Below are 60,995 nucleotides of genomic sequence, written 5' to 3'. Positions count from 1 at the left end.
CAACCCAGTGCAGGCCTGGCCCAAACCTCTCTTTGTATGAAAATCCAATTCCATTTTAATAGTGGGTTTGGGGAAAAAAAAGCACAGTTTGAAGGATAAAGTTGTTAAATGTGCCGTTCTTCCTGCTCCTCACCTGGAGCAGCCGTGGGATTGCCCCTACCTACGTCCGGGGGTGGGGCGCTGGGTGCCCCGCGTGATGTTAAGATCATCACTCGGGGACAGAGGGTGTGGGGCCCAGGGAGGCCAAAGTAACCCTCAGTTTAACAAGGAGTGCCCTGGGGGACCTGAGCATTATTTCTCTGGGCCTTACTTCATCTTTCAGAGGGGCTGTGCCGCCCCCGGGCCTCCCCTGGCACGCTCACCCCTCACAAGAGACCAGCTGCGTGACGGCGGCTCAACTCTTCTGGGTCAGGCGTGCGGGGCGGGTGAGCTGGACGGGCGGCCTGCCCATCTGATGGCACCTGTGCCCCGGGTGGCAGCACCGCCGGCACCCCACACCCACCTCCGGCCCGGCCCCCTCCTGGCCCCATTCCTAGACCTGGTTTCGCCTCTGTCCCTCGGCCCAGCCCCAGTCCTCCCTGGGTCCCACCTGCACTGCGCAGGAGGAAGAGGAGGGCACCGCGCCCTCCTCAGCTGGACGCTCCGCGGGCACACTCCCCGCTCCCTCAGAGCGGCTGCCACATCCCTGGAGGCAGTTCTGGGCGGGGGTGAAGGCAGACGTGGGGCAGGAGAGACGATGTCCCCACGGGCTCCCCACGCCTTCCACTTCTGAGGAGAGGGGGACACAGCCCGTTCCCACCTCCTCTGCCCTCAGAGTCTATAACCTCTTGTGCTAGAGAGGAACACGGCTGGAAAGGACAGTATTTCAAAAAAACGTTTATTGTCCAACGGCCTCAAGGGTAAGGCCCTTCCTTCCCAGGACTGCCCGGTCCAGCTCAGCAGGTGGGCCGAGCTGCCCCAGCAGACACCCACCTGCTCTCGGCTCTGGGCCCCCACGTGCTCAGTACGATGTCACCCTCTTCCCGGCTGGAAGGAGCTGCTGGCCCCACAGCAGGTGCAGAGCAGGCGGCACTGATTTAAGAGTCAGACGTTTTGATGGGCTCTGTGGGGCATTTGCTAGCATGTGTCTTTTTGGACAACTGTGCTCTAAAACAAATCATAGTATTGAGATGGAATGAAAGCCAGGAACAGGAACCCCGCTTCAGTTCCAAAATTTCTGAGTAGACTGTAGATTCAGGGTGATGAGTTATCTCCTCTCGGGGCTGAAACCGGTGGACAGCGTGGGGTCTGCTGCCCTCCTGTGGCAGAGGAGGGATAAAGCGCTGTCGCTCCCCTTCAGAGGCCACCTTGCGCCTACGTTTGCTGGACAGTGAGGGAGCCGCTGGGCAAGGTGAGGGGCAGGAGGGACCCACAGCGGGTCTCCATGTGCGGGACCCTGGGCTGGTGGAGTGACTGCTCACAGAACCGAGGTCCGAGGGCAGCAGCACGCACCGTGGCTCTCACGGCAGGGCTGGGGACCCTTCCCTAACTGGGCTGCTCGAGCAAAGGGGGCAGGCGGCCCGAGCTGAGCCCCAGCGGCCCTTGGTGACTAGGGCCACTTCCCTTGTGAACAGGAACGAGCAGTGCAAAACCAGGCCTCGCTCCCCGCTCCTTCCTTCTTCTTTCTCCACTCAGTGATGGTTCCTTCCGCAAAAGTCTCTCCCTTCCCCACCCCTAATGCAGTCCTGCTCTATGTCCTGTTAGGGACTAAACTGTGTCCCCTCAGCATCCCTATGTTGAAGCCCTAACCCCTGGGGACTTGGAGACAGGGCCTTTGAAGAGGTGAAAATGAGGCTGTGAGGTGGCCCTGATGCCAGCTCACTGGTGTTCTTAGAAGAGGAGGACACTTGGCCACAGACACGTATAAAGAACAAGCCGTGTGCAAGCCAAGGAGGGCGGCCTCAGGAAGAGCCACCCTGCGGGCACCCGGGCTGGAGCCTCCCTCCCCCGCAATGCCTGTAGCGTGAGCCACCGCCTGTGCGGCCTCCGTGAACACACACACCTGCTAACAGAGTACTTATTTCTAAAGGACCGCGGCTGCAGCTGAGGCTTTCAAGGACATAATCACATGGACTCCCTCCTGGGCCTGCCCACAGGTTCTCTATCTGTCCAGAGGATCCGGAGATAAACACTGAGCAGTTGTCCTTCGTTTTCATTTAATCTTCACAGTGACCTATTTTGTAGATGACAAAATTCTCAAAAGTGAACCTGTCCAGAGTCACCCAGGTTGTAGGGAGAAGCAGGATTCAAACTCTATTCTGCCTCCACGTGCCATCTCTCTCTCAGGCTCAGAGCAGCCGACACGGGTGCAGGGAGGGTCAGCGGACAGGGGCTCGGACCGCATGACTGTCTGGCGCAAAGGACGGCAAACGGCGAGACGACTGATCCGTAAGCCCCGCTGATTCCTGCAAAGGTAGTTTGGCTTCTTGCTTAACCCATCCTGAGGAAACTGTTCCTCTGAAAACTCTCCAATATTCTCCAGGCGGCAGGTCACCTTATCACATCCACGCACCCCCCTTACGCTGAAAGGTCTCTTTAACGAGTTTACCTGTCTGCACTGACAGACCAAGGGAGCTCGTGCACATTCTGGTCTTTGTCAACAGTGACTCCTAACCACAGTGTTATTCTTTCAAAATACATTTTATTAGCAGCACATGGAATTTAAAGTGAAGCAGTTTCTTTCCAGAGAGAAGGTAAGCCCTGACAGGCTAAAATATTGAGCAGATACGTCACAGCAAAAATACCATTTCCAGTGTAAAGAGGTTAATAGGAATATTCTCCATCAAGGAAATGACTGTCTTCACCATGCTGACCACACTGGACACCCAGTGCAGCTGGGGGAACCCACAGCACCGGACAGTCGTGGATGCCATTAAGACAGGGTCATCTCTACACTGACTGGCCCTTCCCTGTCGTAGGAGAGGTGAAGAGATCACGAGCCCCATCGCTCACTATGAGGACCCGGGGGTCTGGGAGGCGGAGGCTGGCCGGGGGAAAACACAAGGTAAGCAGGCTTGTGTGTGAGCCCGAGAAAACCCTCAGACTTGGAGGGGCTCTGGAGTCTCCATGACGACCCTTCATCAGCAGATTAGAGCCAGGGGTTACCAGAGGGTCATTTTAAAGCGTCTGGAAACACGTCTATATTAGTAAGTCAGAGAAGATCTGCACTTTCTTTAAAAAATCAGTTTCTCTCTCAGAGATGCTTTTACCTAATATTCTGACTCAGAATGAGCTCTGTGACATTCACCTGCAATGTTCAACGTTCCATTAGCTCTGCTGCCCCTTCACCACCTCCCTGCTTCGTCCCTGCACTGGGTCCTGCCCCAGAGCACCGCTCTCCTTAGGACTCCCCACACCCTTGCGCCTACAGCCTCTGTCTCAGCTGCGGGTCCCCCAATTCCAAAAGGCACTCCCTGCACCGAGGCCATTTCTGTCCTGTTAAGATCATGCTGTTTCTGCTTTCTAACCTCAGACTATGGGGACTGTTTGTGAAGAAGGCATCCTCACCAATCCTATTTTGATCTTAACGTGGGCATGTCGCGTATCACTTCGGAACCCGCCCCCAACCAAACACTGATCAAGGCAACAAAACGAGTGACAGACTGCAGAATTTTTCCATTTCTAGATCTAATTGATTAATAAGCTAGGTTTCCACACCAGGAAACTGTGCTTTACCTTCAAGCTAGCTTCTAGCATACAGCTTCCGGGGGCTTAGGGCAGGTCAGTGACCTTGGTGTCGCCAATGTCAATTCCAGAGTGCAGCTTGCCGTCCTTCGCGGCCGCCCAGGGCATGGATGTGGAGGTCCACTTCACCGCCCACTCTCCTGCTTTGTTGACCAAGATGACACCACCTACACCCTTGACCTTTGACTTCATATAACCCAATGACGCGTCAGCAGCCTCTTCTAATGTCTTTCCTGAAGACAACGAGAGGTTGAGAAACAACACAAGTTATTGAAAGGAATCTGATGGGAAAATCACTCACAGTATGAAAAACCAAAACGTGTTAACAAAGACTCCTGGTGAGTGATTTCTACTTGAGTGTCCCGTACAAGGATTCTCCCCCTGCAAGGCCCTCCTTGCAGTGGGATGTGGACCATTTTCTAGTCTCTATTGAATCTGTTACAATACTGCTTCTGTTTTATGTTTTGGCTTTTCGGCCACCAGGCACGTGGGATTTTAGCTCCCTCACCAGGGATCAAACCCTCACCCCCTGCCCTGGAAGTCTTAACCACTGCACTGCCAGAGAAGTCCCCCTGCACTGGGATGAAGCTGCCCTTTCTCCCACACGCAGGTTCAGAGTGTCTCTACCGCCCCCCGAGAGGCAGAAGGCAAAGAGTATTCCAAATGCTCTTCTCTCCAGACCCTAACAGAAGCAGGGTGAACCTGAAAGCAACGTCTGCAGCAAGCAAGGAAGGGTTTCCCATCCTTCTCCACCTATTTATAAACAGCTCCTGTCTCCTCAACGTCAGATGCCACCATGATCCACGTACCCTGTTCTATGTGGAAGAGAGTGAGTCTGGCCAGATTCACCTTCAGGATGCTCTCCCCGTGCCCCGTCGTTGAAATGGCTCCGATGTCATTGTCAGCGTAGCCTCCAGATCCTGCTTGAGGAAGGGGATTGGTTCTAACTGAGCGGCAACAGTCAAGAAATTCAAACACATATCACAAGTCTAATGCCTCATACATATTAAATCCCAAGAGTGCCAAGGTGTCACGCCAAGGTGCACCCGTGAGTGCTGCGTGAATATCCGGAGATTAGGGGGACAGAGGGCGTGTCGGGGAGAAAGGCCTGACCTCCCCAGAGCAGCTCCACCAGGGCAGCCCCTCTTCTGCCCCCAAGCACATCCACTCAGCCTGCAGAGGGTGAAACATACACCCCCCCGACCCTCCCCCACTCCTGGGAATTAAGATGTGCTCCAAGGTTAATACAAAGAACACTTCGATGTGTCATATTGCGTAGTGGTGGTGTGTCGCTCTCATGTCACTCAAATCTAATAACTGCAAACTTAAATTCTCAGCTCTCTTAGTTTGCTCATTTGAGCCCATGCCTGAGAAGAGGTTTCGTGTACCTAACCCTTTGGGACTAGTCTGCGGATTCTGAAATGGGTTAGAGAGAAGACAGAGGCACTGGGGGTGCTGGGGCAACTTCAGCACCCCGTCTCCACTTCCCTCCCGAGTCGTCCCCAAAACACAGCATCCAGGAAACAGGTGCCTGCTGGACACACCACCTTCTCCACATGCCCTGGACAACCCCCTCCAACTCACGGCCACTCCCAGAAATTCTAAAGCTGCCACCAGGAGGAGGAGGAAATAAAGGAATAAAGAAGTGGTGGTGGGGGGGGACAGAGACCAGAGAATGAGGACAAGACGATGGGGGGGGCAGTGGTCACCCGTCCAGCCCACCTATACACGGCGTGTCCCCGACGCGGCCCAGCATCTTGTTGACGATGCCCCCTGTGGAGGTCGCGTAGGCCACGTTTCCTCGGCAGTCCACAGCAACAGCACCCACAGTCCCCAAGTTTCTGCCAAAAACAAACAGAAAGAGTGGCCGAAGATGAGAGACACTCCCACAGGTGGCAATGTAGCTTAATACACTTCTGTGTTAATGGTATGCGGGACAGGCTTTGATTCCAGCGTTCCCCTCTCACCGACACGGCAAAAAACGCCTGTTTGCTTTTACATTCTACATGTCAGTGAGACTGCTGGACATGCCTTTAGCCCTCAGCTTTAAGGGTCCATCCAGCCCCGGCACCACCACGTTCTAGCTGGGTGACTGAGTTAAGTTTTATCCTGTCTCGTTTTCCCATCTATAAAGTGAGGGTGCAAATAATCGAGCACATCTCATGCTTCTGCGTGCATAAGCAGCCCTTGGATCCTCAGCGGCCCCATCCAGAGACCCCGGGTTGGCACAGGATGGGACGCAACATCGTGTACTTCTGACAACTCCCCAGGTGATGCTGACACCTGTCCACACACCCCACTTCGCCTGTGTCACGTGGCTTGCTATAAAGATGAAATAAGCTGACTTTCTAACATTTTATTATACATTTTCAAGTAGGGACCTCCCTGGTGGCGCAGTGGTTAAGAATCCACCTGCCAATGCAGAGGACACGGGTTTGATCCCTGGTCTTGGAAGATCCCACATGCCGCATAGCAACTAAGCCTGTGTGCCACAACTACTGAACCTGTGCTCTAGAGCCCACGAGCCACAACTACTGAGGTTGCATGCCACAAGTACTGAAGCCCAAGCGCCTAGAGCCTGTGCTCTGCAACAAGAGAAGCCACTTCAATGAGAAGCCCGAGCACCGCCATGAAGAGTAGCCCCCGCTTGCTGCAACTAGAGAAAGACCTCGCACAGCAACAAAGACCCAACACAGCCAATAAATAAATTTTAAAAAGTGTACAGAATGTTCACAGCAGCACTATTTGTAATAATGGCAAACTGCAAGTGACACAAACGTCTGCCCAAGTAAAACCTTGTGACACATGAAAGAGTGGCACACTGTGCCGAGGTGAGGATGGACTCTACTACTTGCGAGAAAGGGACAGATCTCAGAAACATGAGAGGAAGCACCTAAAAAGGACGTACTACATGATCCCATTCAGATAGTTTAAAAACAGGCACCACCAGCCCACGGTATTGGAAGCCGGGTAGGCGGTTTCCTCGCGGGGAGGGTGGTGACAGAGGCGGGGGTGCACTGGGCTGGGTGCTGATGACACGTGTGTCCACCCTGTGAAAACTCATCCAGGGCTCCGTGTATGATCTATGCACCTGGAATGTGTGCTATACTTTTACAAAAAGTTGTCTTAGGAGCACCGTTCTGGCTACCATGTGTGGACCAAGGGAGACGAGAGAGGAAATAGAGACCTCTTGGGAGGCTTGAGAGGCAGTGATCTGTGTCTGGGTGTTTCCAGAGGACAGGGCGGAAAGGAGGCTGGACGTGGGACATTTTGAAGGCAGAGTTGATAGAATTTGTAGGTGGACTGGAATGTGAGAAGGAAGTCTAAGGCAGGAACTGAAAGGATGCAAGAAACATTTACTGAAAGGTAGCAGATGACTGGGAAGAGGTTTTTTGCTTTGTTGTTGGTGGTGTGTGTGGCGTGGGGGTGGGTAGGGAAGGAACAAGTTTAGTTTTGGACACAAGCTTGAGGTTTCTGTTAGGTAATCACATGGAGAGGCTGCATCCTAGCTAGATATAGCCTGGTATTCAAGGGACTAGAAAGAGAAAGCTGCCATTCTACTAGAAGAAAACAGGAGCCCTATCTTCTATCATTCACAAAAGCCAACCCAGATAGTTAAGGACTTAAATACAAAACATAAAATTCTTCAAGAAAATCTAGGCGGCTGTATGTTTCAGGGTGGGGATACCTTCTAAGTTTCTGGTCTTGCAAACTATACAAGAAGAGGGAGACTACTATTTGACTACAAGAAATAAAAACATTCATATGGCAGAAATACCATGAGCAAAGTAAAAGCAAGATAAAAACAATGGATTTGGGAATTTTTTTTAACAGAAAAGATAGCCTTAGGATTGATAAGAAGAGGACAAAACAACTAAAGAGAAAAAATGACCACAGGACAAAAACAGGCAAATTCCCTGAAAAGAATAACCCACAAACAAATGCAAAGTATCCAAGCTGGTGGTCAACAGGGAGAAGCAACCACAGAGATGCTGCCCCTTCTACCACATAAGGAAAGAGGTGCCCCGTGGAAGCCCCCCAACACGTGCAGGGGGCGAGGCAAAAGTAAAAAGGCAAATGGAGGCCCACACACATTTAATATTTAGAAATAATAAATATGTTCTATCCTCCTACCATGATAGATGTATCTTGAGAAATATTGCAAAGCTATGGTTTTCATTGTACTGAGAGCTGACAAACTACCAATGATGATGATTTAATTATTATCTTGCACATTTGGATCCTTTGTTGATCAGCTGGTGATGGCTGGATGAGTGGAAAAAAAATCCACACAGACACATATACAATTCATAAATTATTATGTATTTATTCCATAACATAATTTTCCTTGCCTTCATCTTAGGGGGCAGTGATCAACATTTTCATGTAACATGCATCCTATTGACAAAGTGCCAAATAACACAATCTTTCTTGAGTTGATGTAGTTCTTAGCAAGTTTTTAATTCATTTTAACTTGGAGAAGCTTCACTCTGCTGAGGCAGCAGCATTGGGATTACATATAAAACTCTTAAAGCAATACTTGGATTTGGAAATGAATCCTGATTTGTACATTACTGCACTCAAATGCTATATAGGGTTACGTATGATAAATTGTTATCACAGAAGATTTTACTAAATATTTTAATTTGATCACTTAAATTACAATCACTTATTATACTCATTCTTCTCATCTCTTAAGCACTGTTTATGTTTATTTATTTGGTTGTGCCAGATCTTAGTTGCAGCAAGACAGGCTTCTTAGTTGTGGCATGCGAACTTTTAGTTGCGGCATGCACGTGGGAACTAGTTCCCTGACCAGGGGTTGAACCTGGGCCCCCTGCATTCGGAGCACAGTCTTAACCACTGAGCCATCACGGAAGTCCCATGCAGAGTATCTTAAATTCTTCTTTCAAATTTCATTGCTGGGATATTATAAAGAAAATTGAAAATAGCAGTATGTTGCTTGATTTTGTCCAAATCTTTCTACAAATGATACTTATACTTCAATTTACAATGAACAGAAAAACAGCCTTCATAGAAACTGGTTTCAGGATCATTTGTACATGAATCTTGTCCTTCAAGTTAGGCAAATATTTTTGTTTCCTTTGTTTTGATTTCCTTATATTTTATGAGGATGTCATTTTTCTTGCATATTTCACATGCACTTTTGGCTTTGTTTTGCTAAACTTTAAAAAAATATTTTTAACTCTTTAAAAAGTGTAATAGCCAAACACATATTTTTTTAAAGCTTCTGTTAAGCTTATTGATAGAGAGGAATAGTTCAGACTAAGTAACTGTAGATAGTGCAAATTCAAATTTAATTTCACTTTCTGTCAAAGTCCGTGATTTGTTCTTTGAGGAACTTCCGTGATTTCTGCTGAACTATTCTTATCTAAATTTGATTTAATTAACAGCATTTAGTTGGTATTCCCACCACATCTCTGAGGTCTGTTATAAAGTCAGATGTGAGTCTAATCAAGCTGTTCCACCTTCAGGCACATCTAGAGTATCTTCCAGTGGACCCTCTACTGTCCCACAGCATCATCTGCATTGGTGCAGCTGGGGGAGGGGCATGTCTCCTAGCAGCAAATTCACTGTGAGCTGGATGTGTCACACAGAATACGTCTGGACTCTTGGCCAAACTTTGTGCTTAACACCTTTTATTTACCTACCACGTTAGCTCCATTATCACAGGCTTACCTTTTTTTATTTTTAAATTTTATTATTTACTTATTTTTATTTTTTTATTGGCTGCGTTGGGTCTTCATTGTTGCACGCGGGCTTTCTCTAGTTGCGGTGAGAAGGGGCTACTCTTCGTTGTGGTGCGTGGGCTTCTCATTGCCGTGGCTTCTCTTGTTGCAGAGCACAGGCTTTAGGCATGTGGGCTTCAGTAGCTGTGGCACGGGGGCTCAATAGTTGTGGCTCTCGGGCTCTAGAGCTCAGGCTCAGTAGTTGTGGTGCATGGGCTTAGTTGCTCCGAGGCATGTGGGATCTTCCCAGACCAGGACTTGAACCCATGTCCCCTGCAGGCGGATTCTTAACCACTGGGCCACCACGGAAGTCCCCAGGCTTGCCTTTTAAATGTTAGTTTTTCAACATGTCTTCAGATTATGGTACATTCCAGCTGAACTGAGTTTTTTTAAACTTCATATATGATTTCATCTCTCACTTTATTACCCATTAGACTAACCTATTTAAATTCTCTCTCCTTGATACTTATCATTAGTTTTTTTCCCTAATTATGTTTGGCATTTTATCAAAATGTGAAATAATTTTTACTAACCCTAGAAATTTCCCATCATTTTTTGTAAGCATTGTGTTGATGGGGTCATGAAAAGCACCATTACACTTGGCCAAATGTGATTATTCTTTTAAGAACATTACATCTGTGTTTTCTATCTTTGTCTTTTCCGGTTATCAACTGTCTTATTTATTCAGCCTTTCCCCCAATTCTAATAATTGCACGTGTCCTTTTTTTGGTGTATGATTCTTTGTGATTAGCAATTAAATCTTCCTTTAGTAAAGAACATGAAGTTGTCGGGATTTCATCTGAATTGTTCAAGTTGTGGATTTGGTGAGAATAATATTCCTACTAATTTTCATTGTTTTGACAAGTAATTAAATCTTCATTGAACAAAGAATCTGTAATTTTCTCTTTGTGAATTTCATGTCGGTCATCCTGGAAGAAGACTGCTTACTTTTTTTTAAATTAATTAATTAATTTTTATTTTTGGCTGCGTTGTGTCTTCATTGCTGCGCACAGGCTTTCTCTAGTTGTGGCGAGTGGGGGCTACTCTTCATTGTGGGGCTTGGGCTTCTCAGTGCAGTGGCTTCTCTTGTGGAGCACGGGCTCTAGGCTAGCAGGCTTCAGTAGTTGTGGCACATGGGCTCAGCAGTTGTGGCACACAGGCTTAGTTGCTCCATGGCATGCGGAATCGTCCCAGACCAGGGCTTGAACCCATATCTCCTGCATTGGCAGGCAGATTCCCAACCACTGGGCCACTTGAGAAGTCCAGACTGCTCACTTTTAAAGCAGACTGTTTCTTTGAAGACTTTTTTACCTTTTTTTTTCCTTTTAGCTTCTTTTTCTTTTGTGAGTTCTACTTTAGTGCTCTTTTCCTATCAAAATCTTGATTTGTACACATTTTCAGTAATCTAGGAATTAGAAATTGAAATGTAACTACACTGACAGTGTACAAAAATTGAATATATTTTCATCAAAATTAAGGGCAAATCCCCCCAAAAAAGAATAAAATAATTTGCAGATACAATTTCAAAACTTAGTTTTTTCTAAAACTTACAAAATTATTAATATCAAAGTCTAAACATTACAATTAATGAATATAACATTTTAAATAAGAATTACTTAAAAGTTAAAAATTTCAACATTTTAAAACATTTAACTCAATCTTAAGTATTTTTATAAGAATAAAACCATTCATAAGTCTAACATTCAGTGTCCATTTAGTTGCCAACATAAAGAATTGGTTCTTCATGTAGGTTCTGTCTAGACCTAGACTGCTGAGCTCAGGAAACGTGGGCAGGCCACAGTGAGACGTGCTGTCAGTGTAAAACACACGGCAGATTTGGAAGATCTAGCATGAAAGGATATAGAATATCTCATAAATCGTTTTTTACACTGATGACATGTTGAAATAACAATATTTGGGGTATACCGGGTTAAGTATATTATTAATTTCACTCATTTCTTTTTACTTTTTTTTTAATGTGGCTACTAGAAAATGTTAAATTACATACATGGCTCTCATATTTCTATTGGACAGTGCTGGTCTAGACCTACATATCTACAAATTTAAGAGTAACGGGAATCAGCCCTCAAGTGCAAGTCTTGCAGATATTGTACTAATTCATGAGTAACTCCAGAATCACAAACTGAAACGTGTAGAAAGAAAAAGGACACTGGGCATTGCTGCAAAACAACACTTTGTTATGCAAGAATTTGTTAGACAAATTATTGTCTTTTTCTCTTACCTAAGTCCTTCTGCTGTTCAATTCTTCCCCACACTCCAAAGCAGGGTCTATTTCTGATGGCAGCAGTCACATAATCCACAAACCTTTTGACTCAGATGGCCTTTACTTCAAAGACTTAGAGCAAGAGATGCAGAGAAGCACTTCCCTGGGGGGCTGAATGCTATTAGTCACAAGAGTGGATGACGAGGGCATCAGGTAATGCTGTGCCACTGCTGAGCGGCAGAGGTGCCCCATGGATCTGCAATAAACCAACTGTTTTGTGTAATTGTGAGATGAGGGTCCTTTCAAGTGCAGGGCCCAGGGCAAGAACCCCTCTTGCTTACATCAAAGAGCAATACTGGCTAGCGGAGATGTGTGTTGTTGCAGAATTTTTGGAAAGCAATATGGCAACATCTATTAAAATGTACATGAACCACTGATACAGCAACCCCATTCCTGTGACTTTAGCCTATAGACACAATAGCACACTCAGTAAAGATTATCAACAGCTACCAACATATGGCCAATCTTGTAAAACAGATTTCTAACTTGGGGACAAATTAGAATTACCTAGGAAACTTTTTTCTAATGGACTTGCCTGGCTTCTCCACCTCAGCTCTACTAAATTAGATTCTTTTTTTTTTACCTTTTTTTTTTGGTCATGGCATGTCACACGGTATGCGGGATCTTAGTTTGTCCACCAGGGATCGAACCCATGACCCCTGCAGTGGAAGCATAGTCTTAACCACTGGACCACCTGGGAAGTTTCTAAATTAAATTCTTCAGAGAAGGGGCTCAGACATGTATATTCTGAAAAAGCTCCTTAAGTGATACTAAAGTATACCTCTGGTTAAACATTACAAATCTAAAAGGGTATGCGGAATTAATAAATTATATTCCATCATAAACCTCCAGGCCACATTCAAATTTCATTTTTCAAATTTTGCTTTAAATTAAGGGGGCTTTTATTTGGTATTTTTGAATTGGTAACACAGAAAACCGTAATTCAGACCACATGATTAATTCACTGATAAGGGCTGGACTGATTTCTCTGCCCTGTAAAAGGGTGCCTAAGTAAGTACACGGCGTGGTCTAGATCACAGAGAACCTGTGTGGTGTACTGAAGTTAACAACCTGATCAAGTAACATGCAGGTAATTAATACCTTAACACAAGGCATTCATCTTTAAATCATGCTGGAGAAGGAACTCTTAGCTGAATTTGAGTTACTATTCATAGGAGTAAGAAATGAGGTTAAATTTCAGAATCAAAAGAGCAGTTTTTCCATTATTTAGTGTGAACTATTTTGTACAAAAACTGAAACTACCAAGTGATATTTGACTTATTTAAGAAATGTGGATAACCAGACATGTGTGTCAAACTTTCACATCTGAATAACTCCGCAGATGATGGGAACCACAGATGTGAGCCACAGATGATACTTACTTTTGACAGTCCGACTTCTGAGCACCTTTCTCTTGCTTTTCTTTTTCTAGACGTTTTTTGTTTCTTTCTGTTACCAGTTGTTCTCCAGGAATTGTTGGAATTCCATTGGCTGCTGCAAATTGTACTGCACCTTGGTCAGTCAGAAAGCAATGAGGTGTCTTGAGCCAGAAAGAAATGGGAAAACAGTAAGTTTTTTGAAAAAGTTAAAATCTTTTTATCTGTTCCAACTGTGCGGAAATAATTATTCTCTCTGGGTACGAAGCCTCAAAAATGCAAATTCCACTGGGTTGCTTTTCGGAATGTTGAAAAAAGCCTAGCTCTCAGAGTTTTTGTATTTTCAAAAACCCCCAAATGATGGAATATTACTAGGAATTCAACTTACATATGATCTTAAATTTAGATAATGTAATCCACTTTTATTTCATACATGCTATTTATTTATTTATTTATTTATTTATTTATTTATTTATTTGCCGCACCACAAAGCCTGTGGGATCTTCGTTCCCCGACCAGGGATGGAACCTGGGCCCCCCACAGTGGAAGTGTGGAGTCCTAACCACTGGACCACTAGGGAATTCCCCCATACATGCTATTTAAACAGTTGGTCTGCTCAGTTTGTATGCGTTATGTTACACGTATTGAGAGCAGGCTGAAGAAAATACAGGAAGATGACATGAAAACAAAGTAATCACTGGTCAAGTGGTCATGAGTCAAATTACATCATCAACAGAGTCAGAATCTTGGTTTCCTTGAGACACTTAAATGTTATTTTTGTTCTTTCATATAATTTTAGGAGAACAGAGATCTCAAGCATCTCCCTACAGTCAGACCCTGTTTAGTCACTGAAGTGCAGCAGTGACAATTCCTTAGGATAAGGGTGCTTCAGTCCCCCATACCTTTTCCATAACAAGCCTCGCAATTTTAATGGGATTTGCAACACAGCGGACTGCAGACACTGCTCCTGCAGACAGGTCTTTCCCATTCATGATACTGGCATCCATTTCAACTTCACCATTTTCATTTAAGACAGATCCACAACCTAAAACCAAAAAGAAGTTGAAAACCAAGAATTAAGAATTTAGAAATGGCTTCAGAGTTTCCCCTAAGCTGACTAATTCATCCTCTACTCCACTGCCAAAGGAACATTTTTAAAAACACAAATCTGACTTGGTACCCCATGACCTACAAAATAAAAGGTATGAAGCCCTTCCTGATCTGGCCTCTGACTTACTTTTCCAGCTTCATCTCCTCTCCTTGGCAACAAGTACTGAAATATTAGGTTTCCGTGAATGTACCATCTGCTATCGTTACTCTGTTCTCTTTACCACTAGCACCTTTTCTCCAACTTTCTCTGCCTAGATAATACCTGTAAGCCTAGCTGTTCTTAACCTCTATGTGACTCTGTTTCCTCAGAGGGATAAGAACAAAGGGATAAACGCAATCCCTATCAAATTACCAACGGCATTTTTCACAGAACTAGAACTAGTAATCTTATGATTTGTATGGAAATGCAAAAGACCCCGAATAGCCAAAGCAATCTTGAGAAGGGAAAATGGAGTTGGTGGAATTAGGCTTCCTGACTTCAAACTATACTATAAGGCCACAGTGATCAAGACAGTATGGTACTGGCACAAAAACAGAAAGGAAGATCAATGGAACAGAATAGAGAACTCAGAGATAAACCCAAGCACATATGGGCAGCTTATCTTTGACAAAGGAGGCAAGAATATACAATGGAAAAAAGACAGCCTCTTCAATAAGTGGTGCTGGGAAAATTGGACAGCTACATGTAAAAGAATGAAATTAGAACACTTCCTAACACCATACACAAAAATAAACTCAAAATGGATTAAAGACCTACATGTAAGGCCAGACACTATAAAATTCCTAGAGGAAAACATAGGCAGAACACTCTATGACATACATCAAAGCAAGATCCTTTTGGACCCACCTCCTAGAATCATGGAAATAAAATCAAGAATAAACAAATGGAACCTCATGAAACCTAAAAGCTTTTGCACAGCAAAAGAATCCATAAACAAGACAAGAAAACAACCCTTAGAATGGGAGAAAATACTTCTCAACAAAGCAACGGACAAAGGATTAATCTCCAAAATATACAAACAGCTCATACAGCTTCATACCAAAAAAACAAATAACCCAATCCACAAATGGGCAGAAGACCTAAATAGACATTTCTCCAAAGAAGACATACAGAAGGCCAACAAACACATAAAAAGATGCTCAACATCACTAATTATTAGAGAAATGCAGGTCAAAGCCACAATGAGGTATTACCTCACACCAGTCAGAATGGCCATCATCAAAAAATCTAGAGACAATAAATGTTGGAGAGGGTGTGGAAAAAAGGGAACTCTCCTGCACTGTTGGTGAGATTGTAAGCTGGTACAGCCACTACGGAAAACAGCTTGGAGGTTCCTTAAAAAACTAAAAATAGAACTACCATATGACCCAGTGATCCCACTACTGGGCATATACCCAGAGAAAACCGTGATCCAAAAAGAAACAAGTAGCATAATGTTTACTGTAGCACTATTTACAATAGCCAGGACATGAAAGCAACCTAAATGCCCATCAACAGATGAATGAATAAAGATGTGGCACATATATACAATGGAATATTACTCAGCCATAAAAAGGAATGAAATTGAATTATATGTCATGAGGTGGATAGACCCAGAGTCTGTCATACAGAGTGAAGTAAGACAGAAAAACAAATACCGTATGCTAACACACATATATGGAATCTGAAGAAATGGTACTGATGAAACCAGTGACAGGCAAAAGTGGAGATACAGAAGCAGAGAATGGACTTTAGGACACAGGGCTGGGGTGAGGGGCAAAGGGGAAGTTGGGACGAGGTGATAGAGTAGCATAGACATATTTACACTACCAGCTGTAAAATAGATAGCTAGTGGGAAGTTGCTGTATAACAAAAGATCAACTTCATGGGAGATGCCCTGGAGGGCCAGGACGGGAGGGTGGGGGGCAGTCAAGGGAGGGAGGGGATATGGGGATATGTGTGTAGATGCAGCTGATTCACTCTGGTGTACCTCAGAGATGGGTACAAGAGTGTAAAGCAAATATATTCCAATAAAGAGTTTAAAAAAAAAAAATTAAAATTAAAAAAAAAAAGAACAAAGGGATAAGAACAAAGCTCAAGAATATTTAAAGGAGTATAAAAATATCCAGCACCTAACAAGTGTTTGGTATCTAATAAGAAATTACCAGGCACACAAAGAAACAGGAAAATATGACCTATAATGAGGAGGAACAACAACAACAACAAAAAATCAATCAATAGCAACAGACTCAGAAATGACATAAATGATAGATTAGACAAGAATGTCAAAATAGCTGTTATAACTATATTTTGTATGTACCAGAATGTGGAATAAAATATGAAAAGGACCCAGAAAGAACTTCTAGAGATGAAAAAAGTCTGAAATGTAAAATACACTGGACAGGCTTAGCACCAAATTAGACACTGCAGAAAAGATGAATGAACTTGAAGACACAGAAAACAAAAAGGATTGAAAAAAAATTTAACAGTTTATCACTGAGCTCAGGGATAGTTTCAAGCAGCCCAGTACATGTGTAACTGGAGTGCCCAAAAGGAGAGGTGACACAGAGGGACAAAAAATATTTAAGGAAATGATGAATTTTCAAATTTGGTGAATACTATAAATTCACAAATCTGAAAAGCACAACAAACTCCAAGGAAAAGAAACATGAAGAAAAATACACTCAGGCACATCATGATCAAATAGCTCAGTGCTAATGAGAAAGAGAAAATCTTAAAGGCAGCCAGAGAAAGACACATTGGGTATAGAGGGAAAAAGAAAAATGATAGCATATTTCCTGCAAGAAACAATGCAAACCAGAAGACAGAGGAACACCATCTTTAAAGCCCTGAAAGAAAAAAAAAAATGTCAAGTTGAATTCTATACCCAGTGAAAGCATCTTTCAAAAAACCCAAGAGAAAGACTTTTATAGACATACAGAAGCTTAAAAAAAGTCATCAATAGCAGATGTGCAAGATAGGAAATGTTAAAGAAAATCTTTCAGGCAGAAGGAAAATGATAGCAGACAGCAATCAGGATTCTCCCAAAGAATGAAGAACACTGGATACGGCTAATATGTGGATAAACAGAAATACCTTTTCCCTTTATTTTTTACAATATCTTTAAAATATAACTGTTTAAAGGAAAAATAATAATGCATTAGGAAACTTATATACATAAGTAAAATATATGACAGCAGTAGCATAAAGGTTAGGAAAGGGGAAACAGGTGAATGCTGTAAAAGGCTCTTATATTATGCATGAAGTGTGATATTACTTAATGTAGACTGTGACAAGTGAGAGATGTATACTATAAACCCTAAAACAACCTTTAAAAAAAGAAGGCTAGCTACTAGGCCAACAAATGAGATAACATGGAATTATAAACATTCAATTATTCCAAAAGAAAGAAGCAGAAAAAGAGGAAAAAGGGAACAATGAATAGATTGGACAAATAGAAAACAAATATCAAGATGACAAATTTATGCCTAACCATATCAGTGATCACATTAAATGTAAATGGTCTAAATACCCCAATAAAAAGCAGAGATTGTCAAACTGTACAAAAAGATAGGACACAATTATATGCTGCCAAGAAAAAAATCCACTTTAAATATATAGACACAAATAGGTTAAAAGTAAAAGAATGGACAAATTATACCATGCCAAAATGAATCAAATGAGAACTGGAGCAACTATACTAATATCAGGCAAAGTATACTTTACAATAAGGACCATTAAATAATAATCAGGACATTAAGTAATGACATAGGGGTCAGTTCACCAAGAAGACAAAAATCTACATGCCAAATAACAGTTTCAAAATACATGAAGCCAACACTGATAGAACTTAAAGGAGAAATAGACAAATCCACACTTACAATTAAAGACTTCAATACTCCTCTCTTAGTAATCTGTAGAAATAGACAATCAAGATACAGAAGGAGTTGGTACAGCCACTATGGAAAACAGTTTGGAGGTTCCTTAAAAAACTGAAAATAGAACTACCATATGATCCAGTAATCCCACTCCTGGGCATATACCCAGAGAAAACCATAATCCAAAAAGAAACATGTACCATAATGTTCATTGCAGCACTATTTACAATAGCCAGGACATAGAAACAACCTAAATGCCCATCAACAGATGAATGGATAAAGAAGACGTGGCACATATATACAATGGAATATTACTCAGCCATAAAAAGGAATGAAATGGAGCTATATGTAATGAGGTGGGTGGACCTAGAGTCTGTCATACAGAGCGAAGTAAGACAGAAAGAGAAAAACAAATACTGTATGCTAACTCATATATACGGAATCTAAAAAAAAAAAAAGGTACTGATGAACCCAGTGACAGGGCAAGAATAAGGATGCAGATGCAGAGAATGGACTGGAGGACATGGGGTTGGGGGGGTGGGGGGCAAAGGGGAAGCTAGGATGAAGTGAGAGAGTAGCATAGACATATATACACTACCAACTGTAAAACAGATAGCTAGTGGGAAGTTGCTGTATAACAAAGGGAGATCAACTGGATGATGGGTGATGCCTTAGAGGGCCAGGATAGGGAGGGTGGGAGGGAGTCGCAGGAGGGAGGGCATATGGGGATATATGTATAAATACAGCTGATTCACTTTGGTGTACCTCAAAAGCTGGTACAAGAGTGTAAAGCAATTATATTCCAATTAAGAGCTTAAAAAAAATAGATACAGAAGGTATGAATAACATAACCAATGAACTTGACCTTACTGAGATTTATAGATCTTTCCATCCAACAACAGCAGAATACAGATTCTTTTTAAATGCAAATGGGCAAGGTAGAACATATTCTGAGCCAGAACCCAAACCTTACAAAGTTTAAAAGAATGCAAATCACACAAAGTCTATCCCTTGATTGTAATAGAATTAAACTAGAAATCAGTAACAGATATTTAGAAAATACACAAATATTTGGAAATTAAGTATCACACTTCTAAATAACCCACGATTCATTGAGGAAGTCACTAGGAAAATTAGAACACGTTTTGAATAGAAGGAAAATTAAGACATGTAAAAACATTTAAAAATCAAAGCAGTGCTAGAGCAAAATTTAAAACATTAAATGCTTATATTAGAATAGTCTCAAGTTAATGATCTAACAGGAAAAGAACAGTAAATTATCCCCAAAGCAAGCTGAATGAATAAAGGAAACAGTAAAGATAAATCAATGAAATTCAGAACAGAAAAAGAGCAAAAGAAAAAAAACAGAAAAATCCACAAAACTCCCCCCTCCCCAAACCAAAAGCTAGTTCTTTGAAAAGAACAATAAACTTGATAAACTCTAGACTGACAAAGAAAACAAAGACACAAATTACAAATATCAGGAATGAAAGAGGGGAACCTCTCTACAGACCATACAGACATTAAAAGCATAATACAGAAATGTTGTAAATTCAGCAACTTAAGGAAAATAGAAACTTCTTGAAAGACAACTGACAAAACTCACTCAAAGAAGAAACAGATAACCTGAATAGTGCCATGCCTATTAAAGAATTTGATTTTTTAGTTAAAAGCTTTCCATCAAAACAAACAAAAAACCCCCAATCTACCAAATATTTACAAAGAAATAATACCAAATTTACACAAACTCTTTGAGAAAAACAGAAGAGGAGGCAACACTTTCCAATTCATCATGTGAAGCCAGCATGACCCTCATTTCAAAACCAGACATATGTTATAAGAAAATAAAACTATAGACCAGTATCTCTCATGAACACAGATGCAAAATCCTCAAGAAAACACCATCAAATCAAACATAGCATTTTACATTTATATAAAACATAACACATCACAACAAAGTGGTATTAATCCCAGAGAAGAAAACCTGGTTCCAAATTCAAAAATCAATCAATACCCACCATATTAACAGACAAAAGAAAAACCACATGGTCATCTCAATAGATACAGAAAAAGGATTTGAAAAAATTCAAAATCCATACATGATTAAAAATCTCAAACAACTAAGACTAAGGGAACTTCTCAACCTGGTAAAGGGCACCTATAAAATCCTACCACCAACATCATACTTAATGGTGAAAGACAGTGCTTTCCCCTAAGACTGGGAAAAATGCAAGCATTTTTGCTCTCATCACTCCTATTCGACATAATATTGGATGGCCTAGCCAGTGCTAGAAAAGAAATAAAAGATATACAAGTTGGAAAAGAAGAAATAAAATGGTCTCTGTAGCTGACATTACTAGACAGTTACAGCAATCAAGACCAGGGGTCCCCAACCGTGGTACTGGTCCACGGCCTGTTAGGAACTGGACCACACAGCAGGAGGTGAGCAGTGGGCGAAGATTCATATGCTGCTCCGCATCGTTCACATTACTGCCTGAACCATGGCTTGCATTACTGCGAAACCTGTCCCTGGTGCCAAAAAGGTTGGGGACCGCTGATCAAGACAGGGTGGTGTTGGTGAAAAAAATTTGACAAATAGATCAATGGAACAGAATAGAAAGTCCAGAACAGATCCACATAAATATATAAACTGATCTTTGACAAAGGAAGTGTGATACTATGATTTATAATAAATATATAATTTGGTCTTTGTCCAGGTACCTGGTTCACAGCTGCCAAAACCCTTGGAACTTCCTAAGGGATTAGGGCAACAGGAGCATCTTTTGTTATAATATTTGGTCTTTTGCCCTCAGTTCCTGAAACCACTTCAGATTCATAAAGGTGAACTGGGTGTCTTGTTATTCATAACAAGCAGCTTTCAACCAAAATCAAGTTTATGTTAATGAGGTGACTTTTGAAAATCCCCTAAAGGTGGGGGGCTGGTTGCCAGCAGAACCAACCAGGATTAAAGGGCTGGAACTTTTAGTCCCCTGATTTCTGGGGAGGGGAGGACTGGAGATTGAATCAATCACAACTGCTAACGATTTAACTGATAATGCCTATATAATGAAGCCTCCATTAAAACCCCCAAAGGTTGGGGTTCTGAGAGCTTCCAGGCTGGTGAACCAGAACACTTCCACATGCCACAATGCTTGGCCCCAAACTCCCAGGGAACAGAGGACTCTGCCCCATATATCTCTTTATCTGGCTGTGGATTTGTATACTTTAATATCCTTTGTAATAAACCGGTAATCTAGTGAGTAAACTGGTTTCTTGAGTTTCTTGAGTTCTGTGAGCCATTGTAGCAAATTAATTGAACCCAAAGAGGGGGTTGTAGGAACCTCTGATTTATAGCTAGTCTGTCAGAAGCACAGGTAAACAACCTGGACTTTCAACTGGCATCTGAAGTGGAGGGCAGTCTTGTGGGACTGAGCCCCTACCCTTTGGAATCTCCAGGTAGTTAGTGTCAGGACTGAGTTGAATTGTAGGACACCTAGCTGGAAGAATCACTTGGTGGTATGGAAAAGCCCACACGCATTGGAATTGGGTGCAGAATCTCAGGAGAAAGGCAATACAATGGAGCAAAGACAAGTCTTTTCAACAAATGGTGCTGAACCCACTAGACACCATATGCAAAATAACAAATCTAGACACAGACCTTACACCTTTCACAAAAATTAACTCAAAAAGGATCACATACCTAATGTAAAATGTAAAATGGTAAAGCTGCTAGAAGATAACACAGGAGAAAATCTAGATAACCTTGGGTTTGGCTTTTCAGATACAACACCAAAGGCATGAAGCGTGAAAGAAAAAACTAAGTTGAACTTCATTAAAATAAAAAATTTCTGCCCTATTAAAGATACTGACAAGAGAATAAAAAGACAAGCCACAGATTGGGAGAAAGTATCTGTAAAAGACATATCTGATAAAAGACTGTCATCCAACATATACAAAGAACTCTTAAAACTCAATAAAAAGAAAACCTGATTAAAAGGTGAGGCAAGGACTTTAACAGACACCTCAACAAAGAAGAGATACAGGGGGCTTCCCTGGTGGTCCAGTGGTTAAGACTCCACGCTCCCAACGCAGGGGGCCCAGGTCCAATCTCTGGTCAGGGAACTAGACCCCGCATGCTTCAACTAAAAGATCCTGTGTGCCGAAACTAAGACCTGGTGCAGCCAAATAAATAAATAAATATTTTAAAAAAGAGATACAGATGGCAAATAAATGAATGAAAAAAATCAGTTGTATTTTCACATACTAGCAATGAACAATTGGTAAGTAAAAATTTAAAAAGCAGTATTTACAATAGCACCAAAATACATGAAATAATTAGGTATAAATCTAACAAAATATTTATGAGATGTGTGCTGAAAATTATAAAAAACTGATGATTCAAATAAAAGTTAAATATACACTTGACATATGACCAGAAGTCCCACACTTACGGTATTCACCCAAAAGAAATAAAAACTTATGTTCACACAGAAACCTGTAAGTAGGGACTTCCCTGGTGGTCCAATGGTTAAGACTCTGAGTTCCCAATGCAGGGGGCCCAGTCTGATCCCTGGTCAGGGAACCAGAATCCACATGCTGCAACTAAAAGTTCGCATGCTGTAAGTTAAAAAAAAAAAAGAAAAAAAGATCCCGCGTGCCACAACTAGAAGATCCCTCATGCCACAACTAAGACCCCATGCAGCTAAATAAATAAATAAATACCAAAACACACACATACACACACAAACCCTGTAAGTAAATGTTTATAGTGATTTGTAGTGGCCCAAAATTGGACATGTCCTTCAGCTGGTAAACGATATTTGCATACAATGGAATACTCAACAATATAAAAGGATGGACCACTAGTACTTGTGTCAACATGGATGACCCTTCGGTGCATTTTGCTAAAAGAAGAATCCAGACTCAAAAGGCTATATACTGTATGATTCCATTTATGACGTCCTGAAAAAAAGCAAAACTATAGGGACAGAAAACAAGTTGTTGCCAGGGGTTGGGGGTGAATCAAAGTGTGGACTCAAAGGGGTATGTGAGAATTTTTGAGGAATAGAACTGTTTTATATTTCGACAGTGGTGGTAGTTACATGACTGTTTGTCACATTCATGGAACTGTACACAAAAAGGGGAAATTGTACTGTACATAAAAATGACACACACACACACACAAAAACCTTTTGAAATTGTACAGTATTAGGCCAGTGGATTCTTCTTTTTCTTTTTTTTTTTAACAGGCAAGGAAAACTTTATTCAAGGCTATTGCAGTAGGGTAGGGAAGGCAGAACCAAGTCTGAGCTCAACTCTGATGAGGCAGAGGGAGTAAGGTATTTTAAGAGCTAGGCTGAACCCCAGTGTAAAAGTAACGCAGCACTTCAAAGGAAGTCACGGGCCATCTACATTTGCTAACTGGCTCCATTCAAAGGAAAAATAAGCTCATATCATTATGACAGGAGGTAGTTTTTGCAACTTGAAGCAAGACACCTCATTGGAAGTTAGGCCAGTGGAGTCTAAGCCCGGTTGTACTTCAGAATCACCTGCAAAGCTTCAAAACAAACAAACAAAAAACAATTCCTAGACTCCATCACAGATTTTTACCTTATAGATGTTACATTATAAAGAGTTTAGGGAGAGGGTAGATAAATACAAATCCTGTTATCTCAGAGACTCTTAGCTTATAAAATTGAACTGTAGGGAAAAAAAATTAAAGTTTTGTGTAAATCCTGCTCAATTCCAGTGAAAGCAAAGGGTCGTTATTTGGTTACCAATCAATCTTTAAAGAGTATTTCTAGCATTCAAATATAAAAGTTCAATTTTTAAAGTGTTGGTGTCTAATAAATAAACTACTTAATAAACTAAGTGTTGTGAAACAACCTTCAAACATAAAATGAAATCCATACTGAAAGGTGAATACAATGTAAACAATGTTTTTACAAACATTCAGATAAGTTTTGTCATGAATGTTAATTATTGCCACCTAACTCAGTAACTGCCAGGGCTCAGCTTTTTGTATGAAGTTCCCAAATAGTTACTCTGTAGGATTATAGCAGAGGCTGCTGGAAAGAGCTGGGAAAGGCAAATGGAAAACAGTTCAAGGTGGTGAGTGTGCTGTCAAATTTCCACATTTACCCCCAAATCTTTGATATTCTTCTTTTCAGCCCTGCTCTCTTCTCCCTCGATGTGCGGAATAGTGGACATCTGGGAAATGAGAAGGGAGCCGCTCAGAAGGCAGGTTCCGGATACAGAGCAAATAAATGAGAACCAGCTACTGCAGCTTCTAGTCCATAGCTGCTCAATTCACAAAGATGGCCGATCGCGCTGGTTTAGAGAGTGGGAGACCAGAATGATCTGCTCCAAATGAAGGTCTCTTGTGAATAAGAGGGAGCTGTCAGCCAACAGGGTCCTGACTACTACTAACAGGCATAGAGTTTAACAAGTCCCCCACTGAGAAAGCGGGCTGCTGCTGGCAAAGGGGAGCATCTCGTAAACTCTGGCTCAACAAACAGCCATGAAATGCAGTTATTCCTCATTCTATGGGGAGGCAGACATCAATTTTTGTGTAAGTGCTAAAGAGTGCAGAGCAGAGGCAAGGGGATGGAACAATAACTATGTATCTGATGACTACTTGGTTAAGATTTCCTGAAATTCTTTTCTCTGGAAGATGTCAGGTGGGTGGTATAATTCCAAGAAGTATTTTAATCCCTAGATTTTAGGTTTTCTATTTCAAAATAAAGAGGAAATGAGTGTCTTCCAGCAAGTTACTTAACCTATTTGTGCGTTAGTTTTCACCTCTGAGAAATGAGCATAATATTTACACCTAACTCATAGGACTACAGCGCAGATTAAGCGAGTTAATCACACAAGTTTCTTAGACCACTGTTTGGTACACAGGAGACACTCACAGTAGTTATGATGATCATTACTCTAAAAAAGGATCAATTTGAGGAAAAGAAGCCAAACACAAACGCATATACACTCTTTGTGGCTGCATTTACATGAAATTCAAGAGAATGCAAATTTATGACAAAAGCAGATCAGTAGATTCCTGGTGCTAGAAAAGCGAGGGGGGATTAACTGCAAAGTGGCAGGAAGGAATGTTTGGGGGTGATGGAAATTTTAAAATCTTGGTTGTAGTGTGCTTATACAGGTGTATACATTTTTTTTAAAGCTCTTTATTGGAATATAATTGCTTTACACTCTTGTACCAGTTTTTGAGGTACACCAAAGTGAATCAGCTGTATTTATACACATATCCCCATATGCCCTCCCTCCCGCGACTCCCTTCCACCCTCCCTGTCCTGGCCCTCTAAGGCATCACCCATCATCCAGTTGATCTCCCTTTGTTATACAGCAACTTCCCACTAGCTATCTGTTTTACAGTTGGTAGTGTATATATGTCTATGCTACTCTCTCACTTTGTCCCAGCTTCCCCTTCGCCCCTCTCCCCCAACCCTGTGTCCTCCAGTCCATTCTCTGCATCTGCATCCTTATTCTTGCCCTGTCACTGGGTTCATCAGTACCATTTTTTTAGATTCCATATATATGAGTTAGCATACAGTATTTGTTTTTCTCTTTCTGTCTTACTTCGCTCTGTATGACAGACTCTAGGTCCACCCACCTCATTACATATAGCTCCATTTCATTCCTTTTTATGGCTGAGTAATATTCCATTGTATATATGTGCTACATCTTCTTTATCCATTCATCTGTTGATGGGCATTTAGGTTGCTTCCATGTTCTGGCTATTGTAAATAGTGCTGCAATGAACATTGGAGTGCGTGTGTCTTTTGGAATTATGGTTTTTTCCAGGTATATGCCCCGTAGTGGGATTGCTGGGTCATATGGTAGCTCTATTTTTAGTTTTTTAAGGAACAGTTTATGGTATGCAGTAAAGAAAGGGCATGGGTGGGACTGGGGATCAGAGCAGCAAGCCACCTTTGAGAAGGCAAAAGTGCTAGTGAAGCAGGTTAAAGCTCTGGGTGTCTCCCAAGCAGGGCTGCCGTTTGAGTTAGGTATGTCTGTGCCTCCCGCAGGAGTGGGTCAGGCACTGTGGCAGAGAAAAGAGAAGGGGAGAGTACCCCTAGGATTTTGGTCCCAGCTCTGGAAGGGGGCAGAAACCCCATATACTCCCCATAGAGCAATAGCTCCTAGCAGCGCACACAGAGCTCCTCCAGGTGGAGCCTCTCAGGAAGGAATGAACTGCAGGATGAACTGCAGCAGCCAGTGGGCTGAATGTGAGCCCTTATCTGGTCATCACTCCCGGTCCCTGGCCTTAAACCCCTTGCATTGACAGTTGGGCTGTTCTAAAGAGATTAACCCTATGGCTTGGACAACAGAAAGTTGAAGGGTGGATTATTAACAACTGGGCCCTTGTGGGGTAAGAAAGCGTGGAAGGGACATTTGGGTTTGCTTGCAAGACTCTGAGGCAATCCTCACTGTCTTCCACGTCCCGGCTCATAAGGTGTGGGAAGACATTCGGGAACCTTTCTGAAACCTTGAAAATGTTGAAGTATGTGGGCCGAGCAATGGGATTCAGAATGTCCTGCTTGAGCAGTGGAGGAGCTGAGGGTGCGGGGCGTGGAGACTAATATCACCCTGTTTGGTCCTGAAGGATGGCTGGTTAGCCAAAGACGGGTAAGATTCCTCAGAGGAGGAACAACCTAAGACAGGCACAGCCGTAGAGGGGCCAACAGGGGTGGTGCATAGAGCCTTCCTTATATCACCCTGTTTGGCCCTGGAGGATGACTGGTTAGCCAGAGACGGGTAAGATTCTTCAAGGGAGGAACAACCTAAGACAGGCACAGTCGCAGAGGGGCCAACAGGGATGGGGCACAGACCCCCAACATCTGAGAGAGGTCTCCTGCCCCCAGGGCTGTTTTGCTCTCCACCCCCAGCTCAAATCCACACCTGCTCAACTCGGACCCAGGAAGTAAACAAAGATAATTGCCTCAGTCATGTGAGGCCTTTGATTGTTTATGAGTGTAACCTGAGAATGTTAGCCCACGAACTCAATAAAAGCAACCTGGGATGAGTCAGCAGGGCTCTTGATCCGAGAGGTCTTGAGCCCCCGGGTCCCACTCTTCTCTTCAGTCTGTGTCTGTGTCTTCTTCAAGCTTGCGGCACCCGTCACTCACCTCGAGTCGCCGAGCTGGTCTCGGCAATAAGGCACTGACATCCCCTGGAAATCAGGAAGCTGGGTTCAATCCCCAGCAACTGACCCTTTAGTAGATACAGCAGACTGGATGCATGGAAAGAGTGGCCACTGCAGCACTCGGGTGGGATGGCATTATTGCCAAAGATGTCGGGTTGCCCTGGAAATACACTGACTTGGTTAATGCAGTAACTGCATGTCCTGTGTATTCTAAACAATGCCCATGGCAACTGCCAAAGGAGTCCTAACTGGTGAGGGACTGGCAAATGGATTATACTGGCCTCCTCCCTCTGAGAGAGGGTTCTAACATACCCTGGTTTGTGTGGACTCCACATCTGGCTTAACCCAAGCTTTCCCCTGTCTCCATGCAAACCAGGTGGTCACTATTAGGGGATTAGAGAAGCTGACTACCATGTAGAGGTACCCTCGTCAAATAAATAGTGACCAGGGTTACATTTCAAAGGTTATAGATTGTGATATGCAAGACTGGGCAAAGAACATGGCATTGAATGGAGGTTCTATCTCCTCTCTATAACCCATAAGCAGCAGGGCTGAGAGAAAGGAAAAATGGAATAGTAAAGCAGTACCTTAAATTACTAACAGATAAAGCCACCGTGACTGGGTGTACTAAAGTACTGTCCAAGGCTTTAATACATCTGAATGATCAACCAGTAGGGCTGCTGCCCCATATCCCAGACTGGGGACCCCTATGGAAGCACCTGATACCAAAAAGGTATGTCAGGAAACAGCCAGTGCCCTCTCACCACGGATCAATGTGCTAGGTGCTGAGAGCACCAAGCCCCATTACACCTGGGAAAGGAGATTATTTACTGCAATTTGCAATGGGACATGCTACCAGGATGGGTGAGGGGAAACTACTCAATCTCCACTGGGATCCTGTTGTCCCGCTGCAAGCTGGGCCTGTTGAAATGCATTATACCTGGAATGGAATGCGCACCACTGGAAACGAGGAGAAGGCGAGGGTTCTGGTCTGGTGTATCCCGCCACCAGTCCATCTCCTCCAGCCTGACAGCACTGCCTCCCCGGGCTAACGTGTGTGGTACATACAACCAGGTCAAGTTCCTCAGGCTGCCCACCTCCCTCTCCTCAAGGCCAGGTGGGCGCATTCTGTTTCCCACTGGAACGATCACTCGGCTGCTGTCTTTGAGCCCTCCATTGCCCTGGAGGCATGACAGCACACATAGAGGCTCTTCCTAACTTCACTAACCAAGCCCTGAATGACAGCCCACAAAGCCTGTCCTTCTTGCACACTGAAGTGTCTCTAATGAGACAAGCTGTCCTCCAAAACAGAATGGCCTTGACCATTATTACTGCCTTGCAAGGAGTGCCATTATCCAAACAGAATGTTGTGTGCTCATACCTGATGAGTCTGTTAATGGGTCGCCTTTATTAAATCACAGGACACAAGTGAATGCTCTGGGGATCTGGCCCCCAGCCTAGGGGAACAATGGTTTGAATCATGAGGCTGTAGGTGGAAAATGGTATCAGTGTTTTGGGGAATTACTGTCTTAACCCGTGTTTTCTTTTGCACGCTGGGGCATCTGCCAAATAAGCCACCTCTTATTGACCGCTCAGGGAACACTGCGGAAGAGAAAGTGTGTGACATTGTAAGGGCTGGTCACAACGAGTGCAGTGTTGGGGCAATCGGAGGCACCTCACCCCTTCCTCTTTCCTTGAAATGTGCCCTCCACTTGTCTTCTTGCACGAAACTGCCCAAGGACACAGCCTTGAAATGTGGTGTTGAGACCATCCGGACGGTATATGTGATTGAGCCCAGATGAGGCCACTATATAAACTTTTAAGATTCTGCTGGGCACGGACAGAGGTCTGCTTATCCTGCAAGACAAGCCTCTTGTGTAAGTTCCCATGCTTATTATTAAATCTGCCACCTACGCATCTGGAGTGGTCTGCCTTTTCCTGTGGCCTCTCCCTGCCCTCCCTGTACGGGGGCCCCATTCAAATTACATCCTGAAGCTCCTGAGGAAGCTGCCATCCAATAGTAGTCTACCCTCTTCCCCACAAAAAGATGTAATAAAAAAGCCTCTTGGTACGTGAATTCTAGAAAGCAGACTAAAGAAAAAAGGGTGAGGAATGAACTTTAAAACTCTTCAGGGCAACTTGGTCAAGAGGTAAAAAGAGAACTAAATCTTTTCAGCATATTAGATTTTACCATAAAGCTGAAGAGATTCACTGACCCTCTGGAGAGAGTCTCTTTCTTTGGAGGGGAGAAGCTTAACCCTGTTTGGCATCGGTTACTAGCTGCAGTGCAAGTTTACCTGCGTTGAACTCGGGATCGTCTTCCAGGACGGTCACGGCTCCTTCCACAGCGTCAACGGCGCTCCCCTCCTCCTTGAGGATGCGGTAACCCACGGTGGCGGCTTTGACGATGCCCTGGCGAACCCGCTCTCTCCGGTCCTTGGAGATATTGCTGGCTCCGCCACCGTGGACCACGACGACGGCAGGGTTCATGGCGACGGACCCTAGGGTTCAGGAAGACGAAAGCGTCGTTTCAAGCGGGTCCAAGGAAACCGCACGAGGGCTGACGTCTCTCGTTGGGGACAAGGTCCAAATTCTCCTCCGGGAGAGGAGTGCTTACAGCCTCAGGCAAATTCCTGAGGCGCGAGAAGTCAGCAGGTCTGAACTTTGCGCTAAGAGCCCAGAGCGCCCGCCCCGGGCCCCGGGGGCATCTGCCCGCTCGGCGGTGGCGCTGGGATGCTCCGCGCCCCCTCCTCGCCCGCTGGCATCGGGCTTCAGTCTCCCCGGGGAACCCCGGGTCCTGTCCCGTGATGGGCCCCCGGCCAGGATGGCTCCAGCCTTCCTCCCGGGGCCCCACGTCGGGCCTCGGCTTCCCCGGGACGTGTGTCCCCGGCTCCCACCCCCGCCGCGGGGTAGGGGCGGCCTGAGGGCTGGGTCTCGCCGGCGCCCTCCCGCCTCCAAGTCCCCGGCACCGGGGAGGGTGCCTTTCCAGGTCTCAGGGAAGGGCGGCTCCCGCAGGGCCGTCGACTTACCGAGGACGCCGCAGGAGGTGGACGCCGGAGCTTCAGGCTGGGCGGAGCTGCCCGGCCGGCCTCTGAACGCGCACAGCCCAGACTGCCCCCTGGCGAAACTGCTCGGTCCGTAACCCCTCGGCCGGCAACGGCTCCGCGCCTGCGCACGAGGTTGGGGCGGGGCGGGGCGGGGCGGAGGGGGGGTTGCGGGGAGGGAGTGGAACGCGGGGAGGGAGTGGAACGCGCCGCGGAGAATTACCGTAAAGCCCCGACGCGCAGCTGCGGCGCAACCCCTCTCCAGGAGTCGCCCGTGCGGGCTCGACTCCCGCGGCCCGGCTCCTGGGACAGGGGCTGTGCTGGCCCCCTGGGCGCTCGAGCTTCCTAGTGGGATGCGGGGAACGCCTCCTCCTCCTTGTGGAGCGGAGTGATGGTGTTGATGGCGAAATGCGAGAAATGATGGGCCGTGATTTTGTAATTGAAAACTGAAAAGCACTGCTGCACGCGCGGAATTCCTTTGCCCCAGATGTTTCGCAGATTTTAGTAAAGAACAGAAAGACAATCTCTGTCATTGATCTGGGTGTGTGACTGGGGTTCCCTGAAGAGTTTGAAACCGCACCTCTAAGCCTCAGGATCCCAGGTCTAAATTCCTTCAACCACAAGTGCCTTAATTTTCTTGTGACACTTTTCCTCCTCCCTGCCCCAGAGCCTTAAAGGCTCTGACCCCCGCCCCCCGCCCCACCCGCAGATGCTTGAACCAATCACCTGTATTCCCCCGGAGCCGCCCTAGATTACTGTTACCATAGCAACCTTCAAATAGAATTTTACATTTCTATCCGGTAAAACAACTGCAAGATACTTGATTAGTGGCATGAACCAAAAGAGATATTTTTCTATTGTGTAAAATAGCGGCAAAAGCTCACGAGGCCTGAAGCTTTGAATTAGGAGAAGAAATAAGCAGCGGGCATTGCGCAGAGAGAACTCAGTACTTTTCTAAGTCCTGCCTTTTCTCCGAGACCACAGAGATGCGGGCCAGAAGACATCAGCAACCAAAGTTATCTTATTCACGTTCTGACCACTCTGGCTAACATAGCCCCACATCTGGCAATTGTTATTTATGAACTTTCCCCTAGACAGCTATGAAGCTATGAAGGTTCTCTCAACACTGGACTATTGTACACAAAAGGCACTCTAGAAACATCTTCCTGTCTCTTCTCCAGGTAGTCGAATATGTGTGTCATACTCAAGTTGTGGCTTATCTGCAGCAATTTTGAATCCCAGCCTGCGTTCCTCTATCACTGGGGTACCTCTCGGGGACCCATTTTGGCAGCGCAAGTCAGGGGATGCAGATAAATGCAACATCAGCCTAAGGTCAAGGCCATGGAAAGGAAGCCTGGTTCAGCCATAAATGTGTTATACCATAACCTTGACTAAGAAACCTTCAGTTCATCCTGCTATAGCTGTAATTCACCTAAATTCATTTTTTGAGAAAGGAAGTTAGGTATGATAGGACAACCTAAGGTTGTTTCAGTATGACAGGACAACCTAACTCTATAGTTGCTTTTCTTCCCCTTACACGGAGGGTGGACTGTTCAGACTGTGAGTATATTTTGGCTCAAAATGTGGTGTGGATCACAGTATAACTTTGTATGAGTCAGCAAGACCAGTCATATAGGTAATGATTTTTTTTTTAAAGATTTTTTTTGATGTGGACCATTTTTAAAGTCTTTATTGAATTTGTTACAATGTTGCTTCTGTTTTATATTTTTTGGCCAGGAGGCATGTGGGAATCTTAGCTCCCAGTCCAGGGATTGAACCCACAGCCCCCTACATTGGAAAGCAGTCTTAACCACTGGACTGCTAGGGAAGTCCCTGTAATGAGTTCTCAAACTGGTTTCCCCAAGAAGATAAGCTGGCTGTGTCAGTAATCGTCTCAAGAGGTCTTAGAAGGAAAGAAGGCACTGAGAGATATGGGTCCCCTTCTCTTCTGCTGTGTCAGCCTTGAAAGAGAGGGACAGATAAGCAAAGCAATCGCTTCTGTTCTGATAGATAGGGTGGGGGAGTTTTGTGAAAGGTGTGAGTGCTGGTCATGTCCTGGGGCTGCACAGTCAACATTAGATACATCCTGGGGGATGGTGCCCCCAATCCTGAACCCTGGCCCTGGGCCCCTCCCTGTCATGGGAAGGGTGGCATCCATACACCTGGGCCATGGTCTCAGATTTTATTGACAACCAGAATCACTTGGAGGTGAAATACAGATTGCTGAGCCCCAATCCAGCATTTCTGACTCTGTAGGTCTGGGGGGTGGGGGCGTGGAACCAAGAATTTGCATTTCTAATGAGCTCTTAGGTGATGCTGCTATTGCTCCTCTGGGGACCACCCTTTGAGAACCACTTGTCTAGAAGGAGCCATTGAGATCTTGTTCTTTGAAAACTCATCCAAACTGGAGGTTGGTGACAGTCTTCTTCACGGGATCTAGGGTAGGGGATCAAGAGATTGTGAAATTTGTGCCATTTTTGTTTTTCATATGAGTGTTCCTGTTTTTCATTCAGGTGTCCTGTGAATGATGAGTGAGCATTTGTTTCTATTCTTTTTTTAATAAGATTTTGATTTTATTCATTTATTTATTTTTTAATTTATTTTTGGCTGCGTTGGGTCTTCATTGCTGCACATGGACTTTCTCTAGTTGTGGCGAGCGGGGGCTACTCTTTGTTGCAGTGTGCGGGCTTCTCAGTGCGGTGGCTTCTCTTGTTGCAGAGCATGGGCTCTAGGTGCATGGGCTTCAGTAGTTGTGGCACTTGGGCTCAGTAGTTGTGGCTCTTGGGCTCTAGAGAGCAGGCTCAGTAGTTGTGGCACACAGGCTTAGTTGCTCCGAGGCATGTGGGATCTTCCGGGCCCAGGGATCAAACTTGTGTCCCCTGCATTGGCAAGCGAATTCTTAGCCACTGCACTACCAGGGAAGTCCTGAGCTTTTGTTTCTTAAGGGCCCAGTGTTACAGTGCTCAGTTCAGCCCTTCTGGAAGGGTAGGCTGGGGGGAATTGAAATAGGCTGGGAACATTTAAAATTAGGCCCCCCAAATAAATTTGCAGCACTGATAGTTCCAATGAAGAGGCAGCTATTCCAAGAGGTGTCTATCAGCTAAGCTTCCTGCCATAGCACCGCCTGCATATTTTCCACGGAAGTTCCCAACACTGATTGTGGTCCTTTGGCGGGCTTTTCCCTCCAAAGACTAAGCAATGAGCATCTTATGGGCACGAACCTTGACAGTTCTATTTGGAATACGAGGCCAGACCAGTGCCCGGCTCTCTGAAGGTCTTCACAAATGTTTGTTGGATAAAGAACAAATGGTTCAGAAACTCAAAAAAGCAAATTCCCAGAAGCCTGGGGCAATACCTCTTGGGAAGAATGAAACTGGAGTGGTCTGGGTATTTGTGAGCTAATCAGTGAACACAACTTATTCCTATGGGAGAAAAACACTGGGTTTCAGGTAGAGGTGCCTGGAAATCACTTTCCTGGCAGAGTCACATGGGTACCTACTTGGGGGCTGTGGCTTAGAGGTAGTAACAGCCCACGATGGGCACTGTCTGGGCTGTCGTGTTCAGTGCTTTATGCCCTAGGCCTGGCACAGAGCCTGGTACACAGTGGCTGCTTGAAATGTTTATTGAATAAAAAAAATGGGCCAACTTCATTCAGATGGGGGGGTGCTTCAGCATTGCACAGGGGTTGAGCTGATGTTGGGGAGCCTAAGGATACAGATGGATAGTTATTATAATTCAAAGCTCAGCATCTGCATAAAAGAACATACTTTACTTGCATGAGAAAGGATCCTTCTCTAGATTAATCAACCCTAGGAATTCTAAATTGGATACAAAAATACATTTTCAGGTAAGGCATGGCTAAGTATAAAGAACGAAATAAAAATGGCTATAATTCTGTCACTCAGAGCTACTCACAGTTAAATTTTTTGGTATATTTCTCCCTTTCTCTATTAGGACGCTGTATTTCTTACTTTTTCACCCAGGTAGCATTATTTGTGAGCATTTCTGTGCTATGAAATGTTTTCCGTGTTGTACTATTAGAAATAATTCTCAGTGAACATTTTTATACGTAAAGCCTTATTTGCATTTTTGATTAATCCTCTAAGAAAAATCCATAAAGTAGATTTTTTAGGTCAAAGGTTATGATACATGCTGGAGGTGGAGCAGGTAATAAGTTATGTTGCAGGAGTATCAGTGAATTATGACTTTCCACCTGCCAAGAGTTCACAAAAAAGCATGAGAATTGTTTCTAAAATAGTTGCAGGGAGCCAGAGATTTTAAATGGAATCTACAGCTGTGTTACGGCCTTGGACAGGATTCCAGTTATCAGTCCCTTGGAAATGTTTCCCTGCATAAGACGCACATAAGCATGTAAATTGCTAAATCCAGAAAGGAAACAGCAAATAAATAAGCTTCTAAAAGGTAAGGTCCTTTAAGAAAGCAAGTAAGCTACACAATGCTTGCTGGAATTAAGCAACTCTGCAAGGCAGGCTGGGTAAATTCTCAAGATGACTGGCCACTAAACTGTTTCTCTAGGGACAATAAGGGACCCTGCTTGGCACCCGTTTTGGGAGAAGTGGAGAAAGCACATGGGCAACCAGCCCAAAGCTTTAGTGCCTCATTGGAATTCAGCTGGGGTCTGATGGGGTGTCCGTCTTTGGGCTGTTTTGTTCACTGTTTGTCCCTGTGCCTGGCAAGGAGCCACACCACCACACTGTAGGCTTTACAACCCCACACCCTCCCCTGAATATATTTCCCTAATTCCACTGGGCACAAGCTGATATAGCAAGGTCTGCATGGTCTGTGCTGAGAGGTGCTTAGAGGAATATAAAAGCTCTCGAAACTGACCGTAGGGAAATTATCAACTAGCTATAGAGATCAGACCGATTGTATTAGTCAGAGTTTCTGGTTGCATACAACGATACCCATCTGGCTAAATGAAGACTGTGAAATAAAAATTAATATAGCAATATACATTGGTCTCTGTCCCCAGTTCCTGACACAGAGTTCCTAAAACCCTTGTGAATCCCTAAGGGATAAGACCACTAGGAGCAGCTTTTGTTCTAATGAAGTGACTCTAGGTGGGCTCCTAGGTGAACCCTGGTTGGGGGCTGGTCACTAGAAAGACCAAGCTGTGCTTTGAAGTGTGGAATTTTCAGCCCCCTCCATCATCCTTCGGAGAGGGGAGAGGGGCTGGAAATGGGGCTAATAATTGATCATGCCTATGAGAAGAAGCCTCCATAAAAGCCCAGTAGTACAGGGTTCAGTGAGCTTTCAGGTTGGTGAATACATCCACGTAGCGGGAGGGTGGTGCACCCCAACTCCACAGGGACAGAAGCTCCTGCACTTGGGACCCCCCAGACCTCACCCTATGTACACGTCGTCTGGCTCTTTATCTGTATCCTTCATCACATCCTTTAATAAACTGGTAAATATATTTCCCTGAGTCCTATGAGCCACTCTAGCAAATTAATTGAACCTGACAGGTGGGGGGGTAGATCATGGGAACCCCTGATTTGTCCCCACGTTGGACAGAAGTTGTGAGCAACCTGGGGACCTACACTTGCTCAGCATGAGCAAAGGCATGGAGAAGCAGGGGGCTGTATCGCTTGTTGTCCAAACCAGCACATGTGAGAGTAAAAGTGTAACTGAGCAGGACTCTATGGGGCTTTTCCGGGAAAGACCCTCCCCACCACGTCCTCTGCCTGTCTTGTTTATAGAAAAACTTTAGCCTCCCAGGCCTTCCTAAGTTCCAAAGAATAAGTTAAATCAGAGAAGTACAAATATGCAGAAACAAAGGAAAACAGTCAAGCAAGACAAAATAATAGTTTAGCCATTAAACAAAGTCAAGGACCTTTAGTTCCTCCTCAAGGGCCGAGATTATATTCTGAGCCATATTCTTTGAGCTGTTTTGCAGATACTGAAACCCCCACCAGGTGGAAGAAGTTAACTGTATGCTGACCACAAACATATAGACCCCAGACCGGTTGGAACCAGAAGGTTGGTAATGTTGACTCTGGAATACCTCCCCACTGACCAATCAGAAGAATGTCCATGAGCTGATCACATACCCCGCAACCCTCTCCCTCACTCAATCTTTAAAAGCCTTTCTCTGAAAGCCATCAGGGAGTTCAGGACTTTTGAGCATTAGCTGCCTGGACTCCTTGCTTGGCACCCTACAGTAAACCCTGCACTTTCCTTTACCACAACCCAGTCTCAGTAGATTGGCTTTACTGCAAATGGGTGAGTGGACCCAAGTTTGGTTTGGTAACAAAAGAAAGAATTCTAAAAAATTATATTGGACAATAGGCATCAACTGGGATTGAGCCAGGAAAACTGGGGTTTACCCCTTACAGATAGAAGAATGCCCAGCCTTGACCTATCCACAAGTAGTTGAACATATTTCATCACTCTTGGGAATTCCTTCCCTCCAGACTTAACTCCTTTCTGTACTTTAAAACCCAGTTTAGGGGCTTCCCTGGGTGGTGCATGGTTAAGATTCCACCTGCCAATGCAGGAGACACAGGTTTGAGCCCTGGTCCAGGAAGATCCTGCATGCCGCGGAGCAACTAAACCCGTGCACCACAACTACTGAGCCTGTGCTCTAGAGCCCACGAGCCACAACTAATGAAGCCCTCGCACCTAGAGCCCATGCTCTGCAACAAAAGAAGCCACTGCAATGAGAAGCCTGAGCACCAAGTCAAAGAGTAGCCCCGGCTCGCCACAACTAGAGAAAGACCGCGCACAGCAACGAAGACCCAACACGGCCAAAAATAAAATAAATAAAATTAATTAATTAATTAATTTAAAAAAATCCCTGAATGTGCTCAATAACAGAACAAATATAAAAGAGGAAAAAAAAAAACAAAACAAAAGAATATACAATGGAAAAAAGACAGCCTCTTCAATAAGTCATGCTGGGAAAATTGGACAGCTACATGTAAAAGAATGAAATTAGAACACTTCCTAACACCATACACAAAAATAAACTCAAAATGGATTAAAGACCTACATGTAAGGCCAGACACTATAAAACTCCTAGAGGAAAACATAGGCAGAACACTCTATGACATACATCAAAGCAAGATCCTTTTGGACCCACCTCCTAGAATCATGGAAATAAAATGAAGAATAAACAAATGGAACCTCATGAAACTTAAAAGCTTTTGCACAGCGAAAGAAACCATAAACAAGACTAAAAGGCAACCCTCAGAATGGGAAAAAATAATTGCCTATGAAACAACGGACAAAGGATTAACCTCCAAAATATACAAGCAGCTCATGCAGCTTAATACCAAAAAAGCAAATAACCCAATCCACAAATGGGCAGAAGACCTAAATAGACACTTCTCCAAAGAAGACATACAGATGGCCAACAAACACATGAAGAGATGCTCAGCATCACTAATCATCAGAGACATGCAAATCAAAGCCACAATGAGGTATCACCTCACACCGATCAGAATGGCCATCATCACAGAATCTGGAAACCACAAATGTTGGAGAGGGTGTGGAGAAAAGGGAACTCTCCTGCACTGTTGGTGGGAACGTAAGTTGGTACAGCCACTATGGAAAACAATTTGGAGGTTCCTTAAAAAACTACAAATAGAACGACCATATGATCCAGTAATCCCACTCCTGGGCATATACCCAGAGAAAACCATAATCCCAAAAGAAACTTGTACCATAATGTTTATTGCAGCACTATTTACAATAGCCAGGACATGGAAGCAACCTAAATGCCCATCAACAAATGAATGGATAAAGAAGATGTGGCATATATATACAATGGAATATTACTCAGCTATAAAAAGGGATGAGATGGAGCTATATGTAATGAGGTGGATAGAACTACAGTCTGTCATACAGAGTGAAGTAAGTCAGAAAGAGAAGGACAAATATTGTATGCTAACTCACATATACGGAATCTAAAAATGGTACTGATGAACTCAGTGACAAGAACAAGGAAGCAGATACAGAGAATGGACTGGAGAACTCGAGGTTTGGGAGGGGGCGGGGGGTGAAGGGGAAGCTGAGACGAAGCGAGAGAGTAGCACAGACATATATATACTACCAACTGTAAAATAGATAGTCAGTGGGAAGTTGTATAACAAAGGGAGTCCAACTCGAGGATGGAAGATGCCTTAGAGGACTGGGGCGGGGAGGGTGGGGGGGACTCGGGGCGGGGGGAGTCAAGGAAGGGAGGGAATATGGGGATATGTGTATAAAAACAGTTGATTGAACTTGGTGTACCCCTAAAAAAATAATAAATAAATAAAAAAAAAAAAAAAAAAAAAAACAGAGGAAAAAAAAACCAGAAAAAAAAAATCTTGTAAATCAATAAACAAAACTTGTAAAATAAAAACAAAAACAAACAAACAAACAAAAAACAAAACCCAGTTTAAATGAACCCCTCTGTGAAGGCTTCCCCCTGACCCTCCTGCCCCCCTGTAGCATCAATCACTCCCTCACTGTATGAGTTTCTTATTGCTGCTATAACAAATTATCACAAATTTCCTGGCTTAAAACACAAATTTATTATCTTACAATTCTGGGGGTCAGAAGTCCAAGATGGGGTGCAGGATTTTGTCCTTTCTGGAGGCTCTATAAAAGCATCCATTTCCTTACCTTTTCTAGCTTCTAGAGGCCACCCTTATTCCTTGACTCATGGCCTCTTCCTCCATTTTCAAAGCCAACAGCCTGATATCTTTAAATCTCTCTGTTTCTCTGTCTGTCTGTCTGTCTCTCTCTCCCTCTCTCACTTCTGCTTCTGTTGTCACTTTACCTTCTCTCTTTACCACTATCGTTATGTTAACTGCTTGATCCTGACCCTCCTTTCTCCTTCTTATAAAGTCCCTTGTGATTAAATTGGTCCCTCTTGGACAACCCAGGATAATCTCTCCTTCTCAAAGTCCTTAATCTCTGTCTCTCATGCACATAGCCTTGAATATGATTATATTATAGCTCACGTTGGTTGTGTGCCTGTTCCATCAGAGCACGGCTTATGATTGCTTGGGTTCAGTTAGATGTAGTGACCTGAGTCCTACCCTGTGGCTATTCCTAACTCAAACCCAACCAAATACTGTTCTCCCTGATTTGTCTGGAATTTAGCAGTCCGGCAGAGGGCTGGGGAAGGTGGCTGATGGTCCCAGGGATTAGTGTGTGGTTTCCATTTGATCCTCCCATCTTAACCCCATGCCTTTAGTTTTCTGATGTCCCTTATGTCCCCACTTCCAGTCCAAAGTCTCTCATACTCATTCGTTAAAGAATAAACTTGTGGGGGACTTTCCTGGTGGCACAGTGGTTAAGAATCTGCCTGCCAATGCCGGGGACATGGGTTCAAGCCCTGGTCCAGGAGGATCCCACATACCACAGAGCAACTAAGCTCACGAGCCACAACTACTGAGCCTGCACTCTAGAGCCCACAAGCCACATCTACTGAGCCCGTGTGCTACAACAACTGAAGTTCAAGTGCTTAGCGCCTGTGCTCTGCAACAAGAGAAGTCACCACAAAGAGAAGCCTGCGCGCCACAATGAAGAGTAGCCCCTGCTCTCTGCAACTGGAGACAGCCGTGCACAGCAATGAAGACCCAATGCAGCCAATACATAAGTAAATAAATAAATTTATTTTAAAAAAAAACAAACCTCTGTATACAATGTTCAACCAACAACAATTTCTTGAGTTACGGATTGGGTTCAAAGGCCCCCAATAAACCCTGAACCAAGTAGTTTAACCAGGTAAGTGTTGATTTTTAAAAAAAGTATAACAAGAAATCTAGTGGGAGTGGTCCATGCTGGTGCAGCAGCGGTGATGCTGACGCCCCATTTCCCTCTGTGGGAGTGGTCCATGCTGGTGCAGCAGCGGTGATGCTGACGCCCCATTTCCCTCTGTGGGAGTGGTCCATGCTGGTGCAGCAGCGGTGATGCTGATGCCCCATTTCCCTCTGTGTTTCTTTTCCGCCATTCTCAGCCTGTGACTTTGATGTTTCTGGCATCCTTCTGGGCACTTTGATCACCCCTGGGCAGGAGGAATGAGGAAAGGCAAAGGGAAAAAGCTTATGCCTGCTCAGTTTGTCCCCTTAATTCAAGAAATCATCCTGGAAGTCCTTAAGTGGACTTTTCATTGGCCAGATCGGGGTCCTGTGGCTGCCCCTAGTGGCGAAAGAGTCTGGGGAGGGGTGGAGTTTTTATTTTTAACAGGACACCTTGTAGCCCTGAATAAAGCCAAGTTCTCTGGGTAGGAAAGAACGGTGACGGGATACTAGGTAGACAACCTGAAACCCCTGTCACGCCTGTCTCTCCACCTTTGATGGTTCCTGTGCTCTAAGCACGGAGCCTCTCAGGGGTTCTTCTGAGTGAATTGATTCACCTCTAGGTAGACTGTAAGTTCCTTTCATCTGCCGTTTGCTTTCCGTCTTCCAAAGTGACCTCTTTTATCTGCCGTGGTTTTCTTTCCAATTCTCCCTATCCCTGTGGCTAATATATTTTTAATATCACCTGTTATCATTTTAGTAGGATTTGGAAGGGAGGGATGACTCATTTGTGTGACTCATACACCTTTTAAAATCAGATGTTGCCTAGAGCTCCAAGGAGGTGATTCTAAACACAGTGGCTCTGGGTTTTCTAGGAGGCGAGAACGTGGGAGGGCTCCCAGGGGCAGAGTGAGGAGGCGGAACCACGGCAGGAGGGACTGGGAGGAGCAGGCTGGGGCATGTTAGATGGACAGAGGAAGGGAGCGAAGGGGTGGGAGGGAAGGAGGAAGAGAAGAAGAAAAGGAAGGAACAACTAGGAGACGCCCCAGCACACTGCTTTACAGTCTTCATCTCTTTTAACCACAACCACCCCGCGGACCACCCAAGCACCCCCTGGTCTTTGGTCGTAATGGCCAGAGTGTGTCTGTTTCATCCTCTTGTTTTTAGGCCCTCCCAGGGCCACTGGCTAGCAGCTCCCCAGCCCCACCACCCTCAGCCACGTGGGGAAAAGGCTTTCTGGCCGGTCCCACTGGGAGCAGGGTGGGAATCGGTGAGCTCCCTCCAGCCCTTCTAGGGTGTGCAAAAGTCTTGCGGAGTGGGGCTTCCCTGGTGGTCCAGTGGTTAAGACTCGACGCTCCCAATGCAGGGGGCCCGGGTTTGATCCCTGGTCAGGGAGCTAGATCCCACATGCCACAACTAAAGATCCTGCATGCCGCAATGAAGACCCCACATGCAGCAACGAAGATCCCGCGTGCCACAGTGAAGACCCGGTGCAGCCAAATTAAAAAGAAAAAAAAAAAAGTCTTAGGGTTTGCTACACACCCCCCACCCCAGGACTTTCATACAAGAAATGGGACTCAAACTTCTCTATTCTGAGATTCCCAAACTCATTTAGGAGTTCGAGTATCCCTGACTCCAGGAGATGAATTTGTTGAGAAACAGGTCACACTGATGTTTTTAGGACACCCATGTAAACATGTCCCACGATTGTTCTTAGAAGATCTTAGACAGATCCAGCTTTCTCCTCCTCACCGCTGACCAGAGAATTTTTCATCAGTCAGGATGGGAAATGTGTGAGTGCAAATAGATTCTGCCTGTGGTTGGATTCCTAGAAATAGTTTTTATTTATATCTAGACTGTGGCTTTTAAACTCAAAGGCCAAAAATTTGAGGTCTGGAAGTCTCATTGGTAGTAGAGTCATGATAAAGAGAAATACGGGAGGGGGAAAAGAAGGCACGTAATTTTATTCCATACTGTACAGTTACAAAAAATCAAATGATATAGAAGAATTTAAAGTGAAAAGTAACAATCTTCTGTCCCCCTGCCCCCTCTACTTCCCCAGTCCCTGGCATTACTGCCCAGAGTCAACCCTTTAAAAATTTATTTTATTTTTATTGAAGTATAGTTGATTTAAAATATTGTGCTAGTTTCAGGTGTACAGCAAAGTGATTTCAGATTCTTTTCCATTGTAGGTTATTATAAGATATTGAATATAGTTTCCTGTGCTATACAGTAGGACCTTGTTGTTTATCTATTTTATATCTGTTTTGTATCTGTTAATCCCATACTCCTAATTTATACCTCTCCCCTCTTCCCCCTTTGGTGACCATGAATTTGTTCTCCGTGTCTGTGAGTCTGTTTCTGTTTTGTAAATAAGTTCACTTGTATCATACTTTAGATTCCATGTATAAATTATATCATATAATATTTGTTTTTCTCTATCTGACTTATTTCACTTAGTATGATAATCTGTAGGTCCATCCATGTTGCTACAAATGGCATTATTTCATTCTTTTTTTATGGCTGAGTAATAGTCCATTGTATGTGTATATACCACATCTTCTTTATCCATTGCTCTGATGATGGACATTTAGGTTGCTTCCATGTCTTGGCTATTGTAAACGGTGCTGCAATGAACATTGGACCATGTTCTTCTCTGGATATAAGCCTAGGAGTGAGATTGCAGTCTCATATGGTAGCTTTATTTTTAGTTTTTTAAGGAACCCACTTACAGTTCTCCACAGTGGCTGTACCAATTTACATTCCCACCAACAGTGTAAGAGGGCTCCTTTTTCTCCACCCCCTCTCCAGCATTTATTGTTTGTAGATTTTTTGATGATGGTCATTCTGACTGGTGTGAGGTGATATCTCATTATAGTTTTGATTTGCATTTCTCTAATAATTAGCAATGTTGAAGATCTTTTCATGTGCCTCTTGGCCATTTGTATGTCTTTGGAGAGATGTCTATTTAGGTCTTCTGCCCATTTTTTGACTGGGTTGTTTGCTTCTATGATGTTAAGCTGCATGAGCTGTTGGCAAATTTTGGAGATTAATCCCTTGTTGGTTGCATTGTTTGCAAATATTTTCTCCCATTCTGTGGGTTGTCTTTTTGGTTTGTTTATGGTTTCCTTTGCTGTGCGAAAGCTTTTGAGTTTAATTAGGTCCTGTTTGTTTATTTTTGTTTTTATTTCCATTACTCTGGGAGACAGATTGAAAAAGATATTGCTGCGATTTATGTCAGAGAGTATTCTGCCTATGTTTTCCTCTGAGTTTTATGGTGTCTGGCCTCACATATAGGTCTTTAATCCATTTTGAGTTTACTTTTGTGTATGGTGTTAAAGAGTGTTCTAATTTCATTTTTTTACATGTAGCTGTCCAGTTTTCCAAGCATCATCTACTGAAGAGACTGTCTCCCCTCCATTGTACAGTCTTGCCTCCTTTGTCATAGATTAAGTGCTTTGACTATAGATTGACTCTGAAAGTTGATCAATAACTCGTGTTTGCATTACTGTCCTTCTATCTCCAAGTCTTGGGCTCTCTCTGTCCTAAATGATTCAGCTCCTCCTTCCATTCTAATACTGTAACTCACTTAAATATTTATTGGAAAGAACTGAGATGTAAACCATAAATAAATAAAATCCTGTTTGTTCTATTAATGTATTACAAACTCTATGCTTTAACTTTGTCAATATCAATATCTTTTTATCTATTGTCTTCTCATCCTAGACTGTAGTTCTCCTGGGGCAAAGATTGTGTCTGGCACCCCCTCCATCTGCGGTACAGGCTTTTTGCCAAGCAGGTTATTAATAGCATCTGTGCCCTGGCTGATAAATGAGGATGGGGAGCATGGTGATAGCAGGGTTTGCATCTTGGCTCTTTTTTCCCAGTCCTTTGGCTGGGAATTTACAGTCTAGGCTGAAGGGACTAAAGAAGTCCCCAGAGTGGCATCATTTCTTACTGCGCTTCCCAGGGATAGATGAAATTAAGCTGGTATCCTCCAGGCCAGCCTCCACCATCCACTCCAGTCCAGAGGTACAGGACGAGGTTACAGCTCTCTGGCCACAAGCGGGCACTGTTCCCTTAAGGATCGTCTGGTAGAGAACTTACAATTATGTTGTTGGCCACTGGTGGGAGCCTTCTCCATCCGCAGCCACTGTGATACAGATAAGATCATGCTTTGTGTAGAGTTTTGTAACTTCCTCTTCTCGCTTAATAACGCATTTTGGACCCTGTTCTATATCAGTGTGTGTATAGCAATTGGTGGTTATTTAGATTGTTTGCAACTCTTGGCAATTGTCAACATAATTGAGACGATCATGACGGTCCCTACATTGCTTGGATTGGAGCTACTTATAACCCACTCTTCACCTACCTGTAAGAGAGAGGTTGTCTCCTTCTTGCAAGGAGAAATGGCTGTGAAGTTGGGCAGTGGATTATTGGGTGTGTGAAGCTATGCACTCCCTCCTTGGCTCCCTCAGGATCTGGTTGCCTTCAGGCTACATCTTTTCTCATCTCTTCTCCTTCCCTGTCCTGGAGGTTATTCTGGGGTATAATTGTCTGCAGTTCTTATAACACTCTGGAATGCAGGTAAGGGTGTTATCGTTCCCGTTTTCCCCATCTGTGCATTACTGTTCTGCTTCTGCTTCTGTGATGTCTTTTTGTCTGTTTGTTTTATTTTTTTCTTTGCTTTCTTTCTCTCTTTAAATTTTTTTTAAAAACAATTATTGTTGTTGTTCTTTTCTTTTTTGCTTCTGCCATGTCTTTAAGCTCACCAGGGCAGGTCAGGGGATGGGGCCAATAGATGGCAGCTGTTCAGCTGTGCTTGGGAAAGTTCATTTTGGCCTGGAATTCAGCTTTATGGAGCTGGTCTTTTGACAGCTATTTTGCTCCCATGTGTATTTTTCACTTGATTCAGAACTCAGAGGGGGAGATGTGATTATTCAACACTCTCACAAACAATAGTGTGGGGTCTGGAGACAAGACCCAGGCTCAAATCCCAGTCCTTTCATTTACTAGTTTGTGACTTTTGGCAAGTTACTCTCTCTGAACCTCAGCTTATTCATCTGGAACATGGGAATTGTGATAACTAGCCACTTTGGAGCTATTTAAATAGTGGGTATAATGAACTTAATACATTTCTTGTCATATTAAATGCTCAATAAATGTTAATTATTTTGACCTACACTCTGAAACAGTTCAAATGACATAGAAATTATCTGATCCTTGCAGGTTAGTGAAAATTATTTAGTAAATCCATCTGGGCTGGGGGCTTTTTGTGAGTTAGATCAGGGGTCAGGAAACTATGGCCTGTGGGTCAAATCTGGCCCCACACCTGTTTTTGCATGGCCTGAAAGCTAAAATTGGATTTTATGTTTTTTAAATATTGAAAAAAAATCAAAGGAAAATAAAATTATTCATTTATTTATGTTGGAAAATTATTATTTTGTATTGAAGTATATCTGACAAATAACATTGTATAAATTTAAGGTGTATGACAGGTTAATTTGATACATTTTTATATTGTAATATGATTGCCAGTGTAGCAATAATTAGCACGCCTGTCACATCACATACTTATTGTTTCTTTTTAGTGGTTGGAATGGTTAAGTTCTCTTAGCAGGTTTGATGCTTATAATATGTGTACAATATTGTTGTCTATATTCACTATACTGTGCATTAGATCTCTAGGGCTTATTTACTACTTGTTGCAAGTTTGTATCCTTAAACAACATCTGTCTTATACCTCTACCCCCCAATCCCCTGGTAGCCACCATTTTACTTTCTGTTTCTATAGGTTTGGCCTTTTTATTTATTTATTTATTCTATTGTTTTTTTTATTTTTTATTTTTTTGCCCTAAGATACTTTATATTTATATCATCCTAATATTTTACATTTTATCATTACATCATAATTATATAATACAAAGAATATTGCTACAAAACCCCATTCATATGCCTCAGCCTTCAGGGTACCACTGAACACCTCACAAATATTAATTTCTATGTTGAAAAGAAAAAATGACTGAGGAACACTGTTTCAATATACTCTTCTCCTTCCAGACTATCACTTTGATGCTTTTTGCATGAAAAATCTTCCCCACCTTGCTCCCTTTTCTTCATGTTTAAATGCTACTCACAAATGATTAATGAACATACATGACACAATAAAGAGAAGCTGTGATTATCATGGGTTTGGCTTTTTTAGATTTAACATAGGAGGATATCATACAGTGTTTGCTTTTCTCTGTCTGACTTTTCTCACTTAGCATAATGTCCTCAAGGTCCATCCATGTTGTCACAAATGGCAGGAAGTCCTTTCTGATGACCGAATAATATTCCATGGTATGTATATATCCCACATCTTCTTTATCCATTCATCCACTGGTGGGCACTTAGGTTGTTTCCATATCTTGGCTCTTGTGAATAATGCTGCAATGAACCATGGGAGTGCAAATATTTCCAAAAGAAGAATAATACATTGTGACACTTGGAAATTATGTGAAAATCAAATTTTAGTGTCCATAAATAAAGGTTTATTGGGAAACAACCATGCTAACTTGTTACAGATTGTTTTCATGTTACAATGGCCGAGTTGAGTAGTTGCAACAGAGACCCATGTGGCCTATCAAGCCTAGAATATTTACTACCTGGCCTTATGGAAAAAGTTTGCTGACCCTGAGTTAGATGATTGACACCTTTTGATTTCTTTCTTTCTTTTTTTTTTTTTTAATGTTTATTTGTTTATTTATTCTCTGTGTTGGGTCTTCATTGCTGCACACAGGCTTTCTCTAGTTGCAGTGAGCAGGGGCTCCTCTTCATTGTGGTGCACAGGCTCCTCATTGCAGTGGCTTCTCTTGTTGCAGAGTATGGGTTTTAGGCACACACGCTTCAGTAGTTGCGGAACGTGAGCTCAATAGTTGTGGCTCATGGGCTAAGTTGCTCTGCTGCATGTGGGATCTTCCTGGAGCAGGGATTGAACCCATGTCCCCTGCATTGGCAGGCGAATTCTTAATCACTGTGCCACCTAGGAAGTCCTGAAGCCTTTTAATTTCTTCTAAGCTTATTATCCTATTCAGAAATACGGTAAGAGTAAGAGAGGAGGATTTTCTCCTTTGCCATGTTGAGCCGGCAGTGATGATGGCATAACAATGAAAGACAGCATGTAGATAGCAAATATCTCAACGAGATTGTCATTAGATTCCCATAATGTGAGCAGGAAAATCTTAAAATGAAGTCTGAATTTTCCATTCCTGTGCATCACAAGGTCAAGGGCTCACATTGAAATCCCGTGGTGTGTGTCTGCTTAGGGCAATCCTGGCAACCTTACTTGTTTCTTCTGAGCTGGAATGTTGTCCTCCCTCTGCTCAAATCAATCCAGACCATTCTCTTCCAGGAGCCACTTCAGAATATGTTCCTTACCATTGACCAATGGAAAGAAATGATGTGTGTAAAAGTATCTTGTGAAATGTGGACTAGCATAAAATGTTGAATATTATTGTTATTTTATACAAATGCGATTGTCTGGGTTTGTTTGGTTTGCTTGGTCAATCCTGGCACAGCCTTTCCTGCTGCTTGCTGAAGTCCTGTTTCCCGTTATCCTGGGTTTCATCTCTGCTGCTGATGTTGAGTTCTGCCCTTTGGATGAAGAAAAGGATGCCTGCAGACCCAGAGCTGCTGTCTATAATCAACATGACTATTGTTTTATTTTTGTTAACAGAGCTCATCCTCTTTGTCTGATGGAACTCAGCTACCTTCCATCAGTGTACAATGACCAAGGACGTTGCTGTGCCTTTGGGAAAGGATGGGTAGGGGGATGCAACAGCAATTAGGGTGTCAGTGACGAAGTTCCAGGTTCCCATCCTCCTATATCCAGGCTAACTGCCAATCCTCTGGGTAAATGCCTGTGTCCTAGACAAGGCATCCTGCATCTCCCTTTTGGTTTTGGATTTTATCATCGCTGCTCCAGGCAATTCTGTTAATCATTCCCTTTCTGAAGTTTACCCAGGGTTGGGCAGATCCCCTGAGCAGATTCCCTCAAACTCACACACCCCTGATTTATAAGCCAGAACCATTAACTTTCAGTGGGAACTGTGAGGGCTGGAAATGCACTCGTCATAGGTGTACGGTCCAGTGGGAGTTTAACACTGGCCTATTTTATGATTGAGCAATGAGGTTTTGTGCCCAAATTCATAATTTTATATTATTCCTATGTCCATGATTGTGGGGGGACCTAGAAGTTATAATACAGTCTCTAAAGGTAATGCCTTGATAAGGTCTAGAGAATTTGCCAATGATATTCTCTCCTTTGCCCCAACCCATCACCCACTCACTCCTCCACCCACTCCATTCTGGCCACCGCCACACTAGACCACTGGAACTCTTCTTCCCAAGGTCAACAGTGTCCACTCAACTACTAACTGACTACATTTAAAAGTCACTTTTTCATGCTAATCTTGCATTTCACATCTGTCCTCAAAACCCCCTCTCCCAAACCTCCTGTGATCTTGCAACGGGAGGATTAAAACACCCATCTCCAGGTGCTGAGGGGCTGAGGTTAGGTGTGACCCTCACTCTGGAATCTCGGTGAGTCTGAAGCAACCTCCACATCAGTCAAGGGAAGGCGTGATGCTCGCAGAAACCCCACCACCAGATCCTACAGGAAAGAAGGCAGAGGAGCTGAAGCCTTTGTGATGTGACCTTGGTTAGTCAGCCAGATTAAAACCTGAATTAAAACCTGACTTGGTTCTCAAGCCAAGCATGAGAATCTCTCATGCCTTCTCTCTCAGCAGACATGTTCACTTCCTGTTTCAGAGAAGGCAGAAGCCACAGGCTGGACTCCAAGTGGTCATGTCTAATAAACCCTTTTCATGCCTTATCTTAGTTGACTCTGCATATTTTACTTCACCCCTCCTTCCCACTGTGACCCCTCTTACGTCTCTGCTCTTACTTTATAAGTCTCTTTCCTGGCTTCCCTTCCCTCTGTTTGTCTAGATTTTTCTGACAGTCAATTCTCTTCTCTCTCCATGAGCTTGTCGATTTAATCCATACTCGTGGCTTCACTTACCATTTTTATATCACTAAACCCCTATCTCCAGCCCAGGGCTCTCTTGATAGCTCCAGATCTGCTTATTGGATGTTCACTGGACTATTCCAACTTGACAGATGAAAATCTGGTTCCTTCTCCCAGGCATTTTGCAGGGCTCTGCCCCAGGCCCACCATTTGCACCACCTGCAGCTCCCAGACACATTATTCTCACTACTCCCTGGCAGCATATATGCTGCTGTGTGTTTTCTCCACCTGGAACTCCCTTCTCTTCCTTATTTTCCATCCCTGAGTCTTCTTGAGATTAAGTTCAGAAGTCACTCCATCTAGGGTATCCTTCCTTGAGTCCCTTTGTTGTTACCGGATGTGCACACCATCCTCGAACTCATACAGAGTTCTAACTTGGGCTTCTCTCCTCCTTCCCTTGCTGGCTTGTGGTGAGCCCTTGGAGGACAGAGTCTCTCTGCCAACAGTAGCACAGCCCACTCTCACACACAACGTAAGAGCTGTGAGTTTGGATTTTATTTGGGGACCTTACAGCCTCTCAGTAGCTCTGAGGGAACTGCTCTGAAGAGGCAGGCAAGAAGCCAGTATATACACATGTGATTGTTGGCTGGAGAATACGTATAGGCAAGCATACATCTCGGTAAGAGATTATGGGTAGTCACGAGGGTCAGATACCAGTTCCCTGACCAGGGATTGAATCCCCTGCATTGGGAGCATGGAGTCTTCACCACTGGACTACAAGGAAATTCCTGGTTTGGTGTTTTTTTGTGTGTATGGGAAGATGCAAGAATTTGGGTTCATTAAAATTGTTCCTGAGATGTCTCTAACCATCTAAGGGGACTGCTTGTCCAAAGCACAGAGTGTCCTGTTATTGTCCTAATCTCCTCAGCGACCACAGCGGGTTATGATTTAATCCTTGCAGGGCTGGGTGGTAAGCAACATTCTTTGTTCCTCTTTGTTTACATTGCTCTGTGTGAGGGAGAAGCTTTTTTCAAAATCGCAAATTACCCACTGAAATTAAAGTGAATTTGAGAGTTCCGGCCAGAGGTTTGCTGTCTTGCTTGTGCAGGGAAATCACTTGGGAGCTTTAAAAAATACAGATTCCTTATGCTCCCCTCTCTGGAGATTTTGATTCAATAGGTCTGAGGTAAATTCCAGATGCTTGTACTATTTAAACTCCGCTGGTGACTCTGTGGGGCAGCAAGGCTGAGAACCACTGAGAAAATCCTTTGCTAACAAGGGGCACATTTATGAACTGTGTTATCAGTGAGCACATTGGCAGAGTTTGGTGAGTCCCAACTGCAGGCAACAGTGGTACTCACCTCAGTCCCACAGAATGGTGGGGAGATCCTGTAACCAGGATCTCTGCCTCCATCTCCAAGGAGCCGGGGGCATGGTGGTAAGGACCATGGATACCTGGGTTCAGATTGTTTGCAGTCTCAGATCTTAGGACAGTTACTCTGTTTATATAAGTTAATGCAGTTTTCTCAGTTGTAAAAGGTAGCAAATAAAAGTGCCACACCATAGGTTTTATATGATGAATAAATGTGTGTGTGTGTGTGTGTGTGTGTGTGTAAAATTTACCAGAGTCTGACACAAACTTAACTCTCAATAAAAGTTGACTACTATCTTGTCTTTTTTGTCAAATGTATCATAGGTTATCAACAGTTTAGCGCACTGACAAAAGCCACATAATCACCAATTTTCAAAACTAGAAGGAAACCTAGATTCACTTCCTGTCTCTGAAATAAATGGAAAAGCAAACCCAGCTCATGTTTTCTGAGTCTATAGACCCATGGATCCAAGTAGGTAGTCAGATCTCTCTTACAGCCCTTGGAGCTGTGAAGAATTCTGCTGAACAGAGCTTGTGCTGGCACAAGTATAGGCCATCACCAGGACGGGTATCTCTCAGAGAGGATTGTGTCCACGTAATTTTATTACTCTGAAAGCTCTTCCCACTGGCTCAGAGGTTTTTTTTTTTTGCTCATCGTTTATGCTTTTTCATGTCTGTCTTCCTCCTTGCCTAGGGAGCTCTCTATTTCGGTTCAATCTTCCCATCCTTGGGAATTGGTCCCTGACTCCCAATGACTTGGTCAAAGTTTTTTTTTATGGCTGGGCTGGTACCGTGCACATTGGCAGCAAACAAGGTTCTAGGTTTACAAAAGTAAACTCAGTTGACGGATGCAAGCCCCCTTGGACTTTAGCTCCACAATTGCAGAGAAAATATCTGGTTTTCTCTTCCTTGCTTAGAACAGTGCCTGGCCCAGAGAAGAGGAATAGCAGACATTCTTTGCTGGAAACATACAGTTGTCACCTTCCATACATTCCCTTGGGTTGCAAAGCCATCTGCAGCTAATAACAATGGTGGTAATAGAAAGAGCAGCAACATTTTTGATTGCTAACTATGGCCAGACACTGTAGAAACACAACTTATTATATTTAATCCTTGCTGCAAATGTATAAGCTATAAACGATTACAATTTCCATTGTATAGTTGAGGCAGCTGAATGGTAGAAAGTAAGAAACTTGCTCACAATTGTACATTTCAAAGTCAGAAAGTCTACCTCAAGCATTGATGATCTGTGCATTGTAAAGTAACAAAGTGGTACTTTCAGGTTGGATGTCTGGTAGTGGTGACATGTCAGATGGACTGGAGGTGGATGCAAGTTAATTTCCATCTCAGTTGCCCTTTGCACCTCAGTTTCTGATCAAATAAATTTTTCTAGTGGAGGACTCCTCACTGTAGTTCCTTCATCTGTCTCTCTTCAATTCTTTTTTAGACAAGATTATATATTAACAACACCAAACATTGGTATGGATGTGAGCACCAGAATTCTCATTCAGTGGGAATAAAAAATAGTACAGCTGCCTTGCAAGGCACTTTGTGAGTCTCTTACAAACTAAACATACTCTCACCTTGTAAGCCAGCAATTGTGCTCTCTGGTATTTACCCCAAATTGTTGACAATCTATGTCCATAGGAAAACCAGACAAGGATGTTTGTATCTGCTTTATTCATAATTGCCCAACTTGGAAGCAATCAAGATTTTTAAGTAGGTGAGTGGATAAATAAACCATGGCACATCAGACAATGGAATATTATTCAGCACTAAAAAGAAATGAACTATCAAACTTTGAAAAGACACGGAGGAATCAAAATGCATATCACGAAGCAAAAGAAGCCAATCTGAAAAAGGCTACATCCTGAAAAAGGTAAAACTGTGGAGACAGTAAAAAGATCAGTGGTTTCCACAGGTTAAGAAGGAAGAAGAGGGACTTCTCTGGTGGCGCAGTGGTTAAGAATCCACCTACCATTTCAGGGGACACAGGTTCGAGCCCTGGTCTGGGAAGATTCCACATGCCATGGAACAATTAAGCCTGTGCACCACAGCTACTGCCCAAGTGCTGCAACTACTGAAGCCTGCATGCCTAGAGCCCGTGCTCTGCCACAAGAAAAGCCACCACAATGAGAAGCCTGTGCACTGCAACAAAAAGTAGCCCCTGCTGGCCGCAACTAGAGAAAGCCAGCACGCAGCAATGAAGACCCAACGCAGCCAATAAATAAATAAATAAATTTATAAAAAAAAAGAAGGAGGAAGAGGTGAATACTCATAGCACAGGTGATTTTCAGGACAGTGAAACTATTACACATGATACCATAATGATGATACTTAGTATTATACATTTGTCGAACCCTGTAGCGTGTACAACATCAAAAATGAACACTAATGTAAACTATGGATTTGGGGTGATAATGGTGTGTCCATGTGTTACCAAGTCCAAGCTCATACTGCTTGCTGCTCAACAGGCCAAAAAATCGAGAGACAAGCTGTTGGGGGAAGAAATAGTGACTTTATTTGGAAAGCCGGCAGACTGAGAAGATGGTGGACTAGTGTCCCGAAGAACCATCTTCCCTAAGTTAGAATTCAGGCTTCTTTTACACTAAAAAGGGTGGGGGAGGTAAAGTCAAACATTTCCTGGTTCCAATCAGACTCCAGAGGGGATGTGTTAATTTCTTCCTTCCTGCAGCCATTCACAGGTGGGCTTTGTTGGGAGGTTTCCCATGAGATAAACAAAGGGATTTTAGCATAATTCTCATTACATGGGAGGCTGCGTTCCCAGAGATGGGCCATTATGTGTAATTTAAGCTTGTAGGCCACATCCTTTTAGTGATTAACTTGTAGCAAAAGCAACAGAATACCAAGCGGAAAGTCAAAGAAACAGATCTGATATGGAGTCAGATTTGGTCTTCCCTATCACCAACACGCGCTCCTCATCAGAGGAAAGGCAGCATCTGAAGAGAGCTGTTGACAGTGGGGGAGGCTGTGCCTGTGTGGGGGCAGAGACTATATGGGAACTCTCTGCTCAGTTTTGCTGTGGCCCTAAACCTGCTCCGAAAGATAAAGTCTACTTTAAAAAAAGCAGGGACATGTATATACGTATATATATATTTTAAATTTCACCTGTTTGTTTTTATTATTATTATTTATTAATTTTGGCTGTATTGGGTCTTTGCTGTTGGGTGCAGGCTTTCCCTAGTAGTGGTGAGCGAGGGCTACTCTTCCTGTGGTGCACAGGCTTCTCATTGTGGTGTGGCTTCTCTTGTTGCGGAGCACGGGTTCCAGATGCGTAGGCTCAGTAGTTGTGGCTCTCAGGCTCTAGAGCACAGTCTCTGTAGCATGTGGGATCTTCCCGTACCAGGGAACAAAGCTGTGTCCCCTGCACTGGCAGGTGGATTTTTAACCACTGTGCCACCAGGGAAGTCCCAAAGGACATATATTGTTAAAATACCCTCTTCAAACGAGGGGGAAAAAATCCATGGAAAAAGAAAAATCAAGGACTCAGTCACCACTTATATACAGTTGATCAACTATCAGGGATTAAAGACAATCTATTGAAAGCACTATTAGAACTCATGAGAATTCATCAAGTTAGCTGAACACAAGATCAGCATATAAACATCAAGTACAATCGATAAGCCAATTGCTACCAGTATGTAATATAATGGAAATAATGATAAATGGATGAAGGTAACGATAGCAACAGCAAAAAGATGCTGAAATATATTTATTTGGAAATATACAAACCTTTAAGGATAACATCATGAAACTTTACTTAAAAAAGGGGGTCTGCCATGAGGTTTTTGTATAGCAGTCTAAATACACACACACACACACACACACACACACACTATATATATATGATTAAGTTGCTGATCTCTTAATTTCAAATGCATTTGAAAAACCCTGCATTTGTACTCTCCTTCCATTATAATTACTGGTTTTGATGTCATATTTTACATCTAATTGTTTTGTGTAACCATTAACTGCTTATTGTGGATACAGATAATTTTGCTACTTTTGTCTTTTAACCTCCCTACTAGCTTTGTATGTGAATGGCTTCCTATCTTTACTGTATGTTTGCCTTTACTGGAGCTTTCTCAGTTTATAATTTTGTTTCTAGCTGTGGCCAAAAAAGGGGTCTAAATAAATGGAGCTACCCACCTTATTTTCAAGGAAATATGAAAGCATTTAATGATGTCAACTGTACAAATTCAACACAGCCCCCATTAGAATCCTAATAGGGTAGTTGTAGGTTTGTTTTGAATTCTAAAGTGCTGTTTGAATGTCTCAAAATTAGCACGTACTCACTTATTGATTTGAGAGGAGGGGCCTGACTTTGGTCTCAGACTCCCTGGGTTCAAGCCCAGCTCTGGCACTTTCTACTTGTGGGGACACCAGCAAGGTGCTCACCCTCCCAACCTGTTTCCTCATCTGTAAAATAAGGTGACATAATACTGCCTACTTCATGGGATTTGTCTTAGGATTATTAGATCAATACAGGAAAAAAATGTCCAGCACAGTATATCTGGTGGTAAATGTCAGCTATGACACTTATGTAACAAAAAGGAAAAATATATAAGTATTAAGTCAGACAAAGTGTCACCTCTTTCCCAAATTCAAATATCAAACTGAGTCTACCTGACTCTGCCAATGAGGGATGTTTATTTATCTTAAATGCTAACAAAATGTGCTTCAAACCTGGCTCTGCTTCCATTGGGATTTCTCTCAGTTAAGAAGAGACCATTACTTTTCAATCACTTTATTTATTGTTCTAAGTGACTGTTATTGTGGTTTTAATATTTTTTTCCTTTTAAAAAGAGTTTCCACTTATGATAAAAACTCTCCAGAAAATGGGCATAGAGGGAACCTACCTCAACATAATAAAGGCCACATATGACAAACCCACAGCAAACATTATTCTCAATGGTGAAAAACAGAAAGCATTTCCACTAAGGTTAGGAACAAGACAAGGATGTCCACTCTCACCACTCTTATTCAACATAGTTTTGGAAGTCTTAGCCATGGCAATCAGAGAAGAAAAAGAAATGAAAAGAATATGAATTGGAAAAGAAGAAGTAAAACTGTCACTGTTTGCAGATGATATGATACTATACATAGAAAATCCTAAAGATGCTACCAGAAAACTGCTAGAACTAATCAATGAATTTGGAAAAGTTGCAGGATACAAAATTAATGCACAGAAATCTCTTGCATTCCTATACAATAAAAATGAAAAATCAGAAAGAGAAATTAAGGAAGCAATCCCATTTACCATCGCAACAAAAAGAATAAAATACCTAGGCATAAACCTACCTAAGGATACAAAAGACTTGTATTCAGAAAACTATAAAACACTGATGAAAGAAATCAAAGATGACATGAACAGATGGAGAAATATACCATGTTCTTCGATTGGAAGAATCAATATTGTGAAAATGACTATACTACCCAAAGCAATTTACAGATTCAATGCAATCCCTATCAAATGGCATTCTCCACAGAATTAGAACAAAAAATTTTACAATTTGTATGGAAACACAAAAGACCCCAAATAACCAAAGCAATCTTGAGAAAGAAAAATGGAGCCCAAGGAGTCAGCGTCCCTGATTTAAGACTATACTACAAAGCTACAGTAATCAAGACAGTATGGTACTGGCACAAAAACAGAAATATAGATCAATGGTACAGGATATAAAGCCCAGAGATAAACCCACACATATATGGTCACCTAATTTATGACAGAAGAGGTAAGAACATACAATTGAGAAAAGATAGCCTCTTCAATAAGTGGTTCTGGGAAAACTGGACAGCTACACATAAAAGAATAAAACTAGAACACTACCTAACACCATACACAAAAAATAAACTCTAAATGGATTAAAGACCTAAATGTAAGACCAGACACTATAAAACTCTTAGAGGAAAACATGGACAGAACACTCTATGACATAAACCATAGCAAGATCCTTTTTGACCCACCTCCCAGAATAGTGGAAATAAAAACAAAAATAAACAAATGAGATCTAATGAACTTAAAAGCTTTTGCACAGCAAAGGAAACCATAAACAAGGCCAAAAGACAACCCTCAGAATGGGAGCAAATATTTGTAAATGAAGCAACTGACAGAGGATTAATCTCCAAAATACACAAGCAGCCCATGCAGCTCAATATCAAAACAAACAAACAAACCAAAAAACAAAAAACCCAATTCAAAAATGGGCAGAAGACCTAAATAGACATTTCTCCAAGGAAGACATACAGATGGCCAACAAACACATGAAAAGATGCTTAACATCACTTATTAGAGAAACGCAAATCAAAACCAGAGTGAGGTATCACATCACACCAGTCAGAATGGCCATCATCAAAAAATCTAGAAACAATAAATGCTGGAGAGGGTGTGGAGAAAAGGGAACCCTCCTGCACTGCTGGTGGGAATGTAAATTGAAACAGGCATTATGGCAAACAGTATGGAGGTCCCTTTAAAAACTAAAAACAGAGCTACCATATGACCCAGAAATCCCACTACTGGGCATACATACCTGGAGAAAACCATAATTCAAAAAGATACATGTACCACAATGTTCATTGCAGCATTATTTACAATAACCAGGACATGGAAACAACCTACATGTCCATCGACAGATGAATAGATAAAGAAGATGTGGCACATATATACAATGGAATATTACTCAGCCATAAAAAGGAATGAAATTGAGCTATTCGTAGTGAGGTGGATGGACCTAGAGTCTGTCATACAGAGTGAAGTAAGCCAGAAAAAGAAAACAAATACCATACGTGAACACATATATATGGAATCTAGAAAAACTGTACTGATGAACCTAATGGCAGGGTAGGAATAGAGATGCAGACGTAGAGAATGGACTTGAGGACACCAGGGGGAGGGGAAGCTGGGATGTAGTGAGAGAGTAGCATTGATGATTACACACTACCAATGTAAAATAGATGGCTAGTGGGAAGCTACTACAGAGCACAGGGAGATTAGCTCGATGCTTTGTGAAGACCTAAAGGGGTGGGATGGGGAGGTTGGGAGCGAGGCTTGAGAGGGAGGGGATAAGGGGATGCATGTATACATATAGCTGATTCACTTTGTTGTACAGCAGAAACTAACACAATACTGTAAAGCAATTACACTCCAATAAAGATTAAACAAAACAAAACAAAACAAAAAAAACAACCCCTCCCCAAAAAACAAAAGTTTTATTGAGATATAATTGACATACAATAAACTGCATATATTTAAAGTGTACAATTTGATATTTTTTCTTAGTCATCTTTTTATACATATTAATGTACATTAATGTACATTAATGTACACTCCCAATCTCCCAATTCATTCCCCCCCCCATTTTAATATTGTTAATACTGACTATAGGAACAAAGGTGTAGGAAGGTGGTGGGTAGAGATAGATATTATTTGTCCCAAGACACACAGGGACTCTGGGGACTCATGATCTCAGCAGGATGCTCTGGTCACTCGTGTCCTTTTGGCTGAGGTTGAAAATCCCAGGGATTCTCCAGGTCTTGAAACTGATGAACATATGTCCCACGTCCCCTTTTCACAATCCTCTTATTCCAATTTACCAAAGACAGTGGGTTTCTGCATCATCCACCAGAGTCTTCACACAGAGCCTTGATGCTGCCTTTAGAAATCCCTAGACCTCAAAGAAAATTTACAGTCTTATTTGGTGATACAGAAATTTTCTTCTATATCAAGTGATTTCTACCTCTTTCCTTTAATAAAACCAAAAGAGGACCTAATTTAGCTGTGACCAATAAATTATTAAAAATCATTTTGAGTGATAAATTACCATGCCATTTTTAGCCTGTAGTTCAGAATGATTGAAAGAATTGAATGGCATTGCCATCACAAACTCATTCTTTCTGCAACTGCAAATTCGTGTGACAAATGTTTTCAGGGTTTACATCCATGAAGATGAAAAACATAAGTAAAAGTACCTCATTTTAGCAAATAAGCCACAGTATCTATGCATATATAAAATCAAGTGTCCTCATTCAGTTCATGAAGAGATATATTTATCAGTAACATTTTATATTGTGTATTTTAAAAGAATCAACAATTGAAATAAACGTCTGGTCTTCATGCAAAGCTGCAAGCATCTCTGCTGGTACCCAAATCACCAGTGTACCTTATCTTACAAACTCCTCGAAGCCATTTTATTCCTTCTTCCCTTGCTTTTCTGCATTGTGGATCCTATGAGATTTACGCCCTGAGGTTCCTCAGGGAAATGTGTGAGTTATGTAGCCACTCCTTACTACTCCCACAAACCACCTGCCCAGCCCCCCGCCCCCCACACTACATCTAACACAGCTCAGACTTTGGACCACAGTTGGACTTCCCTGGTGGCACAGTGGTTAAGAATCCACCTGCCAATGCAGAGGACACGGGTTGGAGCCCTGGTCCAGGAAGATTCCACATGCTGCGGAGCAACTAAGCCTGTGCGCCACAACTACTGAGCGTGCGCTCTAGAGCCCTCGAACCACAACTAATGAGCCCTAGTGCCACAACTACTGAAGCCTATGCACCTAGAGCCCGTGCTCCACAACAAGAGAAACCACCGCCGTGAGAAACCCCCGCACTGCAACAAAGAGTAGCCCCCGCTCACCACTAGAGAAAGCCCACATGCAGCAACGAAGACCCAACACAGCCAAAAATAAATAAATAAATTTATTTATTAAAAAAAAAGGAGGTAGGAAAATATCAGAAATGCTTGGTTTGCTCCTGAATTCTCCATAACACTTACTCATTGTGTGCACTGGGCTACTTGTGCTGTTCTTAGCGCTGGGAATCCAGCCCAGGTACCAGCTGAGATATAACCTAGAGTTTGGGGACCCTTTGTCCACTTGCAAATTGACTTCATACACCATGCGGCATCAGCGGGGTACTCCCATGACCCAGCGAAATCCGAAATCCGGTACACTCTTTGGATGACCCAAGGCCTCCTCCCCTGGGGAGGCAGAAGCTGTGTTCATCACAACACATTCTGCCTCAATGATACAATCTTTCACTTTGCATTTGGAGCTAACTTCAAACACGCAGAAACATGGTAATGCTATATATAGTAGAAGACCAGCATACCATTACCCAGGTGAGCTTTTCTTAAAAAAATTGAAATACAGTTGATGTATGATATTTTATAAGTTACAAGTGTACAATATAGTGATTCACAATTTTTAAAGGTTTTATTTCATTTATAGTTATTATAAAATATTGGATATATTCCCTGTGTTGTACATTACATCCCTTGTAGCTTCTTTGATACATAATAGTTTTAATTCCCCACCCTTATATTGCCCCCCCACTGGTAACCACTAATTCCTTTCTGTCTTTTTTTTTAAAGAAATTTTATTGAGATACAGTTGACATACAATAAAATGCATATATTTAAAGTGTCCAATTTGACTTTTTTTCTTATTAGTAATGTATGCATGGCCATCCCAGTCTCCCCATTCATTCCCCCCCCCCACCCGCCGCCTTCCCCACTTGGCGTCCATATGTTTGTTCTCTACATCTACATCTACCAGTGAGTCTGTTTTTTGTTAGTCACTAATTTGTTGTACTTTTTAGATTCCACATATAAGTGATATCATGCAGTATTTGTTTTTCTCTGCCTGACATTTCCCTTAGTGTAATACCCTCCAAGTCCATATATGGGGTTGCAAACGGCAAAATTTCATTCTTTTCTATGGCTGAGCAGTATTCCATTATACAGATGTATACCAGATGCACTTGTTGTTGATGCATTACTTGATTTACTTTATATACACTTTCTTTTTTTTGGCTTCATTGGGTCTTTGCTGCTGCGTGCAGGCTTTCTCTAGCTGTGGCAAGTGGGGGCTACTCTTTGTTGTGGTGCGCAGGCTTCTCATTGCAGTGGCTTCTCTTGTTGTGCAGCACGGACTCTAGGCACATGGGCTTCAGTAGTTGTGGCTCACGGGCTGTAGAGCACAGGCTCAGTAGTTGCAGTGCACGGGCTTGTTGCTCTGCGGCATGTGGGATCTTCCCGGACCAGGGCTTGAACCCGTGTCCCCTGCATTGGCAAGTGGATTCTTAACCACTGTGCCAGGGAAGTCCCTGTATACATTCTTTTGGGGACTTCTTCTCACAAAGACACAGGCCAAAGATTTCAATACATGGAACAAAAATTCCAGCAGACACGCACAGCATTAAACATGAAATTATACCCAAATATTCCAGCTACTGCAGAGCTGTGGCAAGGCCATACTTACACAAAGCCAGGGACAGTTGAGGGACTAAAGAAACTACAAAAACAGATCTTTTGTGCCTGTGAACCCTTCCATGCTAGAAGAACATGCAGGCTGCATTTGAAAGATTGGAGGAGCCCTGCATTCATGAAACTGTCACGGGCTCGTGATTTCCAGGCAGCGTTCCAGAGGCTTCCCTAACCATGTAGAAGACACTTGAATGTCAAGGACTCTCCCTCCATCCTATGTCCTTTCTTGCAGGAGTCAAGACTGCCAGACCAAGGTCAGGCACTGTT

The 60,995-nt window shown here is 43.1% G+C and overlaps 1 protein-coding gene across 2 annotated transcripts; it reads right to left on the bottom strand.

Annotated features, from left to right (window-relative positions):
- Positions 1-960: 960 nt before the first annotated feature.
- On the bottom strand, positions 961-30,438 carry ASRGL1 (asparaginase and isoaspartyl peptidase 1). Of its 2 annotated transcripts, XM_057729239.1 has the most exons (8): positions 30,294-30,438; positions 29,562-29,765; positions 14,036-14,178; positions 13,140-13,297; positions 5,446-5,564; positions 4,533-4,643; positions 3,715-3,956; positions 961-1,146 (listed from the first exon to the last, which is right to left on the bottom strand). In XM_057729239.1, the coding sequence occupies exons 2-7, from the start codon at positions 29,752-29,754 to the stop codon at positions 3,751-3,753; spliced, it is 930 nt and encodes a 309-aa protein (XP_057585222.1). In that variant the 5' UTR covers positions 29,755-29,765; positions 30,294-30,438; the 3' UTR covers positions 961-1,146; positions 3,715-3,750. The 2 variants fall into 2 exon arrangements, with proteins under 2 accessions (XP_057585222.1, XP_057585221.1); XM_057729238.1 differs by lacking the exon at positions 961-1,146 and having other exon boundaries at positions 3,643-3,956.
- Between the last annotated feature and the right edge of the window lie 30,557 nt (positions 30,439-60,995).

This window comes from Hippopotamus amphibius, chromosome 3, assembly GCF_030028045.1.
Source record: "Hippopotamus amphibius kiboko isolate mHipAmp2 chromosome 3, mHipAmp2.hap2, whole genome shotgun sequence".
NCBI lineage: Eukaryota > Metazoa > Chordata > Mammalia > Artiodactyla > Hippopotamidae > Hippopotamus > Hippopotamus amphibius.
This window is presented reverse-complemented; position numbering and strand designations above follow the sequence as displayed.

Bases quoted from the DNA above. Each gene is read 5' to 3' on its own strand.
- ASRGL1 (XM_057729239.1), bottom strand. From the start codon at position 29,754: ATGAACCCTGCCGTCGTCGTGGTCCACGGTGGCGGAGCCAGCAATATC. The intron at 5,565-13,139 runs GTAAGTATCATC...TGTTTTTGGCAG, and splicing joins CAGAAGTCGGACTGTCAAAA to AAACTTGGGGACTGTGGGTG. The intron at 3,957-4,532 runs GTACGTGGATCA...CGTTGTCTTCAG, and splicing joins TCTCTTCCACATAGAACAGG to GAAAGACATTAGAAGAGGCT.